General features: G+C 44.2%; 1 protein-coding gene across 1 annotated transcript; it reads left to right on the top strand.

Annotated features, from left to right (window-relative positions):
* Positions 1-26,649: 26,649 nt before the first annotated feature.
* Positions 26,650-53,143, top strand: LY86 (lymphocyte antigen 86). The gene is made up of 5 exons (XM_009821974.2): positions 26,650-26,929; positions 40,876-40,962; positions 42,422-42,550; positions 49,543-49,595; positions 52,569-53,143. The coding sequence occupies exons 1-5, from the start codon at positions 26,809-26,811 to the stop codon at positions 52,662-52,664; spliced, it is 486 nt and encodes a 161-aa protein (XP_009820276.2). The 5' UTR covers positions 26,650-26,808; the 3' UTR covers positions 52,665-53,143.
* The last annotated feature ends 18,946 nt before the right edge of the window (positions 53,144-72,089 follow it).

Genomic DNA, 72,089 nt, shown 5'->3' with positions numbered 1-72,089 from the left:
ATTTACTAGGTTTTATTTCGCATACACACAGGAATTCAGGTTTCTGTGACATCTGAATTCTTGGCCTTTTACCACCAGTATCAATAACTACCATTTGTTATTAGGAGAGGGCACCTGTCCTCTGTTAGAAGTCCATCCTTCTTCACATTCTAGGCTCGGTATTGATTCATTTACACAATCATACAGTCTATTTAAGCTTGTAGTTTTAGGAAAGTGATAGTGCTTTACATTAGGAAGTGTCACTTGTTAGATTCACATATGGCAATTGCATGGTGAGTTGAAAAAGAAGCAACCAAGGGCTGTGTGTGGGAGTTCCTGATTTGTGCCTTGGAGTTACTGCCTCTCTGCCAGGTATAAAGGCAGAGACAGAACAAACTCTTCTAGCAAAAATAACACTATTTTTGACTGCTCGCACATAACCAAGATCAGGGATCAGATTTCTTATGTCAGTCAAGCTATCTTTTTAGCTAACTCCATACTCTGGGTATTGAAACCTATATTTTACTGCCCACAGTCCAGTTTCTGGTAATCATTCTGCCCCAGAATGAGCATTCAGATGGGCAGAAATTATCTGACCCCAGAACCTTCATATTTACTCCTCCAAACATGAAAACAACTCCAAAATCCATATATCAATGATAAGCTTAAAACTTTGTCTCCTACCACTTTGGAGGATGGAAAAATGCCAGTGGACCATGATTTTCACTCCACTCATTCATCAAATTCTCGGGATGGTGGAGCCAGGAAGAAGAAAATCATCACGTAGCTGTTAAACAAATGCCATGGAAAACTACAACCTGTTAAGAAAAGTTAACTATATAAGACTTGAACAAATACATGAATGTGGTCCATTCTCTACAGAACCAAGACAGTCCTTGCAAAAACACCTTCTCCTTCACAAGTTGCTTGAAAAAGAACCTTATATAGGACGTTTAAATGGTTGCAGAACTGAAGCTTCATATAGGTTCTTATGATCTTGGCTGTATCTCATTTTTCCCTTGCCCTTATTTCCAATTTACAGGGGTCTAAAATAGGTACTATAATTGATTAAACAGAGCAATCCTGATGTGACTTTAATCTTGGGAATTCCTTAAGCACCTGACTGTGGGATGCAAAGTAGGTATGTCAGGGTAGGCATCAATCTCTGACACACTATGGCAGGTTTCATTTTCTTACAGCCTTTTCAGACAGGTACAGTCATGATGCTACTCTTCCTCTGGGAGACTGAGTGAGCAATACACCTCAGCCAGTAGTGTTTTGTGTCTTTCTCCCTTACTCTTCAATGCTTTAGCTTGACAACTTACACTGTGCAAAATGGTAGCTTTGCTGTCACAGGTAGAGCAAGCTTAGTACCTAGAATAACCTAGTGGGCTACACAGTGATGCCAGCAACCACTCCTAGAAGGACAAAGGATAATAATTTCTTAATCTCCGTTTGAAATGAATGACCCATCCTTACCTTCCTTATTTCCACCTACTAAACCCCTTAATCATCGCTGAACTACCATCAAGGTAATTACCTTCATCCATGTCATCATTTTAACTCCTTTTAAACATTTGGTCTTGCCCACACGCTGTGGCAATCAGTTTCACTGCTTATCAATCACTGCGAGGAGAGTTCTTCCTTGAAGACCTTTAAACCTGCTCCCCCAGTGAATGTCACCAGGTATTTTTGCCTTGTGGCAGCCCACAGCAGTTCCTTACTCACTTTCTCCATGCCAGTCATCACGGCAGACCTCCATGGCACCCCTCAGCTGTTTTCCCACAGTCACTTTTTTTTCCCCAGGCTGGAGAACGTGACTTGTTCTCATGCTATGAAAGCTACAGCATCTATTATCCTTCTTGCCCTCTTCTGAGCATTTTCCAGTCCTACTGCATCCTATTTGAGATGGTGTGATCAGAACTGCACAGATTTATATAGGGACATAATGATAGAGCTCCATTCCTTTTCTGATCATGTCTACCCTTCTGTCATGAGGGAACTGAAACAATAGCTTTTATAATGCAGAGGCCGTATCTTCTGTGCTTCAGCTGAAACAGCTTTGGTTACAAGGGATCCAGGCTCAGATGAATGAGAGGATGCCACCAATAAAGCAAAAAAAATAGAATGAAATAAAATGAGGCAGTCAGGTTAGAATTTATTTTAAAAGAGGACATAGTGAGATAATAAAAAAGAATAATAAAAAAGAAAAATGTATGCAAGCTTTCCTAGCACAGTGCTTTGGAGGGGCGAAAAAAAATCATATTTTATTTTCAAGCTGTGGTTTGAAAAAGTGTCACTGAGGAAACCATACCAGAAATTTAGGGTATGTCTATGCTGCACAATGCTAATTTACCCAGCTGAGCTCTGTGCTAATGCAGCTATATTGCTTACAGTACTTACAGCTAACTAGTTTAGAGCTCTCTCTGAAATCTCTCCACCAAATTGCACTGTGCAATGAAGAAACACTTTTTAGTCTTCAGCTCTGCAGGGCACCTTGAAAAGGCAGGTAACGCACTACTATCTATACCCTTTATACCAGTGGAACAGTGGCTGCGGTACCCTTGCAGACACAGGGTGTTAAATATACCTTGCAGAAAGACCCCAGACAGGACAACCTATGCAGCTTAACTGTGCATAGATGAATATGCCTACTGATTTCAAGAGAAGTGCTCTCAGGCACGAAGTTAAATCCAGGCATATGGGTCTTCTGCAGCAGTAGGGCCTAAAATTGGTAACCCCCCCACGCAATGAAAACTAGCTCTTCAACAGAGCCTGTGCAAGATATTATGCTATTGGGGTGACAGTGCCAAACACAAGTGGGTGTTGTACTTTGGATACAGCACTTACCGCACACTTGAAAGCACCTTACTCTACAGAGGCTCAAAACATAAGAGCTGGACTGAGTCTTGTACAGTCAAAAATGCAGCTGCAACAAGGGGACTTAGTGTGTTAGCTCTGATCTAGAGAGAAAGGTTATTTCTGCCTATTTCTGCTAACCGAGCAACACCAACTTGGGCACGGAGGGTTGGTGCTCGCTGAGAGCCCAGGTCTTCCTCCAGAAAGGAGTCCCAAACTGTTGCAGCCTGGTTGCTGCTCTTACCTAAAGCCCTTAGCCAGAAGCAAAGCCATAGGGGCAGCCCCACCTGCCTTGTGCAGAGCCGTCTGGTATGGCCCCAAATCCACGAGGAATGGAAAACCTCCGAGCCTCCTCCGAGAACATGCAATGACACTCAGCACTGAGCCCTGCTTGCAGGGGATGGACCCAAACATTTCTGAGGAGCTCTCCTCACTGAAACAGGCACAGAATAATCACACCTCCTGGACACCAAAGTAGCTATCCCCACAGGCTGGTCTGGGAGAAATGCAGTATTAAATTAACAGCTACCCATGACACACACAACTGACATGATGGCTGATGTATTTTTGGCCTGATTCCTGTCTGTCAGCTCCCTTAGTGAATTTTCTCTTCAGCTAATTTTAACCAAATTTGAAAGAAGGGCTGGAGTCTCACAGATAATTATATTTTTATAAGTTTCAGGGATCTGGCAGCTGGAGAGAGAAGACCGACCAAAATTAGTGCTTTCCGTTAAGGGAAAGCAGGCAAAACTCAGACGCTATATATTCTCCAGCGAGCCTGAGACAGCCAACAAACCCGTACACGTTCAGCAGCAGACTAGCATCGCTGGTGTTTGCTCTTGCCAGAGCTGGTAGTTTTGCGCTGGTGTATGGTTTAGGACACAAACTCGTAGGTGTTCAGGTTTAATTAGTTCTGCTATTGTAACGGTTTCTACTATTTTGTTGAGGTATTAGTAATAGCAAAGCATCCACTGAAATTAGGATGATTTGTGAAGAAGAGGTCAAAAATATCTATTTTATTGTAGAAAAAATGTAATTATGACCTCTCAGCAATGACTTTTATTCTTCTCGAGCAGTCTGTTTTTCAACTTTTAATCCTACAGCTATTAGAAAGTAAGATTGGACAGTGAATTTTGCAATTATTAAAAAAAGAATTCAAAGCATCTTGGGCCAATCTTCTGTTACGTGTCAGATAAAGGGAAATTGTGGTTTACCTTTAAGTTAAAATGAAAAAGAAAAACAATTCTTGAGAAATAAAAATGTCATTGTTCAAGGAAGAGTAATAAAGCATGAATGCTTCTCCTTCAGCTGACTGTCTTTGTAAATGAGCAAGAACACTGAAGTCAATAAATTACCATTACCCAAGCTTCATAAATCCTCAGTGGTTGGATTTTACCACATAGTTGAAGCTACAAGACCTCAGAAGAGGCTAAGAAAGATTCATTTGGTGTATTTATAGGCAGAGACAAGGTCTCCAAACTTTTTCAACTGTTACTTGCAGTGTCAACATGGAAAAAGTTGCTCACCGTGGAAACTAGTGGTTCTAAAACACAGTGTTCTGCGCATGAAGCCATAAATAAAGGCCTACGGTTACTCAGAAAAATGAGAGATCTTATCTGCTCATTATCAATCGCAACTTTGCTAGCAGATTATCTGGAAGAGATAACGAAAAAAGCAATGAAAAATTAAGTTAAAAGTAGGCCCAGCATAGATACAAACAGTAAATATCCCTGAAACTTGGAGCACAATCTAGAAAGTAAAAAAGTGGGAGAGTTGATCAAACCAGGAGGCAAAATATGACCATGTATGCACTAAGCTGCATGAATCTTATAGGGAGCTATCCGAGAATGAGTGACCGCAGATGAGTTCCTCCCATAAGTGTTTGGCCCCTACATGGAACAACACCCAGAACCATAAAGGATGTATAACAGCACAGTCTGAAAGGGGAAAATCAGAGAAAATAAACAGAATGTCTAGTCTACACCATGAAATTAAACCACTGCTGAAAAGGGCTTTGTGCTTTGCGTAAGACAAGTCTAAGCTTGCCTGCATTGTCCTGCGATTGGAGAGTGTGAAGGAAACACCTACATCCTGAAAAAAATCTGGAAATCTAGGTCTTATTCACTATTAGAAGTTTGGGCTTCTAGGTACCCTAGTCTCCTTAAATTTGAACCCTCTGTCACTTACACACTTGTGATGATTTTTACTCCTTCAACTGCCTCTGAGTGAAGTAAAGTCAGGAGGCTGGGGACTGTCTTACATGTTTATCTACTTAACTGATCCCAGAACACAAACAATAGCTTGACATGCATTTCTAGAAGAACAAAAAGAGAGACCTCTATGGCAACAGACAAATGAGGAAAGCCACCATGACAGACCTCAGAGCCAGACCGGAGGGGGACAGGGGCTGTAGGAAAGCTGTTAATTAAACATTGCTTCTACTATTAATAGGCTGATGGAGAGCATCATTATCAAAAGGAAACATGTGCGTCAGTTCAAACAAGCTGTTTCTTGTATTTGCTTGGTTAACAAGGAAGCCATTTCAGTACATCAGATTAAGATTGCTATTATACTTTGTCACGGGGAGTCCTTGAAAGCAACCTATGAGCTTAACGACACGCAGTATATGATAGTGTTCAGAGCACAGCTTTTACTGTTCCCATGCCTTTGAACAGCACTTGATGACCTTGAATATTCTGAGCAGGGACACAGGAGGGCTGTATTAAGAAGGAATTATTAGATATTGATTTTTTTTTTTTTTTTCCTCTGGCATTGGGCATCAAGATAAATGCCAGAAATTCATCTATCCTGTTGAAGCTGACCTGGAAAAGGTGCTTCATCAAGTTCAAGTGCATAGAAAAGGAGACGGGGACAAAGAAGCAAGAAATTTTTCCATCTTATAAAAAAAACTAGCTAGTCTTTGTCAGTGTTCAGAGCAGATGCTTCAAAAAAGCTTCTGTGACTGGTGTTAGCTTAGACACAGTTAACCACACTGTTCTACACTCCTATCACAGATCCATTCACTCATGAAAGTGGTCCTAAAATCGAGACCACAAAAAGTTTGGCAAAGAGCACTTTGGGGACTCTTTGTGGCATCTTTCTGCTAAGCTGGCATATGCTGCAATGCTCCCAGCTGCTTCTGCAAAGAAATTTCACAATAAACATATCTTTGCACGAGATCTCAAACAGAAATCCTGAACTTTCTTACTTTACTGACTGCTAACAAGAGAGTGCCCTTCAGCTATTGTTTCTCTCATTCACTCCAAATTAACAAAAAAATAACCCCCATGTTGCCTTCAGAGTTCAGCTCTGGATTTTAAGGCCAACGTGACTTTGTCCAGAACTGGATGAGTTCCAGGGCTGAAGGCAAGGAGAGTGCCAGCACTTGTGATTGCATTGAAGCTCAGCTGCAACTCAAACTAGGATACAGTCTTTCTGGCACCTCCAGTGCTACTGGATCCACTTTACAAAGGAAAAGCTAGAGGACATTTTAATGACTTATTCAAGCCATAGTCAGGTTGCTCACAGTTCTCTGCTGACAATGCGACATATTGCTTTGAACTAGGGCTTCGTCTTACCAATGCTTTTCCAGAAAATATGGAACAACCGACCTCTTTGGAATAGTCATAGCCCAAAGAGGTTGTACGGTTTTTGTCCTTGGAGGTTTTAAGGACCCAGCTGGATAAAGCCCTGAGTAACTTTGTCTAACCTCATTTACTACTCTACTTAGAGCAAGAGTTGGGATTAGAAATGTCCCAAGATTGCTTCCAGTCTGAATTATCCTATGATCTTTTGAAAATGTGGAAGACTTGCAAACAAACAGTCCTCTGTAATTTCTTCTCCCGTGGAATAGGAGATGAGATTTTTTTCAAAAATTATATTCAAGAAAAAATTCTATTTGTCCTGTATCCTATTCAGATATGCTGGTATGGTCTAAACAGCATTTGGACGATCCAAAGTATGGATCTTCATTTCAACCTCTTGAGGTCCCAGCCAAGTTCTCTGTTTCATTTTAAATGTCAACATAGTGGTTATTTGCAGTCTGTTTAAGCCTGGTGGTCTGAAACTTTGGGGGGGGGGGGGGGGGGGGGGGGAAGAGGAGAGAGTTCATCAATGACATCTGTTGGTGAAAGAGAGAAGAACCCTCCCTCACAGGTCCCTTAGTAAGACTTGCAGAGGAAGAAGCCATTTTCACATACAGGAAAATACAGGCAGAGACAAAGTTCACTGTGCATGGGGTGAGGAATGGCAGCCTGCAAAGTTGTGGCAAAGCTACTCGTAGTATGGAGAGTCCTGAGGGAGTTTTGTTCCTGAAAGGGAGCACAAAGATGCTTGCTTGGAAGTCTTTCTGGTGCATTAAAGAGGCAGTACAGACTGTGTAACACTTGCTCAAATTCTTGCACAAAATCATGGAACCACAGGATAATTTAAGTACAAAAGGACCTCTGGAGGTCATCTAGTCCAACTTCCAAAGTTAAATAGCTCCAAAGGTGAGATGTCACAGTGTTTCTGGGCAACCTCTTCCAGTGTTTGACTACCTTTCCTGTGAAGATTCTCTTTCTTATATCTAAGCTGGAATTTTGCATGCTGTGACTTGTGTCTGTTGCCTCCCACCCTCCCTCTGCTTCTCCTTGTATATCATATGCTCCAGCCCCCTACATGTCTTAGTAGACTCACTCCAACTTGCCAATAGCCCTCCTGTGCTAGGGACTCAGAACTGGGCACAGTACACCAGGCGTGGCCTAACAAGTGCCACACGAAGGAGGATAACCACCTCCCTTGACCTGATGGATAAGATCCTGCTAACACAGCTCAGTCTGCAGTTGGTCTTCAGTATCACCAAATGTAGGGCTGTCAGGCAGGGAAGTAGCGCGAAGCAGTTCTGCATGGCCTGGCCCCCCTCCGCATTTCTTTGCGGTTCTTTCCAGCACCCCTCTCTGCCCAACCACCACCCTGGAAACAGTGGAGAATAGTGCAAGGCCTCAGACCAGTTTACACTGAGGTCTGAAACACATTTAATGGCTCTCACAGTTCAGGCTTCCTTAACAGATGGACAAGCAAAGACATCAGCCAGCAGATGGACTGACAGAGCATACAGCATCCATGTCTGGTGAGAAAAGTGACTAATGGAGGACACGGACAGGTGGAGCATCTACTTTTTAAGTAAAAAAGTAAAATCTGCTATATTTACTCTTTTGTGCAATATCTGAACTTACTTAAGTCATGGCTGAAGTACTGTAAAATCATAGTGTGAAAAACTGGGAAATGTCACCGATGCTGCTGAGAAAACCTACCCTGAATCAAAATTTAGACACCCTGCCTCAAATAGCAATTTCTGTTGTCATTGCCCTCCCTTCACCAAGTTTCTCTAGAATGGTTATAATTCTTTTTTCTTCTCCTAGAGCATAATACAAGTTCACTTGTTTGCTCTCCACTTTGGAAACTAACCAAGTGTTATTAAAAAATGACCATTTTTGTTCCTTCTTCAGGTACAGTTTCTGTCACTTGTATTTGTAGTAAGTCATGTTTTGCCCTATGACTAGTCCTGTTTATTTCTAGGATGACAGAAGTGGCAAATTTTGGCCCATAATATCTGTGTGCATCAGAATAAGAGAGTGGAAGAAAGACAGTGAGACGTGATTAGAGTACCATGTATTCTCAGTAACCACCCACATATGCCTGCACCCCCACAGAAAAGAAATCTCACTCTACAAAAAATTATTAATTATATTTTAAAGATCTACAGGTTAATCAAGCTGTTTTGGAAGAACTGGCTACAGAATCAGTTTCATTCTGTCATTAAAATTGGTCAAATTAAAAATCCAATTATATGAAAAAAAAATCTACTAAGCAGCCCAATAAAGACTATGATGGAGTCTAGGATGCCCTCATATTTTTTTCCACACTGCCTGCTTTTATTGCATTTCATGAATATTGGCATCAAGTTCCCATACACCCAACTTCCAGACAATATCCTCCTTTTATGAACTGGCCTGTCCTTCAGCAGTTTTCAGTGAACACTTTGTGTGATAGGGTACCAGCCTGAAAAACCATGATGCCATTAGTTAAGTTTAAAGAGAAAAAAAGACAAACAAAAACCTTCTAAAATCTACTCAAAAAAGTAGAGATGAGGCACAGAGAGGTTAAAAGGAGTCAAAAAGGTTAATTTTACCAGACATATAAGTGAAGCTTCTGGCAGGACAGAGATTAAAGTTTCCAGTCACACAAAGTCCACCCCAGCCTAACCCTACCTCTACAGCAAATGTTCCCACTGTCCTCACTCCGTTTGGGCCCTTTCTGGGGGGAGCCAGCCCCAGGAACCAAAGGACAGCCATGACATTGTACCTAGAATAACCAGATCTCTCCTGGGCGTGCTTCCATAAACTATGTCAAAACATGCAACACTCACACACATACAGACACAGGCAGACCTGAATAGCATGGTGGTGGACTGTCCATGCTATAGAGACTTCACAGAATCTTAAACACAAAATAAAAAATACCCCGAAGTAAAAACCCCACAAAGCATTCAGATTAAAGCTCCTTCCAGGCAGTTTGGTGCTGAGGGCCAGTTCATGTACTATGAGTTCACACCAGACCCCTTTGAACAGCAATGACTAGACAGTGTCATCAGCATGAAACTCCTGCTTGGTCCCAAAAAAAGCCAGCAGACTGGAGAACGTAATGCTAAGCCCACCCCTGCCCAGTTTCCAGATCCAGTCTCTGTTCTGCACAGTGCATGGCAAGAGCTTCACACAAAGCAGGGCACCCAACCGGGTTTGCAGGACCTTACCTACAGTGCAGCATGGGATGGCCTGTTGCATAAGGGCATGCTGTACCTGACAAAATGCAATATTGAGAGCTGCATGAACTGTGTAACATAAACCAAGCTAAGATGGAAAAGTGAAAAGAAGAGGAGCCTATCTCATTTTCCACCCTCAGAAGAGTTGTGGAGCCTAGCTCCAAACTACCAACCTTTCTCCTCTGCAACTGACAGGATGCTACCAAATTTGATATATCCACAGCTTCTCTTGTTTTGTCTGGCTCTGAAGCACCAGATGACCAGCCAGCGGTAAATGAAGAGCAGGCACACTTTGCAGCCCATCCCTGCGGTCTGGGCAGCAGAGAGAATCTTCTGAGCATGCAAGGAAGCCGATGACTTCCAGGTACACATGGCCTCCTTTCCCTCTCTTGTGTCTGACACAGTTACAATAACCTTCGTTACTGGCAGACCCCCAGAGCTCGACTTCAGCACCACCAAGGGAGAGGGCTGAAGAAGCTTGGATGGTTACAGGACCTCTTTGGTTGGATTAGTTTTGCTATAGTGAAACGCAGTGTGCCCTAATGTTCCCCATAGCGCTAGTTATCAGTGAGGCATTGTTCACCATGAAAGCCATGCAGTCCAGAAAATCCAGGAGCGCAACACAAACTGTTTTACAGTGGCATGCAACACCGTAACATGAAAACACCTTCCTACTGGCTTTTCCCCAGTCAGCGGGTGAGGTGGGAGGCACTGCCTCCAGCTCGTCTGCACGATTCAGCATGCAACTGGGACTTTCTGCTGCCACGGTACAGCAACGTCCTCCCTCTCAGCTGGCAGCTGCTGGGTAAACTACCTTTATAGACCCCTGCTGTCAACCTTAGTACTCTATCCCAGCCTCCGTTTTCTTCAGTTGACTCAAGCACTAATGATACTGGTGCCTGAATCATCATCGGACTTGGAGACAAATGGCTTGGGTCTCCCTCTGCAGAACTATTGCTCCAGGCTCTTTGCAGTCTCAAGCAGGCATTAACACTGGCATGCGTCCCCTGCACGCTGTGCCCTGTTTCCACTAGGATGTTTTGCAGCAAGATAAATTGGTCTCACCACCTGCTCTGCTGTAAGTACTCACTCTTCCTAGCACTTGAGAGAGAGTCTCCGAGTCCAGCAGAACCTCCCTCCCGGAGGTGTGGCACTGCAGGAAGGAAAGCCAGCCTGGGTATTGCTCTCAGAGAGAAGGGGAAGAGATGGCTGCTCTTGCTATTTCATCGAAGAAGCCCCTTCCCCAAGCAGGGCTGATTCCGGGGTATTTAAGTAGAATCAAGGTGAGACAAAGAGTATTATTATATTAATACATATATGTATTCCTCCCCCTTCCACCAACTTTACCTCCTCAACATCAGCAATTAGCACGTCTGATAAGAGATGCAGCAAGGAAACAATTTCAGGTTGAGTGCAACACATACTGAGTCAGTCTTCAAGCCCTACACTTCAACAGAATTCCTGGTGAACGACAATGAAATATTCATCAGCTCATATTTGTAAATGGCCCAGCAACATACTGAGTAAATGACCTCCGACGAAGCGCCTCGCATTAAAATGGAACAGCAGCCAGCTGAAGCGAGGGAGCTACAAACTACGCATGTTTTGTCAGCACAGACAAGCAGCAAACACAAACAGAAAGAAATCTAGTTGGACTCATCATCCTGACAGTGAGAAACAAATGAGGAGCCAGCCTGTTCACTTCAGGGGTACCCACTGATAGTGCTGCCTGTGGCGGAAGCAAGTGGGGCAAACAGGGCTAAATTTTACTCCCTGCCCTCATTCACCATCAGAAAATGAACCATGGAAGACAGGAGGATGAGCTGTTTTGCTCTCCCCCATATGTTAGCCCTGGTTGCTCACACCAGTCACCCCCATCCCTGGTACCTATGCTGCCAAGCACCACATGGCTAGTCCTTAACTGAGGGGCTTGATCCCTAAGATGGCAAATGCAAACCTGTACCCTTTAGAGCAAACGGGGAGCCCGGCCGCCCCAAATAGGTGCCTGGTGCTGGGCAGAAGCTTCCCCAGTTTGCATTTCTTGCCTTGCCCGTGTATTTCGATGCGAGCCCCTGTAGAGAGGGAGCTGGGCTCGCAAGGGGGGCAGGCTGTGGGAATGAGGGTGTCGCCAAGCACTGCTCTTTGTCTGGAGTGGTGTTACCCGGTGCTGATTTAGGGAGTAGAAGGGTGGATTTTCTTTTCTGCTTTCAGCTCTCATCATTATTCAGGATGCGTGATTTCCAGGGAGGTTGCCAGCGCTGCACTGCACCGCTTGTGACGGTTAATCCTCGCACGGGAAAGCTCCACAATGGAAATTGTGAGGAGAATGCAAAATAAATTAGGAAAACCTAGCAAGCCATCGTCAGCCTCCACAAAACGCAGAGGCACCCGGGCCTGGCCTCCCCCAGACCTTTTCCAAGGCACTTTCTTGAAATCAAGCTTAAAAAACCCATCAGTTGTTGCCTCGGGGCCTGGCAGAAAGGTGAGCTCCCACCGCCAGAGCCAGGTGGGTGATGCAGACCTTTTTTAATCATTTATTTATTAATTAAATGCCCTGTGATAAGGCAGATCTAGATGCAGATCCACAGCTCCGCAGGCGAGGAGCACCCACCGCGGCTGGGAACTTGAACAAACAGCACCATCAGGTGGCTCTCCTGGAAATAGATGTGCAGAGCCACCCAGCACATCTCCAGCTGGACCCGGCCATCCCTCTGCTCTCCTCTTCCACCCTTCCAAGCAAGCAGGAGGGCCCACAGCCTCTACTGGGAAAATCCGAGTCAAAAATTGTAAGACAAAGCTTCAATGGCAGCAAGGCACATCCAGGCAAAGCCTTAAGGGAAAACTTCCGATGTGCTGCTTCCCGTCCGGCTATACAAGTCTTTTGGGTCTTGCCCTTTTCGCTGCTGACAGCTATATGCATCTCAGCTTTAGCTACGTAGTTTAACTGACTCGTTAACAGGCTACCTGCTCTGGCATCCAGAGTGCTGGTCTGAGCGGAGCACAAGTCTTGATTCACTCCCTCAGCCTCTTCAAATTTTGGGGACACTGACAAATTGCTTTTTTCACCTTGAAAACTATCCCCAGTGTACAACCCCCCTTTGAGCCATTGCTGGCATCCACCTCCCCCCGCCTGCGTAGGGAAGAAGGAGGATACCCCGTTCAGCCTCAAGCAGGTGCTCTTTCACCACAGACTGCCTTTGAAATAACTTGGCTCCTTCAGCATCTTTGCTGCCTTCTCTTGCCGATTACATACTTGGTTAGTGCAAAGAGGGACCAGAAGCATTTCCCACTGCCAAGCCAGAGCCCCTTCCATCGCCTCAGAGTCACAGAGCAGATACAGTCCCAACACACATAAAGGTAATGGACGGGAATTCAGCTCCCAGACTCCAGACCTCAGGCATGTCACAACCTCTGTCCTCAGTCTCATGCCGGTCATCCTTACCTATCCCCATAAAGACAGGAGAGCACTGGATGAGACAATCTGAAGGAAAACAAAATACTGTTTCACCCACAGTGCTGCAGTGACTACAGCCATACCCACACTATTTGCATGACTACCAAGGGAGGAACCTATCACATCAGTCTCAGTGGCTTTTCTAATACCTGGATTTTAAAAGATTTTTCTTTGGCGTGTTCTCCACTCAAGTGAATAATTAGGTGTTTCTAATTGTCTCCTAGCAGAACTTAGGTCATCTAAATAGAAATGCATATAAATAAGTATTTATATTTAGTTGTTTGTATACTTATTTACACATACATATGTTTACTTATAGGAGATAAATATTATATGTCTTACTTTTATATAAGATATAGAAATAAATACACAAATAAACACATATACAGTCATGTTCACAAATTTAAAGGAAAACTGTTCAAACATGTGGTTACTCAGTTCCTCTAGGAAACACCACAGCTCAGAGTTTCAGCCTTGAGTGCCCACAGTTAGATCTTACAGCAGCAACCCTGAAAATCAGGACCTTCCATAGTTATATTTGTCCTTATGCATATAGAAGGGTTGATTTACATACCTAATTTCAGGCCTCTAACTTTCAAAAAATTTGTGGCCTGAACAGGAAGTCCCATGTTTCCAGTTATACTGCCCCAAGGGGCTCTTCTGTACAAAGCACATCATCCAGTCACCTTGAAGGGATACTAAAGCATTGCAAGTTGTTGACAGCCCATCTCAAAAATCTCTGCCTTCTGTAATAAAGAGACCTCCCAATTCCCAGATCTGCTCAATGCAATAAAATTTCTGAACATCCCACATAAAGATGATAACGGAACACCTAACACAAAAGACAAAAAAGAAAGAAGAGGAAATGAGATTATATTTCCCATCATGGCATCTGCATTAAGCTCGATAGCTGCTTATTTCTACTATAATTGTGCCAGAGTCATTTTGAATTTCGTTTTCTTTATGCACCTTGCTCTGAAGCTGAGATATTTTGGGAAAAACAATGCACAAAATGGCACTTAAATGCACATGGAAACGTCTCACCAGTTGGTACTAATGATGTCAGAGGAGGTCAGGTGGGCACAGAAATATGAATTGTCCCTACATTTGTACATTTTTTGAGTGACTAAACAGCACCCAGGAGAACTGAAGTCTTCCTAGGACAGTAGGAACACAAAAAAACTAAGAAGGAGGAATGTCTTTTTTCCTGCCACCTTAATTCTCTTTGCTTTCAAGCCCTTCCGCAGCCCTTGCCTTTCATTTTTCTGTAAAAGGAAAACGCAGTGCTAAAGAAAGTCAGCTTGCAGCAGTGCTGGTTCATGGGAAAGCCTGCAGAAGCCACCTCCAGGCACTTCTGTAAGTACATTTTTTTCTACACTGGGCTGTGAGTTATGCTGCTCTATTCTAAGCATAGAACCATGGAGCAAGATGCTTGGGGTGGATTTGTTGGCAGATCAGTAGGGACTCATAATATTCCTGCCAAATTCATTTTCTCATGTGACCTGAGCTTGACTTGGAACGTGGATTTCCTACAGAGACAAGTTTGAGCAGTGCCAGGAATTTGAAGGCCAGGTGGTCTGCAAAGCTTCTCCCCAGGCTCCGCAGTCCTATTTCCTCACGTCATTCTTTCCAGCCAGCACAGAGCTCAGGCTGGGGTGCTCACAGCAAACTGAGTCCTCAAAACCAATGCAATTGCTCCTTCCCACCATCGCCAATCCTCTGGAAGAGACTGTGACAGAAGTGGGAGGAAAGATGAGCACGTTTCTGCTAGGAAACGGATTCAGACAGGCTTTGACCAAGACTGCTGGTGAAACTTTTCTCTGCCAGAGGAAACTCAAAAAAATCCCACTTTTTCATCTTAGCAACATCCAAATTGGGCTTAGCTAGTCGAAACTGTCGTGTCCTTGCTAACTCAGAAAGCCTGTATTTGCCTACCTAGAAGGGAAAGCTATCACGCAAAGACACAAAGATAGATAGGCTTTTCTGAAGAAAGCTATCCATAGCCACACTGGTCTCTTGGGACAAGAAGGTCCATACACTAATTTTAGATCTCTGGCAATATGCATACTAGAAATACCTTGTGACTGTGATCCTTACTGACTTCTATTAAGGAAACAGAAGCTAGAATGAGCTGGAAGCTCTCCCAGATGATGCTTTCTGAATATCCATTGAGAAAAAGCAGCCTACCCTAATATATTACTTGCCCCATCCCTAAGAAACTCTTTAAAGAAAGCAAGTTTGGCTTCCTGAAGAGGCACAATAGCATTGTCAGCATTGTAATGCGGTATCAGGCCAGGACCTGGATCAAAGATGATTTGTCTCGGCAGCAACCAGGGGTAATGCGCAGATTACAGTTGTCTGCTTCTGGACTTCTTAATCTTGTACCACTAAGGAAGGATCCCTGCTGTCCCACCCCTGACACAGAGCGGGAAGTAGCTGTCTCGTCCTAAAATGGCTCCTATCATTCTCTCTAGAAACATTAGAGAAGTGGCAATGGCCCTTCGCACATATAATCCCCTATCTATAATTGCTGCCTTGTTGGCAAATTCCCGTCACAGATTGTACTCAGCTCTATCCCACCCTCACATCAGATGCAATCCACACCAACCTGTGCTTGCTGCAGTGCCTGGCTGAGGTAGCGGGGTGGAGAGCAGCGAACTGCACTGGCACCCTCGGGAGACTGAAAAGAGAACTCTGATTTCGGCAAGTCTGAACTCCCCGCCTCGGCTGAAGCCACCCCATACTAGCTCTGTCCCTTGAGGGCCTAAGGAAGGGATGGATGTTGCACGTCCTTCCCCCCCACTTAGGAAGGAGAAGCCTGTACCAGGCTCTGTCAGACTTGGATTCGGTTGCAGCAGCCAAGCTCTCCCTGCACAATTACAATAATGCTCGACACAGAGGGAGCGATACCTTCCATCAAAGCAGCATTTGAAACAACAGCACAAGCCACCGAGAAAGCCACCTCCCTGCATTCTAGTCATTGGCATCGTGCTGACGACAAGGGGACACTCAGAAACCCTGTGTTTCTACAGTCTGAGAACAACGGGATAGACTCAGGAATAGCTTCACCGGGAGCAACTGCAAACTCCCTTAGCAGACACACTTCTGCTGGAAGAACATAGCTGGGAGAACGTCAGCAGCAGCTATGAAATCAATTTACATCAGACTCGCAACTTTTTGGCAGTAGGCTGACCAGTCTGAAATTCACTCCTAAAATCCATCAGAATCCAATTTAAACTTAGTCTTCCTTCAGCTGTAGTTTCTTCGCCTCCTTTTTTCCATGCATCCAAACAAATCCAACCTCACCACCTATCAGTCAGAAAGGAGAGGAGAAATACAGGTTAAGGAACACTCAGGTACCAAAAAGGAGCAAATGGCAAAGTAAGTCAATGAAATCCAAAATTCTTGCCTAATTTAAGCACTGCTTTCTTGCCTGGAAGGGCTGAGCTGCTTGTTCGCAATGTCTGTCGCTGGTAAGAGACCTCCGCTTTCAATTGCTCTCCCTTTTACAGTGCTTTCAGTAAACAGATGCTTCTTTACATACCTGCCAGCACATGATTACGAGAACATTTCTAAACATTTCATGTCAGGCCTGTGTGGAAGTCAACTGCATCATTTTAGGGGAGTAAAACTATCAGTGCTAGGTGAGCCATAAACACAAGGACAGCTATTTTGGACATTCATCCCCGCTTTTTGATGATTATTCAATCCAAAACCCTGCTGAGTTGCCACGTTCCCCAACACAATACTTGCACGACTACGGAATTTCACACCGTTCCACTGTGCGGATTTGACTACAGATACTCGATATCTATAGATATCGCTTCCTGCCCTGTTGAGTCACCTGTAAACAGAATTTGTCGGTAGGTCCAGAAACTCTGTTCCTTACATCAGACTTTAACTAGTCCTTTTCTGAGTCTGCTCCATCACAAGGTCCCAGGGCATATTATCAAAGGAGTGCCTGGACACTGCCGAGCAGCGAACTGAGCTTATTCTACAGAGTCACTTCCCCATGAACACAGGGAAAACTCTATTAGCCAGGATGGAGAAATACCCGTTTGCACCAGAGTTATAAAAGCCGACACCATGCCTCACTTCAATTGTCCTGGTGTGCCATTCTTTACTGCCTAACCAGCACCAATCCGTGTCAATCCAAAGTTGCACACCAGCACTGCAATGTTGGCAAACAAATTCAGTCCATCCAGGAGGGCCATGGGATTTTAATAGAGGCCATTGATCCACTGTGATCCTGACACAACACCAATTTAAATATATTGCCTGGCTGAAGAGCTGCTCACGAGCACGGCTATGAAGTAACACAAGAGAGATTGATTCCTGACGTAATGAGACCTGCCAAGTTCATGCTAAGTCAGAGGCTGTTTCCTTAGCTAATTAAAGGTTGCTCACCAAAGCAGTTCCTTGCCACTTTGCTGCTGCTGCCATGCACTGAGAGGCAATCCACCGAAGGGACAGCACAGCAGCATGAAACACCCTTTCTCACCCCTTTGAAGCTTGAGGTTTCAAAACTACTCCCATTCCGAGCTTCATCTGAACAAAAGGAGGCCACTCCCATGGCAGCTCAGAGTCTGTTAGCCCAGGAGAAGTCCCCATACAAATTCCTGCTTTGAACTCTAGCCTTGCAAGAAGAAAAAAGGTTCCTCAACCTGTACAGGCTATTCTGGAAGGGGAGCTTTCTGCTAACTGCAGTGCTTGTTCCTGGTGTCGAGAAAACTCCCTTGCTGGTATGCACATTCCCACCACATATTACCAGCATTTCCATAAGAAGCTTTGGACTCAGTGAAGTGGTATTTTCTGAGAGGAACAGTATTCACTAGAAAATTCCCACCCACCTCAAAACCCAACTGCCACAGTAATAACTCCTCACAGCTATTGAGATCGGTTGGTGGAACCGAGGAGGAGCGATGCAGAAGCAGATGAACATTTTTCTCTTTGCACCAAAGCTGGTTTTGTCACTTCCACCCCTACTATGGTTTGAGAGACCACATGACTCCAAGGCCAGAATTTCTTTTCAGCCTTAGGCTCATGTACATTTGCATCATGAACATGCAATGCAAACCACAAATAAATGTATGCATGTATCATTGCCTCTGCTCTGCGTGGTGCTAAGTCTGCTTTCCTTCTTCCCATTCCCTTATTGAAAAGTACACACTGCAGATGAGTTGACAAATGTGGCAACACTCGTCCAAGAATAACATCCCAAACTCTCAGTCATTCACTCCATACATGGACATATGTCAACTTAGCCACATCACAAGTGTAACTATCCTCTTCAGAGAGCACCAGAGCAAACCCATCCTACATTTTCCTCCTGCATGCAAACAAATGGCAGAGGGGTAGTATATAAAAATCACCTTCCTGCTCCAAACCTAGCATAATCAAATGTTTTCTGTGTCTCTGATACTTTTTTCCCTATGGAAAGAAGGTGCCAAAGAGAAGAGGCCATACAGGAGACAACCTAGTTCTTTTCTTGGAGCTAAGCACAGAGTTTGTGTCACTACAGAAGAGTCCCTGGCACAGCAGTACAACTGAGGGCAATAAAACCATATAGTGATAAATGAAAGCTGGAAACCAGACAACTGCTCTTGCTTGGGTACCACCCATGGACTTCATACCTATGTTTCAAATGCTTCTTCTGCTACCAGTAGAAGTCTACAAGCCCAAAAAACAGAATCTTTCCATCTTGTCTTCCAGCACTTTATAAATGAGTTAAATGGAGTTTTAATAAATAATCTATGTTTTTATATGAAGACACTATATAATCACAGAACAGAAATTGCATACAAGTCTTTGAAATATTGGACATTATCAATGTAAGGATTCAAATGTTAAAATCTAGAAGTTTTCATATAATCATAAATGGTTTGGGGGACCTTTAAAAGTCATCTAGTCCAACCTCCCCTGCAATAAGCAGGGACATCTTCAACTAGATCAGGTTGCTCAGAGCCTCATGTAACCTGACCTTGAATGTTTCCAGGGACAGGGGATCTACAGCCTCTCTGGGCAACCTGTTCCAGTGTTTCACTACCCTCATTGTAAAGAATTTCTTCCTTTTATTTAGTCTGAATCTACCCTCTTTTAGTTTAAAACCATTACCTCTTATCCTATCGCTATGGGCCCTATTAAAAAAATCTGTCCCCATCTTTCTTATAAGCACCCTTTAAGTATTGAAAGGCCGCAATAAGGTCTCCCCAGAGCCTTCTCTTCTCCAGGCTGAACAACCCCAACTCTCTCAGCCTGTCCTCATAGGAGAGGTGTTCCATCCCTCTGATCATTTTTGTGGCCCTCCTCTGGACCCGAGAAGCATGCTTGCTTCATGACAGCAGCTTAATTTCACCCTTTCTCCATGACTATCCACCACTGTCCTCCAGGAAAAGGCTAGTTTGTAATTAGAAGGAAGCTGTACAAGGCTTCACTTTTGCACATATTTATTACAGCTGCATGGTCTAAGGTGTGTATCTCGGTGCAAATGCACACCCTCTCACTTGGTAACAGATGAACCAGGAACCTTTAATCTGTCTCACAGGCTGTAGACTCCAGGTGGAGTCCTGAAAAGTTGTAACAACATGCAAACTTAGATAGTTTTCTGAACATTTAATATAAATGATAGACAGGAGAAAGTTCTTTCCTTTTCTCCATACCACTGACTACTCCTCCCTTTTCCTGAAAGTTTTAATTTTAAAAAGAGCAATTAAAATTAGCAAGGTAGCTAACATAGCCTGCCACTATTTAAGGTATCAAAGTAATTAAAACCTGACCCGTATAAAACTACGTAGGCTCATGCTATATACAAAGAGCATCAGTGTTTCACGAGGAGCAGGTACTCCTGAGCAGCAGTCCAACCCCAGACAGCCACAAAGGGCTTGTGCTGAGAGCATGCCAGGGCTCAAAGCTCAGCTTTATGGCGCTCAGAGAAAGCACGAAACAGCAGCCCCGTCTGCAAGTCCTGCTTGCGTCAAGTTTTATCACTTTGCAGCAGTCGCAGCCTCAGCTCTCCGTTTGGTCCTGGAGCACTTGCAGGGCCAAGGGGTGATGGCAGGAGCCGCGTTGGCAGCCAAGAGGGCTGGTGGGTCCCGGAAACCTCCCCGCCCTGCGAAGGGAGAAGCCGCGGGGGCTCGAGGGCCAGCTGGTCTCTGCTCCCGCAGGGCTTACGCCGGGCACGAGCCCATCGGGCACGCTGCTGACAGCGCAGCACTTCAAACACCCTCAGCACTGCAGAAATCTCAGAAAACAAAACTCGCCTTCTCTCAGGTGCAGCTGGAAAGGGTGGCACATTAGCTTGTACTGCATTTCTAGGACTTGGGGGTTTTTTTAACTAGATTAGTAAATACACTATTATAAGCACAGAAGTTGACTTTCATGGAGAGTGACGGTATCTCCTCTGAAAAGTCTCATCTATTTGCTGAGAAATTTTCACTCACTGTCTTTCACTAGCAGGAGACGCACGCTGGGAAATATGAAGCTGAAAGCTTTTGTTCAGAGAGGACTGTAAGAAAAAGGAAGAGAAATCTGTGAAGCTTTTAATGTAAAGCTTTCCCTGTGGACACGTTTCATTGTATGATATAGGCGTACACAAAGACACCAAAGGCAAGAAAAAAAGATTTTGGTTTGAAAAAAAGAATTTAAACTTTGGTTAGTACTCACCTTATACTGGACTTGCACAATAGAGGAAAAAAAAATATCTTTCAATAAAAGAAACTCTTAAGAGGAAACCCCATTGCTGAGATCAGGTGAAGCACTATCCAGGTCTGCGTTTGAAAAAGTTTTGCAAACACAACTACTTGGCTAGGAGCATAGGAAAAACAATGTACCCATAACTATTTTAGCAAAAGTAATAATGTAGGTGCAGTCGTACAAACGCAAGCAAGAGCCCCGCTGGAGCACCAGGCCTCATGACCAGCTAAACCTCTGCAGGGAACCCAGAGAGTAATTAAAACAATTCAAGGGCAAGGATGCTGTGTGAGCACAAAACACAGCATGAAAAACACGTCGCTTTGTTGCTCTGGTATGCAGGCTGCACCTCAGATATGAAACTACTTGCATTAATTGGAGGTAGGTAGAGAAAATCAAAGCTAAAGTAGAATAATTTGCCTTAGTGAGTGTATGAAATAATAAAAAAATATTTAAAAGGCATTACCAGTATGAACCAAATAATTGAAGGGGAGTTTTGGGATGTAGTCTTAGGAGGCTGCCTATGCTACGGCAACTGTATTAATAATACGCCATAAGGCCAACATTGCCTGAGTAAAGGTCTTGGAAACATCAAATTTGTGTACAGATGTAGCCAAATTGAGACCAATGAGGAGAGGGGGAAAAAAAAAAAAGAAGAGGTAAATTGTTTGCAAAGAGTTGGGGTAAAGAAAGGGAGATGGTAAAGGTAGGAAAAAAAGGACGGGTCCTGCAACAGAAAAAAGGGGGAATAAGACATAAAATCAGGTAAAGAAAAAAGATCTTCTGACAGTAAGAGTGCAGGCAGCTACAAACAGCACTGAAGCTACCTGTGCAACCAAGCCCACCAGGACACTGAAGGGAACCCCCACGGACAACCCATACGACTCTCCATCAGGTCTGTGCCTGAAAGACTCAGTGGGGGTGAGCAAAGAGGGACAGGCTTGCACTCTGACACCAAGTAGTGTGGGTGGGAAAGGTGGCAGAATTATAACAAAATAGCTGGGTGTGATTTATAAGATCTGAGAATGAGAATTAATTTTATATTTGGTTGTAACTGCAAAATGATACAATTGTAAATTAATGGTAACAGTGTATCTATTAATAGTATAGCTATAATTAGGCTACTTAATAGTAGTATGTTGTTTAATTAATAGATGTTGCTGTCTATTAAATCAGTTATGACTCAATACTGACTGCAATTTAAAAGGGGAGAATTGGACTCTGAACTAACAAGAAACAAAAAAAAAAACACCAAAACAACCTCTTTATTGCTATACTTTCTTCAAGAAGCTGGTACTAGCTATTGGTTATAGGTATGAGAGGCTCGTGGTATAAGCTATTTGAGAGGGGTGGAGGTGTGATTTGCTGGTACAATTATATCAGCAGTCTTGCATCAGCCAACCCAAGAAGTTACAGACATTGATGTGAGATTTATCTGCTTACTGGTCTGCTGTCTTTGTATCTTTTACTCTTCCCAATTATAGTACAGATATAATAATCTTCTTGATAACGAACAAGAGGCTTTTCCGCTCTTTAATACTGCAGAAGCATCCAAACAAGGTGAAGAGTGCTCTAGATATATGAAGTCACTGCCCCTCTAAGTAAATAGCTTTCTTTACAGGCATTTTTGAGCTGCTTATCTCCATGGCCAATGCCTTCAATCAGACAGATAAAGAAACACACTTGTTGGCCACCTAAGCAACCTGCCAAAACAGAATTCCCACTGCCAGCACTGATACCACTTCGTTTAGATGTAGCTTCTCATCCCACAGACTTCGGCTGTTTGAAGGGAAAGCAGTTCTCAGAACAGATGGAGTTGGTAATAAAGCTCTTTCTAGGAGATACAAGGATTACACAGGGAATGAAATGGCGAAACAGTGTCTGGAGTACACATTGTAAACTTGAACCACTCAAAGTAAAATTCCCTTCCCACTGAGAACAACATGGTGGGGCAAAGTGGAAGTGACAGTGCAGCTTTCCAAAACATTAGCTATCATGGCTGTTTCCCCTCAGAACATTGGCTACCCAAAAACTACTTGAGACACACGTTCCAACCTCACGCCCACGAAAAAAAAATAAATCTTGTGACTTGTCATTTTGAGTCAGTGTCAGGAGCACTGCCAAAAAGAGGATGAAGTAGCTGTCTCAAAAGAGCAAAAGAGAATCTATGCACCAGACGGAGAAACGGTGCAGGCATTTGCCTGTGTATAGCAGAGCTTCTGAGCTCATCTACAAAGTCGTATTTGGTTTCTGCTAGGAGATCTACCCCAGCCATCCTGCTTTCAGTGAAGCAGGAAGACTTGTATCCTGAAAGTCCAGTGTTGTTCCACTTTCCCAGGCTGTCTGCTTGTGCTTCGACTGAAATCTCTGCAAGGCAAGGACTGGGCTGCTGGGTATCTGCAGAGCAGCTACCACAGGGCTTCTGCAAAGATGAAAGACTGCTTTGAGTCAGCACTTCGAAAGCCACGAGCACCAGCAACACTATTCCAACAGGATGGGTGGGCAGAGGGAAGGTAAAGAAGAAGCCCAGTGTCCAGGTGTCGTGAAATGAGAGGTTTAGGTCGCTTAAAGAATCACCATCATGGGTATTGGCAAAAGCCATTTTAATAGAAATCTATAAAAATGTGACCTAACAGAATTTGATGGCAAGGTTCACTCTATTACTTACTAAAACATACAAAGGAAAATCAAATTAGAATAAAATCAGAATTATTTATACAGAGAGAGACAGCGGAGAAACAGAAGGGGTAAAGGGGGACTCAATAGCGGACTCCTGTTGAGTCATGAGGTTCAGAATGGACTCCCTTCCTTTCTAAACTTCCTAAAGAGGAGTTTAGGTACGGTTGAATCCAGACAGTCTCAGACTTGGTTGACTGTTTGTGTCTAAAGGAAAAGAGAGGGTACAAGGAACAAAGAAATCCTCCCTTTGAGTCACAAGGTTCCGAGTAGACCCCCTTGCTTTCTAAACTTCTCAGAGGAATTTAGGTGCAACTAGGTCCAATCCTAGTCTCAGACTCAGACAATGGTTTATGTCTAGTGAAAGAAAAAAAAAGTAGGGAAGGCCCTCCCATTGAGTCACGAGCTTCAGAGTAGACCCCCTTGCTTTCTAAACCTGCTTTCTGCAGGAAGAAGTCAAGGTGTGGCTACGTTCAGTCTTAGTCTCAGACTTGGTCAAGGGGTTTTATCTAAAGGATTATATGTATTTAGCAGCAATCTAAAGTTCGTTCACAGTCTGAGGTAAATCATAAGTTTTAGCAACACTTAATCATGGATTAGTTTAAGATTTGCAAAGCAAGCTGATCACAACAAATAGCTTGATTACAGATTGATTCACACATATACAGACATATAGATACAGATGTACAAAGGCATACCTGTTAAAAATTGCCCTCAATTTCCATGAAAATACTCACTTCCAATGTCTCAGCATTTCTCAATGGGCCAGGGTTGAGCCTCAAGGAGTAGGGGGTTTTAGCCCAGGTCCCATCACCAGCTTGGCATGGTCCTCCAAAATCTCACAAACTGGAGAGTTTGCAAAACTCTGAGAGGGATCCCACTCAGAGGGAGATGCTGGTCGCAGTCTGCTGTGGTCCAGGAGAGCTCAAAGGGCTCACTTGGGACCGCTGTTTGTAGGTTCGCAAGATGATTGGCTTTAGCCATTAGTAAAATGATGGCATTTCGGTAACCATGGTGTTGTTCCACTTGGGCTACGATCCAGATAAGGCATGTTCCAGTGCTGTCAGGGAATGACAGATCATCCCATTATTCCTGCTCTCATTGCCTGCCTTGGTCAGATAACAGGAGTGCCCAGTACCGTCAGTGCTGCTCCCTACCCTGTTCCTGGTACAGTCAAGGGACACTCAACCACCCAACTCATTGCACAAAGGCCAAGGCCTAGCTGGAATTTCTGAGATCGTAGAGCAGTCCAGGGGAGAGGGGTGGGAAGGAGTGCACCACCACACCAGGTAAACTGTTCTAGTCCAGACAAGACTCCATTTAACCCAGTCACCTGTTCCCAACAGTGTGGACAAGCAGGCACGCAGAGAAGAGTAAGAGCAGAGCAAGCATGTATCGTATTTCTCCCATCTATTTTCCCAGCTTCAGTGATTTTCATCTCAGGAGAAGTCCTGAGCCTGATTTGGTTTATTTAGAGATTCACAGTGGGTCTCTCTTTGAAGCATTTGCCCTATCATTTGATTTGCTTTGTTCATTGTTATTGAGCATTAAGCTGACATTTTAAATGAAGGATGATGATGATGTAATACCTAAAAAAAAATCTGGAGGTTACGTTCTCACAGTCTTGTTCTGAAGTACTTTGCATTTTGTAATAAATTGCTGTACCCAATTTTCACTGTCTTTGTAGACCTTAGTGGGAAGGGACTTTTACTTTACATGATTCTAGCTTAAATGTATTACAGTAATCCTAGACATTGTCTCTCCTTACTATTCCCTTTGCAGTTGTGCTTGGTTTTGTCAGCTATTAGCTAGGTCCAACCAAAGTCCAGTCAAACCAGACAGAGCTGTAACCCAAATCCCTTTACGTGACTTCTACATGTTCCCTGCCTAAGGACAGTTGCTTAGATTCTCATCCTGGCCCTGGACATATAATTTACCATTATGATAGCATCCAAAAACATGAAGCAGGCCTAAGCCTCATTACTCAAAGCAAGGTCTCTCAGATTGCACTGAACTGGCTTTTAAATTTAATACATCATGGTTGGAATCTTGGCCCCCCTTTTAATCTATGGGGTCACTTTTGTTACCTTCATTCAGGCCAGCATTTTGCCTGAGGAACAGCTCTACCGTTTTGCATTATTTCATAATTACATTGTTAGGTGCTCTCCTGTTTGCTAAAGTACACAGGCTTTCCCCTCTTCAACTTCACTCAGTGGCAGAGCAAATGATACTCACAGCTTTCAGAGCAAGAACGACCGAGATGGCCGAAGTGATCTTTTAATCCAACTCTGTCATGCTACAGAGCCAATTTCTCCTTGTCTGCAGCTCAGAGAAGACTATTGCAGACATTCGCTTTAGGGTTGAATTTAGCTTGTAGCTTTTTTTTCCAGTTGACGCTCTGTCCAGGAAAGACCTTTTTGGCAACTGCAGTTTGAAATTCTATTCCAATCCTGGATCTTAAACTGAATTGGAGAAGTTTACTGGAGATGCAGCAACCCTCCCTCCTTTCCTTACTGATCATTCCCTGCCATCTGCAACAGCCACTAATTTTTTGCATAAAGCACAGCTTTAAAAAATACCTAGTGCAAATAACAAGTGCACAGTGTCACTAGTGGGCAGTTAAATATCCAGGAAGACAGAAGGAAAAAAATTAGGTCTAGGTTTACCTGATTGGGTACACTGTTAAAGAGTACATTCCTAAGAACCATTGAACAAAATGAACATAAATGCAGTATTTAGCACAGTCAAGCAGAAAGGATTCATTCCTTAAAGTTTCAAGGCTTGCTTATTTGGTGTCAGCTTCAGACACACCTCCCTTCCCTCTAGCAGACAGATTTGTTACTAAGAAGAACGTAGAAACCAAACTGTCTGCCTTGCAAAATTTGTTCTGACTTTGTGTGATTAAGATGGGGCAATCCGGATCGCAATGTTTTTGTGGCCAGAAGGGCTAAATATCCTGTCTGAAGTCTTGACCCAAATGCTTTGACTTCAAGAGAAGAAACTGGCAGCGAGAGAAAAACTAAACAGTTTGCTGCATTGTTCCAGCAGGCACCGAGGCAGGGCTATGCTGTGCCGTGAGTAGGTGTGATTAGCTCATTTGTCATTAGTTTAAACTAACATGAAGCAAAAAGCAGAAGTCTAAGCACACGGAAATACACCCTCCAATTCTGATTAGCCTCTTGTTTATATCACTCTGTGGCAAGCTAAGGCTGCGTTGGCTTGCTTAACCCTTCTGCAGGCACGAATGTAGTAACTCCTGTCTCCCTTGGAGAAAGGAAGGAACACCTCCCTTCACAGAGGGTTAGCAAGAGACAGAGAAGTAGTCCTGCAAACTGCCACCAGCACCACCATGAAGACATCAAATGTTCTTCTTCTCATCGTAGTCCTGCTTTACATCAATGCCAGCACAGAATGGCCTATGCACACAGTCTGCAAAGAGGACAACTTGGAAATACATTACAAAAGCTGTGGTGAGATTTTTAAAATTTCCATTTTCATTTTAGCTGGGCAACAAAGTTGTTCTTATGCAGTGAGAGAGACTTATAAGCCAGGCAATGAATGGAAGGGTTACACTCCCAAACTAGCACTGGGTTTCGCAGCTAGATTGTTTTTAGTCTTTCAAATATTGCTGGTTTGGTTGACACACACACACAGAGAAATCTGTGTTTAGATAGAAGATAATAAAGAGGAAGTAATGTAACCTAATTCAGAATAATAAACAGCTGTCAAAAATCCACTTCAGCATGAAAGAGTGACTAGGATTTTTATCTTGAAGTTAGGTAAAAAAAAAAGAGAGGAAGACCCTAGATCTTTATCTTTTTTACCCTGGGATGACATATACTCTTCAATGCACTGATCTGCTGTTCTCCTAATGTGCAGCAAGACTGTGGCGACGTGCTTTCTGTCCTCCCACTTGGAGTGACAAGGGATCCAGCGTGACAGTGGGAAGGATTCGTGTTCTCCGCCATTGCCACTGTGCTTAGCGAGACTTCAGCAGCAGCACTTAACAGAGGCATTTCCCAGGGACCATAGGGTTTTGTTTGTTCTTTAAATCTGGAGAGAAGAAAAGGAGTAAGCAGCACTGGAATGACTGAAAACGAATTCACTGAATGGTGCCTACTTTCCACCTCTTGCTTTGCTGGCCTTCTGCCTCTCCTATTGTGCTGATCTGCTTTACAACTGGGACAAAGGGAATTAGATTCACAGACGCCTCATTCATTTTCCGCACGTGATGTGAAAAGCGATTCATGGCAAATGAGTACCCTAGAGTTTGTTTTTCCAATTCATCCTGATACAAAGGGTTTCCCGGGGGGCTTTTTCTCCCCTGTAGCTTTCATGCTGTTTTGCACACCCATTAAAATAAAGCCAGTGAGGGACAAGAGAAGTAAATAAATATTTGTAATGCTATTCTTTGCTGGCCTGCTCCCAGGAGACTAAAGTCAGGCTTCACATATTATAAATGGGCATACTGCATTAGGAAAATATTTAATTAGATATTGAATACAAGCTTTGGCATTACCTTTATTTTAGTAAGAATTCATTGTATAAGTTAATTCTATTCCCTCAACAGGTCTCAGTTAGCATGAGATGCCTTGACACGGAGGCACAGGCTACAGTTTGAGTCAACTCAAATGATGATGAAATCTGTCTGCTGGGCACGTGTCAGTCAGGCATTGCTTCTTGCTATGCACACCACTGGCCTAGCTAACAAAATGCATTTGTTTAGAGCTTGTGTGTCATTTATTTTGGTTTGTCATGCACAGAAAGGTAAGAGGTACATTCATTCAGGAGGAATTCACAGCTTGAGAAGCACAAGCCAGAGATCACACAGGTCAGGTCCCAAGACTGAGAGTAGTCTTCTGTTCTCCCGGGCCAAACTATGGGAGATGAGAAGATTATACAAATGTGGAAACAATGCAAGAATCAAATCAGATTCCTTGTTTGAAGCCCGATTCCTCGCTCCCTTACAGCTCTGGCAGATTCAGTTGTGGCAACTCACAGATGCTGTCACAATGTTCTGCCTCGCCTTTTTCCAGAGGCTACCACACCTGTAGCATCAGACCAGGATGCACCATCTGCATCTCTGCTGACCCAGCTCATGGTCTGGTAGCTTGCATAAAGCAGAAAAATATAAGGTGTTTCGGGCTGAGCCCAAAAATCTACAGGTGTGGAGGATAAATCCAAATACACTTGTCTACATTGCCTTCAGACAAGGCACTGCACTCTTACTGAGCTCACTGGCAGGCTCACAACGGTGCCAAAGGTGCCGAACACCCTTTCAGGAGAGGGGAAGCTTTGTCCCCACTTCATTTCACTGTAAACCACAACTAGATGGGCAGAACATAGCTTTCTTCTTTAGCTGTGTCCCGCCAATCGTTCTCACCCAGGAGGGAACAGACATGCTATAGTGCCCAGGTTTGACAAGACCCTTTCCCAACAAACCTTCTCATGACAATTTTGTAATGTCAGCAAGCTCAGAGCCAATGCTAGGCAACTGCCCATACTCTAGCTATTTCAGGGAAAGACTGCCCTGCATGTCCCTCCAGTCTGAGAAATCCCCATGGTATTTCCTGCTCCACTGAAGATGCCAGAGGATGACACATTTTTGGGATACAGTGGCTACAGTGAGGTATCTTGTATGAAATCTTGGGTAAAGGATTTCCTGTTGGCTTTGAGAGGGTCCGGATTTCACCTCTATTGTTGTTACTATGAATTCCATGATGTTATCAGTGAATCAGGGTTGAATCAAGTAAAATTTAAGGAAGTTGAGAGAATTTTAGCCAAGTACTTCACAACTTTATTTCTGGAGTTGAATGCCCTCTATCAACAGATTAATAGAGTTCAGTCTGAGTATTTAAAAAGGAGCTAAGTGTTCATTTTCACCTTGCAGTTTATCAGATCCTCTCCTATATTGCAGTAAAATTCTGACTAAAGCCAAACATGTGAGCTAATATAACTGTGATAAATGTAGGAGAGAAGCTTAGGTGGATAACTGAAGACAGACAGAGAAAGCGTAGCAATCTCCTGTACCCAACAGCAAGCCCCAATTCCCTGTCACAAGCACTTGCTATAGCTTCATCCTGCCCCTATAATGCGTAAGATACAGGCACGCATCAAGCCCCCAGCCTCAGTCCATGCTCTGGATCCTTTAAAAGGATCCCCATTCCCACCCAGCCATGCCAGACCACACGATCAATATCATGCTCTTGTAAAAAAGTAAGTTAAAAGAAATCGGACAAAAATTCTTAGCAGCAAGTCCATAGCAAGAAACTCAGGCTGAAAGATGGGTGGTCTAAAAGTAAAGTAAATAGACAGTATGCTGCCTCCTCTATATAACCACAGGAGACATAACACCGAGACAGTCTATAAATAGCAAGACATTTCCCATCAGTGCCACTCTTCCTCCCAGGAACAAGTGACAAAAATGAAGGAAGATAGCAAATGACCACAAATCACTTTAGGAACCTGGGCAGGGATCCTGAGATAAAAGCAGCACAGGTTAATATCTCTGACTGAGAAAAGAGAACTGTAATTGGCAAGTCTATGCAGAAATATGAAAAGAACTTGCTACACAAATGGCTGATTCCTATCCCTTATAATTTCATAGTGATTTTTACAGTAATAACATTTTTGATCTTTCCAGCTGCATTTTAAAAGGCAATTGTCCAGGAAGGGAAAAGTGGGAAGGCCATAGTAGCAAAGTGCCCTGAGCAGATTCCAGTGCTATTTGAGTGCCAGTCACCCACCTCAAAGTGCAAAGTGCAATGAGTGAGAGACTACAAAACAACTCTTCAACACGTATACCAGCACCTGCTTCCAGACCATTCATGTAAGCCTAATTGTCTTAATTAGCCATGAAAACATTCTTAAAATGTAGTGTTCAAATGAGGCCATCTTCATAGGGTAAAGCAGGTGATTGCTGCTGCAGACGCATGAAAAACACTTTCCAATTATTTTTACAGCTCTATTTTTGAAATGCTAGTTGGGACTACATCAACAAATCAGTATTTCAGAATGCCTGGTTTTGTTTCAACCAGCAAACCCAGACCAGTATGCTCGGTGATTAATAAAGCTCTACATTTAGATTAGGACCTAGGAGATTTCAGAGCTGCCCAAAACTGTAGATTTCTTGACAGTGCAAGAAAAGGTTACTGTCAGGGCAGAAGGTTCTTATAAAGGGTCTGGAGAACATCAACCATTAAGGACTCTGTTTTCTGTGCACAGGAGTAAATAACAGGGAATTTCAGGGAGATCTTCAGGAGAGTCAAAGTAGTAGTATCTGAAGATGACATCTTGAGAGATATTCCCTAGGCTTTATGAAACACTGTTCAGACCACATGGGATTTTTCTTTTTTACTATCACAGACAAACACGTTTCCCAATTCATCTTTGACATTGTTTGCTTTTTCTTCTTTTTTCATCTGAAGCAAGGTTAATAGCCATTAGCTGAAGTTTCAGGAGAAGGGAAAAAAAAAAATATCAATCTGTATTCATTTCAACCTCCAGAACCTAAATATGAAACTGGTTCCACCCTTCTTTGTGAGTTCTTTGCAATCTGCATATCTACAGATTTAAAAATAATAAAACATACTTAGGGATATGGGTAACCATTTGCTTTAATTAATGTCTTCTGCTAGACAAAGAAGCGGAGCCCTGTGGTCACGTAGAGAATTATCTTTACATGCCAATGCCTCTTCCTAAACAGAGCAAAGTCAGACTGAACTTATGTCCACTGAGCTCCATGACTGCTCGTATAGCTCTATGTCATACTTCAAGCAGGGTCATTTCTGTAAAGTTGTTTTCCTGCCCTACATTGGTACACTCAGAGAGAGCAGCACTGCCCACTTCAGTACAAGCTTGCATTGGATAGCATTTACAGAGAAACTCTCATTTGTATAGCTTTTCTTTAAACTTGTGAGCTCAGATTTGGATCTCTGTTAAAATGGCCCCTTGAAGTTGACAGGGTTATTCTGGTGTAGAACCTGCTCTGTTTGGATAGCGCAGTATAGACACTCTCCTGTTAAACTCTGCTTTGAGGGAACTTTTCAGTGCTTAACAAAAAAAAAGAAAAGAAAAAGTGAAGATCGATAGACTGGTTAGATCACAATTTTCTGATGATTTTTCTGTCTGTGTTGAATAGTTTCAGTCTTCCTAGGGTCCCCCTCACACACTCAGCCCATCATATCCTTTCTCCTACATATTGAGAGATCAAATATACTATTTCTCTTAAAAACCTCTTTCTCCTTTTTTGTAAAAATAGACCTGTAACACCCATCCCTGCTCAGTCAGCAATACCAACTTGTAAACAAACCTGCTAAATTGTCACCATAGTAGCACTAATTTTACAGCACATCACTTTCTGTTTTCTGTGTCAACCAATGTTACTAGTCCTTTTTCCTCCCTGGCCACACACTGACATCCTTTAGCTAAAGGATACAAGTAATCCAACAGCTTCAGCTGGCAAAGAAAAGTCTGCAAAAAATTCTCACCTCATGCATCTTCAGGGCAAATATTCTTCTAGACACTTGGTAAAAGAAGGTTCTTTTTCCATTATTCTTTGGGTTTTTGGCAGACAGATTGAGCCAGATGCTTCTCTTGGACTTATTTATTTATTTCCCTCAGCAGTCTCCAGCAATTGCTTCTGCTTCTAAATTATTTAAAGCCACATGACACCAACTCCCCTCTGATCTTTTGTTGCATAGATCGCTAATGGGCAAACAATCAAAGAACTTAAGAATTTCACTTGAAAACATTTTGTTTGTTTGCTCTGTCCAAGACATCTTAGTGTCATAGCTTTGCTGCTATACTCATCTGGTATAGCTTACTTATTCCAGGGGGAATGACAGATGTTGACATGCATATTTCTGGCACCAGATCCTAACAAATGGAAGCTATCATCAGAATCAAGGTAGCATAGATTGAGTGCACATGCAAATCTTCTTTTAAAGTTTTGGTCCCTCCATGAATTAAAACTACCTTATCTGTTTCATTCTCTGCTTCATTAGAGAGGATTAAAACTTTCTTTTCCTGTGTGATCTCTTAAGGTGGTTCTGATTTAATTTTACCTCTTCTTTCAGAGAGAGAAGGGTATTTAGCAACTTTTAAAATGTAAATGGTAAGGAGGAGCAGGAGACAATTTCATACCTTCAAGGTACTCTGGCAAAAACATTAGGTTCAGCATCTAGACTTTGAACCATTTAGCAAAATCAATATTAATGCTTTCACTGAGACTAGTAGTGGAGAGAATCAACCTCAGCTGAACTTTTCCCACCATGCTTTGAATTTTCCTATCTAATTTAGTTCTCAGAGGTTTCCTCACAGTGCCTATTTTTTCACCAAATCAATGAAGGTCCTGCATCATGGACCGCAAAAGAGGGTCGTTAATGTGCGACAACCCCTCCTGCTTATCTCCAGCTGCTAAATCTAAACTAGTAGACACGTTTTCCAGCTATTGACCTCTGCCATGTCTTCGGTTGTTGTAACCACTGAGTCACAAGGGAGGGTTGCAAGCAGGAGGGGTAACAGCCCCCAAGGCAAGCCATAGGAAAAGGTGTTCTCCCCTTTGGAAACAAATAGGGGAGACGTACCTTGGAAACTGTATATTGCATTACATTTGAGAAGTACTGTGGGCAAGGCAAAACTGTCATTTGCTATTGCATGCTAAGGTTGAGTCTCTGTGGAGGGAGCGGTCTAATATACTAAACAGGTGAGTCACAGCTATGTTAACAGTTTGATGAAAATTTGAGATTAGCTTCCTGTATTACATAAAGTAGAAAAAGTCAAAAGACACATTCACTGCATCAAGTCAGAAGCAAGAACAAACCACAGTTGCTCATAAGTGCTGCAGTGTAAAGCTTTCTGTGTAAGCATACGAAGCATTGCTAGGCTTTGACATTGCCACACCATCTCATCTAGAGTTGTCATCAAGGCCTCAAAATAGCTCTGGACCCTACAATGCTTACAGTTTACCAGAGAAAATAGAGGCGGGAGAGCAGGTTCTCACAGCAATTTAACATCCATCAGCAAAAATATCCAGAAAAATCTAAGAAAATTTAACACACCTCAGAAAAATGCAAAAAGGACTTCAGCATTATTGTGTGTTGGTGTCACTGCACCAACTTCAAGGAGGCTTATGGCAACCTAAAACTAGGGAGGAACAGTGGCCATCAGGGATAAGATACCTAAATACCCTATACAGAACCACCATGTACCAAATCCAAAGATTCTGATCTGTCCCAGATGCTGCTTTTAGACTCAGGAGGGCTTCCAGTTTCCAAAAGCTAGGATCTTGAAAGCTACCACAAATTAATCTATGCACCAGTTTCCTCTTCACCTGAAGATGGATGGCTCCTGTCAAGTGAGCCAGCGTTGATCGGGCAGGTGGGAACCCAGCTAGTCTCCTCAGCAGAGGGAGCATGCCATTCCAATTATAGCTTACTGCCACGCTCCTGCGGTGGATTTCAACCCATCCTGGGAAAAAAGGGAACATTTAGCCCATTTATATGCTGCTGATTACTGTTCTGTATAATCAGTGGTAAAGCCTGCTATCCCAGAGCATATCATGTGTCTAACAGCAGGGCAGTTTCTAGTGATGTTTGGTTCTATTTCTGACACAAGTCTGCAAGTCTGTTGTGAATCCCCAGTCACACTGGCAAGCACTGATGTCCGGAGACCTCTGTCTCAAGTAGAGCAGTATACAGAACGATAAAAAAAAACCCACATGAAGAGAGAAGAGACAGATCTGACTAGGAATACAGGCAGTTACTGTATGTATCTTACTCATGCAGCGCATGGTGTTTTCTTACCAACGGAACAGAAGAACAAAGACTTTCTCTCTCCAATACATTCCCTGCTGGGCCCAAATTAATGCAGCATTTTCTTGTTACGCTGCTGTAGCTGAAGCCTGCCCTGCCTCCCTTTCTCAATCTAACTAGGACAAATCAGGATTATCAAATACAAATACAGATCTGTATGTGCTGTCTCTCAAAGCCTGCATCTTTCAGTTTTGTCTTCTCAAACAGGCTGAGACAAAGCTTTGTCAAACCATACGAAGCACAGAAACCCTCTCTTTCCGAATACCACTGCTGGCAAAAGGAAGGAAAGTCTCCATGAACCTTCAGACACTGGGCCTCCCCTCGAGCCCTGGCAAACAGCTCTAACAAGCCTGCTGTCAAGAAAGGTGGTTCGGGCAGGAAAAGGCAGGGAGACTCAGGTCAAGTCTTTGGCAAGGCTGCTTTATGCATGCTGGTGACACCCCCATCCCCAAAGACAGCCCTCCAGCTGCAGAGAGCCCCTCACACTTGCCGTCTTTACAGGGGCTTCCCTCCAGCTCATCACACCACACAGCTCCTCACCCAGGCCACCAGCAGCTCCATGGCCACAGGTGGCAGCTGGGTGACCGCAGCTTGGTACCAGGCAAATATCTCCCTCTCTTCTCCATCTGCCACACTTCAAGCCCTCCATCCCATATCTGTTCCTCAGGCACCAAATGCTGCTACTATTGCAGTCAGTGCACCAGCAATGTGTTTGGAGAAGCTACCGGCCTTCTGAGTTACTCTTTCGGGGTATTTGCAAATTTGGGCATTAGTTATACTCAGCAGTGAGTTTTACTTGAAATAGTAAGAGACAAAGTCTTCATCCTTTATTTAAACTAATCTCGTAAGACACTGGAATCACCTTGCTCCAAAACTAGGGCCATAAACACAGGCCAGTAATGCCTGTGCCTTAATGTAACCAAACTGTATATAATTGCTCTTTGCATTACCAGTGTTCAGTATTCTTGAGAGAGGAGTGGAAATGATTTAAATATTGCATAAAATACAGTTTAAAAAAAGTGTTTTAAGTTTCTCTTGCTAGTGTTCTGGGGTCTTTTAGCTTATAGATTATACTGAGACCAAATCTTCAGGCTTCCCTCTACAGCCAAGTAAGTTTTATCATAAAGGAAGCAGTTATTCACTCCATCAGCCATCTCCAAGAGCTTCAGCTTCAAGCAGACCTCAGAGACCACAAGTTGATAACGCTATTTGCAAAGGGGAATTCCCACAGCCTGTACCTGCCAGGACATTAAGGATACATGACTGTCATCTTCCCTATTCCTTCACCTCCATGTTGCGTAAGCAAGCCGGAAAGGTACAGGAGATAAAACATACCATAGCTTCTGCAAAGGAGGCCAGAGTACCTGTCTGAACGAGGCAAAAGCCCGGAGCTGGTCATGTCTGAGGTGAGCGTCTTGGGACGAAGCATCCTCATGATAAACTAGCCACAGTCAACATGAGTCTCACAATTTGTTCTGCTCCCCTCTGAACAGAGGGTCACTCTGCTTCTCCTAGCTATGTCTGGACGTGGCAGTGGCATGCAGAGAAGCAGGCACAAAGGGAAGCTCATTAAACTGAAGGTGCTCAGGGAAATCTGATGCGCAACTGGAGAGGTGCTAATTCAGCTGATGTTTCTTCCTCAGTACCTTATAAGTAGATTCCAGTGTCAAATATAACCTTGAGCATTCAGGTTAATTCATTTAAATAGACATTAAAGGGAAAATGTTGGGTGAATACATAAAGTCTGAGATCCCAAACAGTTCCTCATTCTTTCCCTCTCCTTTCATCACCTTGAATGTTATAAGGACTAATGATTTAATTTTATTAAGAACTTTGAAGGTGAAGAGTGTTGGGTAATTACTAAATATGTTTCTTCCTTGTGCTAATTTCCAGCTCCTCTAGCACCAGTCTGTCCTTGTATGACCCTAGCCAAGTGCAGCTATGTTATTCCATTCAATTATGTGGCCTATCTGCTCCTAAAAAGCGTTATTTTGAAACACCCAAAGCTTACCCATTTGGAGAGTCTTCTCACCACTGCAAGACATACAGATGTGGACTCTCACAAGCAAACTTCCCTGCTTGCTGCTCCTATTAGCTTGTACCACTGATTTTCATGCCCATATGGAGACAATGTGATTTTAGAGCAGATTCAGATGAGAGTGAAGCCAGTAGAGGATAGTTAACAAGATGGGGGGAAGGGGAGAGAAGAAGAAAAGACAGAGACTGTTGTGCACCAGCCCAGCAAAATTCCTGTAACAGGTGCTTCCCATCTGGCCATGCAGTTTCTGTAATGCCCAGCTCGTCATCTCACAGGCTCAGGCTCTGAGGAACATAGCCATGGTGGGTTAGCACATTATCGTTCCCAGCTGTTTGCTTTGTCTTCCTGCTGGAGATCACTTCCCAGAGCACAGGGGGCTGAACAGACACGTGGGGCATAAGGGCAGCCCCAGCTCACAGCCCTGCGGCTTGCTGCACACCCATGTTCAGCAGAAGCATGAGCTAGTGGCCCCACAACTGCAGTAACTGAGGCATGAAAGTGTGTTCCCACCTGTTGTCCCTGTAACTGGGGTAATAATCTCCATCAAAGGTACAAGGTTTGCACCCAGGAGGGTCACATAGGTACACCACTGTAAATATGTCTGAGCTAATTTACCTACAAACTTTCTGCCAAGAACAAGAACAGGAAATTCTAGGAAGAAAAGGTGAGGAGCTCATCTGAGCTTCTAGGCTGTACTACGCACGTCTGCTCAGTCTTCTAGAAAAACCCAGCCAAATTCATTGCTGTGAGCACCTCACAATAGTGAGCCAGGCTGAAATCTTGCACTATGGTCCCTCTACAGGTCATATGCAAGGAAAACCACATACCAAGCCAATATAGCAATAAATCTCCACTAGGGTACTTGGATAAGGGTGAAATGGGAGGCGGGATGCATGCGGTAAGCTGGCACTATGCCACATAAGATGCGATCTATGGCAAGATGCCAGGTACATCCCAAATTTACCTCTCATAAAGCAAAGCAGGATTGTACTACAGAAGCCAGGCTTCAGCAAGAGCTGTACGTTCAGTGCTAGTACAGTTGTGATCGCAGCATTAGCCACAGCATCAAGCTCAAATAATAGCTCTAAGATCTTACAGTGCATTGATTATTTACAAAAGCCAAAGACTTGCCTCTTTCTCAGAGCAGTTGCCTGAAAGTTTTATAACTGTCTACAGAGAAACTTCAGTCAAAATCCTGCTCCTGGGCATGCTAGTTGCAAGGATGTTGCAGCCCAAGCCCTTCTCACGTAGATACACAGAGACACAAAACAAGCCCTTCCCCCCCCCCATAAGCAGATTTTCACTGATAAACCTCAATGTGTTTGCAAAATTTCCAGCCACGTTTTAAGTGTTGGTAATATATCAAAGCTGAACTGGAAAAGCAAAACTCTGCAACCAGTTGAAGAGTTTCTAGCTTTAATTATGGAAGAGGGAGCAGATTGAAGGGAGTGGGTGGAGGGAAGTCTGGGAACATACAGTACTGTGCACTATGAAATGTTGCAGGGAAGTGGAAGGCTGAAGGGCAGCCCCACGTATTTTAGGGATTTAACGGTAAATGTTATTGCTCTGCACATGTGAAAGACATAACATGGGGTGGGTTTTTTTTTTCAGTCTAACCCGCTCACTTCAGATTGACGCAAACAAGGAAGAATAAGTATTAAACCTCCATAAGAGACACACAGTGACTCACAGTTGTGCATCTGAGATAAAACACAAAAATGGCAATTGCCTCCAGTTGCCTTTGCCACACGAGGGACTCCTCAACACTTAAAGAAAGAGGGGTATGGCACGCTACCTTAGTTCATAGAGCACAGCTGAATTTACAGACATCTTCACTTATCAAGTGGTTAAAAATCACTTTTTTCTTCAATTTCCTTTTAGCAGTAACCTTTCTGCCTACATGTTTTGGAATCCAGACTCCCTGGCACCGTAGCTTTAGCAACACAGCCATGCTTTCAATTGATTTCAGCAGGAGGCCCCCACGTACACCACAATATCCAAGATGTTGGATTGCAAAGTCATAGCCTGAATTTCCCCAGGGGAATGGTCAGAAATTTAACTGGTGTTTCTTTTGCCAGTGTAAAAATTTACATTTTCAGCAACAGGGTAACAACACAAAATCCAAGTGTTGTAATTCACAAATTCTGATGGAATTTCTCATGCAAATGCTTCCATGCTCTCTTCCTCTCTGGGGATCAGACAACACTTCTCCGGATACACCAGAGTCCTACGCTGCATCACTAGCAGTGCAGTGGAAGACACCCATGGCCACAATGCACCATGAAATATGTCATCTGGCAAAAGACCTCAACCCATAGAACAAAAACAAACAGGCATGAGACATGCAAACTAAAACAACCCTGAGGTCAGGTTCGTTATAAGAAACCCCTGCTTTCCAGAGAAGCTTGGTTTCATGAACATCCCCTTTCCATCCAAACGGTTATTGATGATAAATTTTGAACTAAAAATTCAACTTTTAGCCCTAATACCATGATTTAATTTACTGAGTAAAGCATAGCCTAGTCTCTTTGTAAAGAGAAGAGCATCGTATATGTCGGCAGTGCCATTTTTGACCATAGCTCCCTCTGGGAATACCAGAGCTGACAATTTTACTCATTTGACAACCAGCACTGTTTATAGGCATCAATGCCCAAGTTGCTCCGAATCTGAGCAGCTGCTTCCTGAACCTTATCATCACACCGCACACAAAACAGAAACGAGGGGCTCTTGCAGAAGTCCAGAGGAAAGCGGAAACCAAGCCCTGAGATGTGGTAGAGACCAGAGGGGAAGCAGGCGTAACGGTCCTGGAAAAAAGAGAAGTTTGACACGCTTTCCAGCTGGAGCAGGAAACTGCTCTCCTACCCGATTGCAACAGCTTCTGAAGCTGCAATAACAAAGTGAGAACTGAAAGGAATATGAAAAGGGAGGAAAGACAACCCTCTGACTCTTGTTACACTTGAGCCGATAAACAACTCCAGGCACCAACTTTTTGTCCCAAGCAGGTCATGCAGCTGCAGAGACAGCTTTAGTGGTGTGGAGGACAAAATCCAGCAAAGGGACACAGAGCTGTGGGAAATACTAGTGACTTTTATCTCCCTCCTTTAAACAGTTATTTTAATTTACCAGGACTTAGGACTCGGGAGCTCTTTTCAGACCACACTGACAATCCGTGTGTTTGCAGAGCCTGGCTTAGTTAGAAGCCCCAGCTCCTCCTGGCACTTTCATTCATTTCATGCTTCTCTTAAAGCAATCAGGCTTTGGTCACCCAGACTTGCTCCATGCCAGCTGCTACAGCTGTGGGGCACTGCTGTAAAAATAGGGTCAGACTATGGAGGTGCTAGCTCAGCCTCACAGAGGACACTCGTGACTCAAGTTTCACCACAGCATCAAAGGAAGATTCTCCCAAACCATTATTTTTAATTTAGCGAGAAGATTACCTCAAGTAACAATAACTTAGAAACAGAATTAAATTCCGAAGCCTGTATTTCGTCACCACCAGCTCTATGTAAACTGGGGAGCCCACGGCTGCTTCTGCGCATGCTGCAGTCGCTTCTCTGGTTTCCACAGAGAAGGAAGTTGGACGCACAGGCTGGCTAGAAACCCACCATGAGGGGCAAACCTATGCCTAAAGCAAGCCTTGAGGCTCAAGATGATATGTGGCCAAAACTGGCCAAATCTTTCCCCTCCAGCCACGGCTCTGGAAAACACTTGCACATGCCGTTGGTTGCAGCAGCTGAGCTGTCAGTTGCTGCTGCCGGCTGTCACCAGAGAGCGACACATTGGCAAGCCTTCAGGCATAGCACAGTCTCATGGAGGCTAGCAAGGAAGAAGGTGGAAGTGGAGGGAAAGCAATGATGTTTGTACAAGAGTTTTGGAGCCTGATGCAGAGAAAGGGGTACTGCAGAAACTGGTAAGAGCCACGTTCATGTCAGTCAGCTGTAGGGCTCCCTTTGACCCCAGCTCTGCTAAAGTCTCTGAGAAAAGGAGAAATGTAGAATATTTCCTGGGTTAGAAATATTACATGATGGTGGACCCAGCATGAAATACTGCAGGATCTCAGTTACACAATTTTATTTTCATTTTTGGACTTTTTATTCCACTTCGGGATTCAGTTTCCCAGACAGCCTTGCCAGGCCGTCTTATGATACAAATGAATTAAAAACACATTATCATAACCAATCGCTCATCAGTGCTGAGGAAGGAATGGCGATGCAGAGATCCTGGAAAAAGCAGCTGCCCTATGCTAAGACTTCACTGCTGAATGAGTATTAACTACTCACCACTGTGAGGAACTTGCTTTCCCTGAACTTGGCTCGTTTTCTCACACAGTAGGTTTTAGGCCACATATAAACTATCATCTGAATGTACTTCAGATTGAAGTGGCAGGAAGGACAGAAGCAGCTATTAAACACAGGGTATGGGAGCTTTGAGCACATCTTGGGAGAATTTCTAAGGAATACATAATCTGTTTTTTATAACACCTCTATATTTTACTGTTTTCTTCTATACAGTCAGTATCTCATTAAAAACAACTTGTTACCCACTGTTTTCTGTCTCCAAACAGATCCCAAGCAAGATTTTGCTTTCAGCATTGACCGATGCTCTGATATCACAACCCACACCTTTAACATCAGAGCTGCAATGGTCCTAAGTAAGTGAATTGCTGTTTTCTCACACCATGACAGGTAATTCATGTGTGAATGCTGGTATTAAATAGTAAGCAAGGGTGACAACCTCCTGTAAGATACAAATGGTCTTAATTTCTGAGAAATTTCAAAACCTGTGTGCAGCTACAGAAATGTCAGTTCTGTTATCAGCTCTGCCTCAGACTACGTGTGTCACCCTAAGCAGTTCGTATCAGCCTTCAGCCCCTATCCCTCTGCTACCCTTCATCTGTATGTATGGATAGCCAACGTGGGGGCCACTCTAGAGCTTGTCTTCACAGCTAAGTCTTCTGGGGAGAGTCTTGTTGAATGACACACCTACAGCACCCATACCTCTTGTGTCAGCACCAGCAGTGCTTACCAGTCAGCAAGGCTGACCCTCACAGGTGGGAGACTGAACTAATGGACTCCCAACAGAGTAAGGTGGGGGCACCTCCCTGCCATGCAAAGAAGCATGCTGGGGGGCATTGCAGGAGTGCTAGCCTGAGGCAACACAGTCATGCCATCAGCTCGCCACCTGTGCTAGCTGAAGTTATACCCTCTTCACTTGACTGATCAGCAGTAAGATCAAAAGCAGAACTGCATTTGATCTAATGGGCTGGGTGCACAAGTTAATATTAGCCGTAGCTTGACTTGTGATCGTTGCACAGGAAAGCCACCTTCTTGCAACCCTGTTGGCCCCAAGCTCTCCTAGAACCTCTACTACCAGAGCATAAATGAGAGCACTGCTCCTGGTGCTGAAAATAAGTTTGTGTGCCAAGTGTCTTTTAGCACTTGGGAATGCTTCCTTGCGTGCAAAAGGTCTCCCTCCTGTGAGACATGCTGCCCTTTTGCCTGGGGAGCACCAGTTTTCAGGTGGCTGCAAAATTAAACAAGCCTGCAAAATCACGTTACCAGCATTTGCAAATACTTTTCCATCAACTCGGAGTACAGTACCTCCATCTAAATCCAGTAGCCTCACTGGCTGTATCTATGTTAGCAAGCCAGGCACAAGCAGGCAACCTCCCAGCACTGCCAAGCTGCTGTGCTGGTCCCTGGCACAGGTTTAGCTCAGGCCAGCTACCGTTTTCCCAGGCAGCAGGTACAGGCCACAGGCTGCTCCTGGGGGCCCATTGGATATGATCCCTCTGGCAGGGACAGTAGGAAAGAAAGTTTAGATGTACGGACACAAGGTTTACTATGCCAGCTGGCCTCAGTCAGAGAATGGTCACGGGTGTAGTTTATTTAACAATAAAGATATATGCTATTATGTCCCCTGTTATATACCTTAAGGGACTTAGAGACCTGTTCCTGAAACATGGATTTCTATGTATCAGGATTTCTCAGTGAAGAGAAAACATTCAATGGCTTAAACAGCAGGGCAGGGAGAAATGGAATCTTTTTAAAAATAAAGTAATAAACCTGTTTACCCTTGCACTTTCTCTGAGCTCTCCTGCTTTTTTGTAGGACACAGCATCAAGGAACTGTATGTCAAGGTTGACCTGATCATAAATGGGAAGACCGTCTTAACCTACTCAGAGACGCTTTGCGAGCCGGGTCATTCTAAGCTTATTTTCTGCGGAAAGAAGAAAGGAGGTAATTTAGATAGCACTCTTAAGTGTTTGATGGCTACTGAATACTCCAAGCAGGATGCACCCGCTGTGCTGTTGAACACACCAATACATCATAATGTTCTGCTTACTTCAACAGCATGTTAATGGATGACAGAAACACAGTAGGACAGAGATGTTTTAATTTCAGAGCCTGCTTTTTCCCCTAACCTGTTTGCTTGCTTTTCTTTTAATCACAGAATATTGCATACATATGGGATTTCAAGTCCATAAAAAATAACTGCAGTAACGTGACCCCATCCAACAGCAGAGATGTTCATAAGCCCTATTTATAGCCACATGGCTGTCATGCAAGCAAGAAGCATGACAAAAATAAAGGCCACTTCTGTAAAAGAAATGGCTGAGCAAACAAACAAGCCGTTATGAACATGTTCTTCACTATTAAGCAAGTAACACTTCCTGTCCTTAAAAGCAGTTCTTAACTCACTTTAAGAAGAATTATGCTTGAATAAGGATATTTGGGCCAAGGTACTATTTGGTACCATCTATGGTTTGCATCTTGCTTCTGCTCAACATGTGCCTATGCGACAGTCAGATGATTTCAGTTCATGCCAGCCAAACTGCCAACTGGTGCAGAGCTGCACTAGTTGGTTTACAGTGGCATTAGCTGTCCCCAGAAAGCAGGCATCTTCGGTCCCAGGTGAGCCTGGGCACCTCAAGGTTCCTCTGCCACGACCCAGGCCAGGTAGTGCAAAGCTAGCCATGGTATGTCCAGAAGCGCTATGGTCATGCCTCTGGACTGTAATATCCAGATATCTTAAACGCTTATTTTGAAATCCCTCTTACATCATGATCATCTCTTTAGGCTGATTTTAAAATAAACAGGTAGAGCTGCAGGGAAGTTTCAGAGTTGTTAGAGCACCAGCTGGTTTCAGAAGCTCTGCTTTCCTTCCATTCACTTGCATCTCTGTCCTGATAATGCTGCAATAAATCATGTGCAAGGGCTATGAGTTTAAAGACCATGCACAGCACTACTGCTAAGAGAGCCACTGGAAAATTACTAAGATGTTTCACACAGCATGGAAATATCACAAAGAATAATAGAGAAATGCTGCATGAGCAACCTATTATGTAAATCCTGTAAGTCAGATAGACAAAAAAATTAAATTCAGAGGTTTCTTCAATTGTGTATTGAATTACCAGGGAAAAAACCCACCCACAGACCTACTGAAAAACTATCTTATTCTGGTGAAGTACTAAATAACATCCTTTAGAGAATACATTAAGGAGAAGTAGAGTCAGTCCTGAGCTGAGCACAAACTGCTATTCACACATTAAGCCAAAAAGCCAAAATCTCCTGGGGTTTCCAAGTCCCTTAGTATTAAACTGACAGATAATTGTTTCTACTAATTGAAGTACATTCTGATATAAAAGCATAGTTGGTTGTTTAAATAATACTAAGTTAGTGCAAGGACCTCTGCCACACACTTTTTAATACAGCGTTGTTCAGTAGCTGTTTTTATTAATGAAGTCACAGCAGGAAAGAAGAGAACTTTCTTAGACTAAGGTTCAAACTGAAAATGTGGTATTCCTTAGTTAGTTAACGTTTGATTCTAACCCATGTTTTATGACACGGAATTGAGCTGAAGACCAATTTGAGGCAATTCAGCACAGCCATAATTTACCATATTAGCATAGCTGTAAACCTGGCTTAATACCTATGCAGACAGGACAACATTGTGAATGACCAAGTATGCAGCCTAGCAAAGGTATAGAGGAGCAGAGAGCCCTTTCAACTGAAGCTTTTCATGCAGAGCCCCTTTTCACCTGTTGTACAGGCAACATTTCCAACATCTGGCCAGACCTCACCAGAGTTTAAATATAGTTCCACACAGAATTTGCTTGCCCTCCACAAAGAGGCCAAAAGTTGCCTGTTCCTCCCTCTCCCAAAATGAGACAGAACATGGTTCTGCTACAGGCTTTGTTGGTCCTCTCACTCTGGTAGACGAGCAGAGCAGAAGTTTCAAGGAAAAGAGACTTATAAGGGCCGGATGTGGCAAAGTCTTGGGTGTTTGGAGTTGTTTTATTTTTCTTTGCTCTCCTATAATGCTACAGTTTTACCATGACTAGAAATACTTTAGGAGACTTAATATAGCTAAAGGTTTCATGTTCATCATAATCATATAGTATTCACTATTTGTGTTAAGCAAAGGTCACATCTGGCACTGCTCACTGAGACTCCTAAATAGGATTCCAGATCTTTTTCTTTGAGCTGTATGCATGTTGTGAAGTTGTTAGCACAAAGGTTGCAAGGAAATGGGCCATTGTCCATTTAAGATCAATAACGAAACTGCTGAATTCTTTGTGGTGTAACATCAACTCAGCTCTCCCTCTTCTTTAGTAGAAAGTGCTGGTTATTCCCCATTTCCTCCGAAGAAAATAGTTACATAAGATTTAACAGATTTCCCAATGCAATAACTAAAATCAGAGAAAGACCTACAAGGGTAATATTTAGCAATGTGCCAACCACAACTTGCAGGCTTAAACGAAGCTTCCTGACAAAAGATAGTTGCATCCCCTGCAAGTTTTTTTTCAGCCCCAACTGATAAAGGCACCATCAGAGCACTTGCATGATTCCTTGTGAACACTCCCAAACCATAGAGAAAACCTTCCTTGCTTCGGACCTTTGTTCCTTACATTATTGCCTCTTTTGGTAAGTGTTACAGTGAGCAAGTTTCTAAAATAGTATTTGTGAATAAAAGTAGAGAACACAGCATGAATTACAGAACTGGTATCACATTGAGACTTTAGGTACATGTTTCTGAGAAAGCAGCCACACCACGAAGCAAGGTCTTTGGGCTGATATACAATGCCCCTTCATCTCAATTTTCCCTCCCCAGTAAAGAGAGTGGATGTTTCTCACCCAGCTATGTATTTATATATGTTTTTCTCACTCAAATATACATCTACAGCTGGCAGTTATTCAGATCATTCCTGCATCCCTAAAACTCACAGAAGTTGTGTATCAGTTGCATGGGTGCAAGATCGTGTCCTAGAAGAACTCCAACATGGAGAGTTTAAGTTCTAAAAAGATTTAAAACATAGAAAAAGGAAGAGGTGGGTGCAGATGTACAGGGCCTTTATATAGTACAGGAGTGTGAGAACGTTTAAAGATTTTTCAGTTCAAGGAAGATTTGAGAAAGAGGAGTGAGAATTTCATTATAGGTGTTTTGTCAGGAATGAGAGGCATCTTCACAATAAATGATAACTAGTAACTTGAAGTAATCCTTAGGAAGTTCTTACACATTTGAAAGCTCTGCTTCATGCTGGAAGCTGCTAGAGGCCTGCTCACTGGCAGCGAAAAGGACTAAGTTACTTTTGGTAGAAACAATAGTGAAAAGTTGCTACAACAAATACAACAATATCACCTTGAATCAGTGATACATTAGAAATGTTTTCCAGAATGCTCTACAGAAGTCACCTTCAGTTGAGTCCTTAAGAAAAAGGGCTGAAAATGGAAGGTGGACTGAAAGCACATCACTAATGACAGCATGCTTGACAGACACCATACCGTAACTTACCAAGCAGACCAATAAGACATAGGGGAATATTTAATTGGAAAAATGCACTCATGATTTATGCTGTTCCTGATGTTCGTACATTTTTGCAACTACATCTGGGCTTGCTCTAAAAAGAGCACAGAATTCTTTCAATGAGCTAGGCTCAGTGTTTGTGACAGTTACACTTACTGCAACAGATGTGTTCATCCTCTTTCAATGAAGGAATGCAAAAATATATGAATATATGGAGAAAAATGTATGAGTATATGAAGGATGCTGTGATAAACTACAGTCCTTAAAGCCTTGGAGGATGTTTACACTTCTGGAAATACGGCAGAAATCCTCATGTAAGAGGAACATTGAATGGGCTTTGAAAAGCCTGATTCAGCCATTGAGGAGGTTGCCATGGTCCAAAGCGAGTATGAATGATAAAATTCAGCAGATCTATAGCACCATAGTATTTCCTGGCAGGTCTCAACTAGCTGAAAATGAAAGCTGCCCTTGCTTTACTATCAGGACATACTTCCAAAGCAGCATAGTCCTTTTTCCCTCCCATTGTTGAGGCAAGAAGGTCACGAGTTTTCTAGAGGCCTGGTTACAGACCACAGAATGGTTGAGGTTGGAAGGACCCTCTGAAGGTCATTTAGTCCAGCTGCCACCTACTCACTCAAGCAGGGCCACCTACAGCCAGTTGCCCAGGACCATGTCCAGGCAGGGTTTGAGTATATCCAACGATGGACACTCCACAACCTCTCTGGGCAACCTTTGCTAGTGCTCAGTCACCGTCACAGCAAAAAAAAGTCTTCCCTGGTGTTTAGGAGAAAGCTCTTATGTTTCAGTTTGTGCCTACTGCCTCTTGTCCTGTCACTGGTCACCACTGGAAAGAGCCTGGCTCTGTCCTCTTTATACCCTTTCTTCAGGTATTTGTACATATTGATGTGCTCTCTCCTAATCTTTCTGTTCTCTAGGCTGAACAGTCCCAGCTCTCTCAGCCTCTCCTCATTGGAGAGATGTTCCAGTTCCTTAATCATCTCAGTGGCCCTTCACTGGACTCTCTCCAGTAGCTCCATATGATTTATAACTGTACCACTGCAAGACCCCTGGTTAGAAAGAGCTAAATAAGGGCAATGCTGAATCACAAAGCAGTAAACGTGGACCTCAAACTGGACACACATCACTAGCTCCATGTTTTGAGGCTCCCTAAAAGCTAGTACAGTCCATGAGAGTGACTCCATTGCTTACCGATCAAAGGCATAGCTACCACAAATCAGAGCAATCATGGAAAACTCAGAGAGTGCTAAGGCAGAGCCCTAAGACTGTGTTCACCCTAGCTGTGACGTATTCACTACTTTGTCACAGCAAAGTATGAAAAAAATAGCTTCTGCCTACACTGAAGGAGAGATTAGCATCGCCGTCATTTCAGAAGCAAATTTATGGTCTGATGACTTCTACTTCATTTTAAAATATAGGCTTTGCAGAGCTTGAATGCTGTGTCTATATGTTTAGATTCTGGATGGCTTTCCAACAGCCTAGGTGAGACGCTAACAAGCCACATGATCCAAAAGGAGTTTCCATATCCCTGTGGAGAAGGACTTTGGGGAAGGATGATAGTTACAGTCCAGTTTTCTCTCCACTCTCCTCTGCTGCCATCCAAGATTTGGTAGGCTCAGAGTTGACTGAAGGAGAGACAGTCAAACAAGGATCTCTACTGAACAAAAGGACACAGAAACCACGAGCCATGCTATTGCATGGTCCACATCACCCTGAGGTAGGCAGCTCACAATATGGCTTAGCACACATACAGCTCAAGTCCCAAGGGAGTCACTCATCACCCAAGTCATGCAGTCTGCAGTGCCTTTAACTCCCATTTAGATTCCAGTAAGTTGTGAACTGACAAGTGGGCTGTACTGTATTTTTAAAATTCTTGAGTCACCATCTCTGCAGCAGAGATGTGTCAGACTCCATGGCTCTTGCTTCGTGCACAGAAGCAAGCAGCGATGGTGACTGCTCTTTGAAAAGGAAAAGACTTCTTGGTGTCCATGTGATGTAGCCAGGGACACAGAGGGGAATGAGCACAGTATGAGCGCTGCAGCATAATTTATTATTTTGAGTGACAAGCCAAAACACACTTACTCTATTCTTGGTTTTGGTATTAGGTTTTTCAGGACAACACTGAGTTCTGCATCTTCTCCATCTCCCAGGATCATGAGGGCATTATGTTTAACAAACTCCTCATTAACGCAAATGTGTAGGACATTGGTGATGTCTCAGGTTCTCCTCCTCTTTTCCTAGTTTAACCTTGTAGTCATGATTCTTTCATATAAGCTTGTTATAAGGCATTGACTAACATTTCGTAGCATGTGTGGGAAAGACCTTCTGTGGACTCTTTTCCAAGTCAGATACCCACTGCATGGTCGGATGGCCCGTACAACAAACATGTTACAAACCTGTTGTCCAACATTTCACAAGAAACAGTTTAAACCAGCACAGCGAGACTGGACTAAAACAACTCTCTAGAAGTGACAAGCATCAAGATGCCAGCACATACTCACAAATATGATGAAACACTTACTCCTCTGTCACTGTCAAAGTAAAGAATATTTCATGACACCTACAAAAGAGAATCCTTAAACAGTTCTTAGACTTTTCCATGACTTGTGGAGGGCAAGTTGTGCAAGAAGTTCTGAAACGTCTACAAATTTTATTTTCAGTCAAGTCTGCACAGTTTGGCCCAGTAAGCTATGAAAAAGTAGGAGGAACTGCAGAACAGCTTGCTAATTCTGTCCATTAATGCCAAAGTTGCCCTTTCTTCAACAGCAAAAAGCAAGCATGCTTCTTGATTAGGGAGATGAGGATTGGAAGGTGGAACTCCTGGGCTCTATTCCAGTCACCAACACAACTTGTGATGGCTTTAGCACATCATGTAACTTCTTGGTGAATGATCCCTCAGCAGTGAGATAGACATGTTCTTATTACTTTAAGGTCATGTTCAGCAAGCAGAAATCCACACCTACAGAAACACTCAGCTCAGATTGTTTTTTCTTAAAGTTACCAAAACAGTATAGTTTAACTATTGCAGCTGCAGGTATTTAACAGATCATGCTAAAGGACTGTCTGGCAATCCTCCTCCCCTTTTGTTTTCCCATTTGCAGGATGCATGCTGACATAGGAACAGCCACCCAGTTGTGCAAAGCCATGCCCCCCTCCTCCACACAGACAGGGACTGCAGGTCCTCCTTTAGCCCATGCTCTGCCCCGTTTTCCCCCTAAGGCAGTACACATCCTGACATTTCTCTTAGGAGGGCTGTTATAAGACTGCGTATAGAGCACTTTGCAGTTCCATAACACTTGTCACTGGAGTACTTTGAAGTGCTATTACAAAAAAGCATCTACGATCATGTGCTTGTTTCCTTCATGTGCTGCATGTCTAACCACCCATCACCATTTTTGCTTTTCAGAACATGTCTACTATGAGGGACCAGTCACACTGGGGATCAAAGAAATCCCACAGGTAAGCTGGTCACAGCTGTGCTCCCAAGCAGAAGGGCTTTCTGAACCAGGTATGGTCAGAGGAATACCAGCAATTACATCAGCATATTCCAAGCTCCTCCAGCTGGCACACTGGATCTGATAGTGTTTACATGACTAATCCTTTTCAATATGAAATTAACTGGCTTTGCTTAAAGCATTAGAGACACCCCATTATCCAGAGACAGGTTTTTGTAGGATAGCAGATCCCCACTACCAGCACTAAGTCTCACAGCCATACAGTTCTTTAGTAGGCTCCCCCTCTATTACTCTTAAAATGGCAACAAAAGTGGCAGCTCCAAGGGACTCCTGAGAGACCAAAGCTGCAATTCAGTTCACTCCTTAGTGGGCTGAAAAGTTTGGAGAAGCTCATTCATCCTCACTGGCTATAAAGGCCGTTTAGATAACTATTGCAATTGTATGTGTTCCACTGCACATATATGGTGTTTATAGATACAGAGACAGAGGTATTCTAGGTTGCAATGGAAAGTACAAGTTATTGGGCCAAGAACACTTTCTCTGGACTTATGGAGCCTTAAAATAAGACAGTAATTTCCTAGAAAGGTAAGAAAACAAGCAGTACTCTCGGCACTGCTCTGAATCTCCTCATTGTCTGTTGCAGATGCTCTTTACAAGCAGCCTTCTTCGCACTCAGCTAAGTCTCCTTCTTAAAAGTCAACAAAAATCTGATTGTAAAGCAAGATATAGGTCTCAAATGCTGAATACACCACAATGTCTCCTAACTGGGCACAACATGAATCTATATTTGACCAGTAAATAACAATGGACTTTTACCACATACACAAAGAGACTGGAGAAGGGGAGAAGGCAAGATCTGGATCACTAAGGCATCTGGTTGAGGACGTGGTGAAGAAAGGATCACAGTCACTACTGCGAAAGCACACAGTTCAGGTGGTCAGTCAAACAGTCCTTAGATTTACTCACACAGAGAAGCACAGCATGAGCTCTCAGTTCTTCAGCAACAAACATAAAACCCATGTCACAGCCTCAAAGATGAGGTCTGGGGCCTGCTCAGCACTGGATTGGTCCAGGTGCAGGAAAAGGAGAAAAAAGAATCAAAACATGGATACAGAACAAGGACCTGAGTCCCAGAGAACCAGACTTGCCCAGACCTGCAGAGGTGATAACAAGGATAGCTGGCTTTTGGGAGGATTGAGCCTCCGTAACAGCTACTATCTCATATCTCAGTCTTCCCTTGGCGACAGCAGCAGCCACAACTTTCATTTTCCAAAGCTTTCACAAAGGGAGCTGGGCCCCCTTATGCAGGCTCTTATCCCACCCTTACCAGCCTGCTTCCCTAAAGGCTATGCCTAGAGATGCTGTGTTGAGCAACGCCTTTTGTTTTCTCACACTGGAGTGCCCAAGTTCATATCAGTCAGCATCCAGCTCCAGGAGCAGCTTTACCAGCATGCTGAGGACACTTCTGTAGTAAAGGCTCTAGACAAACTGAATAACAACTCTTTAGATCAAGAGCAAGCCCTGGAAACATCAACACAGACCAGTAAAATTCCAATTCTGGGCAAATTAGCTGAATTTGGAGCCAGAAATTTTAAGTCTTCACAATCCTCTTTTAATAAGAATTTTTACCCATAAGCAAAAAATTATTCTGGAGGAGGGAAAAAATCTAATCACCAACAAGCAGTGGAAATGAGTTATTATAAACTCCCTTCCATGAATGAAACTATAAGCTTTTGGAGAATTAACATACTTGTGAGAAAGGAAACAGGAAGCCTTTTTTGTTAATTAATCAATCAGGCAAATAACACCATCCTTCCATGCCAGCACTAAGGAATTATTCCATGCAGCAATCATAGTCTTCTCATTACAAAGAACAGCCTCATCTGAGCAGCCCAAAGGACATTTGCACAGTCTGCACAGCAATTACAACGAGACTGTATTCTCATGAGCATGTTGCCATTGGGCCTCTCTAAATTTGGAAGTTACATTTAGCTTGAACCTCTCTGTGAGGACACGGGCCAGTTATCGCTTTAGAAATCCCATGGTAAAAGGCAAATGCCAAGAAGCCTGACTCACTCTAGTTGTGCCTCTTACTCTACAACCAGAAGAGTTGTGAGCAGGGCAAGAGCTTTCTATGGTTCAAGGCCAGGAGGCCACTGCTGCCAAGCTCTCCTACCCCAGGTTTTGCTCCCCTCCACACTCCAGAAAAAAACTCAGAAGAAATACTGCAGTGTCAGCAATCTAGAGTGAATGAAATCTAGTTCACGTCTTCCTCCAAAACTGTTAAGTGAGCCTTGTCACCTCCCCTGCCCAGTGCTTCTTCTCCAGGAGTCTGGAGAGAGCAGTTTTGACCAATACAAAAAAAGCCATGGCTTCTTTGAGGTTGAGATTTTTTGCGCTGCAATTATACAAGTTCTCCCCAAAGCCTGAGTTATTAGTAGCTTTAACTACACAATTTGAAACTAAACTACCTCTTGTTTTATTATATAGAAATTCATCACAGGTTGAGTCATCTATTCACACACATCCCCCAAGGTGCTTTCTTTTATAAAAATTCATATCAATACCAGTGTACACACTGAAAGCAAGATCCAAGGAAAAGAAGTGCCAGACAACTGAGCACCTCTTACCCTGCCAGTTACTAAACAGCACAGGCCATACTGTGCTTGCTTATAAGAAACATGAGAAGTTACACAGATTTGAAAGGAATTTTTATGCATCAAAACATTTTGTTCCCCTTGCACTGTTTTAATTTTGAACTTGTGCTGTCAGCATTGATATCCCTGATGAGAGTATTTTGGCAGAAAATATGGGCAAGTCCTTTACCAGTTCTGAAACATTTGGACAGGAAAGATTTTGGAGGAACTTGATGGGAAAAATGTTATTCTGTTTCTAGGAAGAGGACTCCCTCATAGAAACAGAAGCAGTTATATACTACCAACGGGCTAATCTCTTGCTTTGTGTTTGTCTCATACAGGGAGATTACACTATTTCAGCAAAGCTGACTAATGAAGACCACGTCACTGTTGCTTGTGCTGATTTTACTGTGAAAAATTATTTAGACTATTATTAGCAACAAACCAATTTCATGAAAGCTACAGACTACCAAAGCTATTCAAGCCAAGTGAGCTGCTTGCATGCTACAATGATTCTGAAGGAAATAATCCCCACATGGTGGTTCTGATGCTATTGCTCTTTATAAATCACTATTTTCAAGATGTCACTAGACCCTCTAGTGGTAATTTTATCTCTAAATGCACACTGTAACCCATTTTTTGTTTCTAATATATACAGATGCAAGTAGAAAGTATTTGATAACAACATTCTCATCTTAGGATGAAAATAGCATTAGGCAGAACAGGCGAGAGCCTAAACATATTTTTTGCAGTAAGTTATGGATGTATCCATTTCTAACACAGGCTAAAGAAAACTTTCATATGTGTCACATACTATGCAGTTAGAGCACTCAACATTTTCAGTCTTCCCTAGGGCCTGTCTGGAGCCTCCATTAGTATAGATTTTGTTATAACCATGGAACAAAGACGAAATAGTATGAACATGCCTTTTTTTCCAGTGATCTATGCCCTGTCACTGGATTCATATCACTCAAGTCTTCTGGAGTCTACCTGGAATTTTTTGATCTTTAATGTCTTTTAAGTGATATGTGAATCATTCTGTACTTAAGATATGCGCTATTCTTGCTTCTCAATAAATTCATAATGAAAGAATAATTTTTTCTCATTTTTCCTCATGATTCTAAGATCTATCCAAAGCTTAAAGTGGGTGGGGAAAAAAGGGAGGGTAAAAAGATTGAGGGAAACAAGTTAAATGAGCACTTTTAAAGTATGAAATATCAGTCATGTTGGCACACATTTTAAGTTAGCAGAGGACAAACTGTTCCTTGTTTTGAGCATGAAGCCCCAGGAGAAGTAAACACAAATTACACTTCCAGGTGCATCACATCCCCAAACTCTCTCATTCCAGGACCCTTTGCAGCTGGCATAGGTGATGGGTAGGTAGATAACCAAGCATAGGGCAGCACGCATGATTAGGATCTTGAGTTGGAGAGTGTGGCAACCTGTTTGGGAGACTCAAAGTGTAGGGGAAGGATCAAGAGTAGGGTTGAGTTCTGATTTGGAAAGGTATGGGCAGGAATCAGAGCCACAGTAGGGTCCTGGAGCTGAGCACAAGCTTACAAAGGATGGTAGCAAGCAATGGGCTGTATGCCTCGTCTTGGAGAGGTCCAGCATGTAAAGATAGGGCAGCTGTGGCTCACAGCTGGCCACACAGGAGCTCTGACATATGGCCTCCATCCTACACATCCACATGCCGCAGCTTAAACAAATTCCTGAGCAGCAAAAGCATCCCTGCTGCACAGAGGACCAATGCCGCAGAGCAGCCAACAGCTAGCGGCAAGGGATAGTCCCTTGCTTCCCTCCCGTGCAGGAAAATTCTCACCTGCCATCCCAGCCTTTAAAGGTGAGCAAGTCTTTGAGGCCTGACTCCCATTCGGGGGGCTTACCACTGTTGAACACGAACCAGCAAGCACCACAAAATGGGATAGAGCACATTTAACTCACTGCAATTTCAGCCCATTTCTATTACACCCTGATTTGGAAAAAAAAAAGAAAAGAAGGAAGGCCAGGGGGTTCATCACAGCTTTGGCCACCACTCCCCAGATCCGGGTTCAACTCGAAAGTGCTGATGCTGTTTTGGAAGCAATTCATCCAAGTCACCACCATTGCTGGTCTTCGTAACTAATAAAAGAGTAGCACAATACAGACACAAGCTCAGTTTTTTCTCCTCACATCAGTAGCTATTTAGATCCACCTCTCTCCCCATGATTCCCATAAGATATCAGAAGAGCCAGACCTTGAGGAGAAGCTAACAAAACTGCATTCAGCAGCAGCACTTGCATAATAGTCCACTTGCTCAGCTCCATTCCACCGCAACCACACAACAAAAGCATGACTATAAACGCAAACTCCTGCCACCAAGCTTCTTGCTCTGTTATCTGATCAAAGACTCACCAGATGAAAAACAAACCCAGTGCTAGTTTAAGCGCTTCTACTTGAAATCGATCCTATAATAGCCAAGATCCTCTCAGCCAAATTCATCAGGCTCTTTACACCCTCGGGCACGCCTGGAGGGGCCCCTGGGCCCACCACAGAAAACAAGCCAGCCTTCACCTCCACATGGTGTGAGGGCTCCCCTAGAGCACCTGTAGCAGAAGCTGCTGCAGGAGGTCTCAGCTGCTCAAAAAGTAGGAATTTAATCTCTAAAGCATCAGACTTCTGGCCCTCAAGATCTTCCATCACTGACCCTTCACTGCCCAGCTCACACATAGACATTGCAGAGCCTCGCTCCGAGCACCAGCTGAACAACGTTTGGCTTCCTATCACAAAAGTTGCTCACCCTTTTTCTCTTGGAATTAAGATTAAATCTTAAACCCATGCTTTCCTCCACAGCAGGAGAAAGGTATGTTTGCCATACCACAGAGCCATGGAGCTTCCTCGTCTAAAAACCATTCAGGGCTTAGCAGCTCAAGGCCTCAGCTGCTCTTTAAATTAAAAAGGGCTCTGCCCCTTCAGCCTAAGAAATGCCTTCGTTTCTTCCTTGAATTCCTGTTTCTAATCAGACACCATTGTGCATGGTCAAGCAACAAAAACAGGGCTCATCTGCATTGATCCTAACACAGCTAATGAATCCCTTGATGTCCCAAAAGGTCTGTGGTGTATTCACACCGTCACACCAGAATTCAAATACATTTGGCAGCTACCTCAGTTGTCTTTCTGAAATAGCCTTAAAAAGCCTATAAGCACACTGTAGCAACATCCAGGCTCTGAACATAGCTCAGCTGTGCAAAGGTGAGAGCAATATCCTCCAGGGATTTGCAGCCTGAGCAAGGAGGCAGTTGGGCTTTGCTGAAACAAGGATCCGCACATTTCCAGCCAGCTCTTCTTGAAGTCAGGGAGATGAGATGGGTGAACCCCATGAACAGCTTCTGGGCTCTCAACCTTTGCGGCAAGATTGCCTGAATTGGAAGTGTCTTTATGCTGTTACTTCTGTTATGTTCAAAGACACTACTCTTTCCATACAGATCCATTGTTTAAATTTCTCATACACCATCTTCTATGCTCTCCAGTGTAGCCCTAAAATAATCCCAGAGTGACTCCATTTTATTCTTTTGATAGTGCTCTGCATCAAGAGAAAGGGGAGCAAAGGGAACAGGACATCTATAGGGTGTTATTCCAACAAAAAACAAGTTTTCATCCCAGAGGACACTGGGAAGGTAAAGCATGAAGCTATCTTTACCCTCAGCTCTGGACTATGATGAAGAATCTGCCTAGAATACAGACCCCAGTCTCTTTAGCAGGTTATTCTGAACTAACCTTCCCAGGACTGACAAATGCTTCAGTGAGACCAATGGGATGGGAATCTGGTCCCCAGGAGCTCCCACGGGGCTCAGGCAAACACAATGATCAGTGTGCTACAAATACACTCAATAATTGGTTAAAGCTGAGATAAAACAGCTGCTAGAGTGTTTCTACCAAGTGATGCACAGCCTAGTCACAGAGACTTTTGTATCTCAGCAGGCAAAGTCCAAGATTGCCAGACATGAACAGAGCTCCCGACACTCCTTTACACCAGCACATCCCTGGATCAGCATTAAGGTCCACCCGCAAATCTAACTCTTGCCCACCCAGCCTCGTTCCGTGGCTGTACACTGCAGGGACCCTCGTTCCTGTGCAGCAGTAGGATGGGGCTCCCCTGGAGGGCAGCTCTCAGGCTAATGTGGCACATGCCACAGTGTTCAACCAGCCTAGAACAGGAAAGCCTTCTTGGACCTCACATGATGGGTGCAATACCTTCCGCACACCGTGCAAGAGAGCTGACTGCGGCAGATATGAGGGCAGAAAGTCACATATGGTCCCCTGGGATAGGGAGAGGAAAGTCTTACTTGGATTGCTCCCATTTCCCCTTAACACCCACACCTCCAGGGAGACCCAAAAGCAAGTACTCTGGCCTAGCTCTGGCTAGATAATGCAGAGCCATTTAAAAATAAGAATTGTAAAAAATGTATTATGAAGCAATCCTCTGCAGACTGACACCCCCAGGGTTAACTTTCTGCTGTCTGCTCTCTTCCTTCCTGCTCAGCCTGATCTCTCCTTTGAGGCAGGGATAATCTGTGGTTCTTCAGTATTGCCCTGACCCAGCAAGGAGAGCCACAGTATTAGCACATACATTCAAGTCCAGCTCCCCACTTGTCTCTCAGACCTCTCTAGTGTAAACACATTAGGAGTTGGCCTTAAACTGGAACTGAACTCAAGCACACTGGCATCTACAACAATCTTGCCAAAGTACAGAAAAAGAAAGAAAAATACAGAAGGGACAAAAATTATGAGAAAAGAAACCCTGGAAAGAAAGTCAGAAATAAATCTGCCTTTGTTCTGCTCTTAACATATAAAGTAAGATGCAAAATGTTTGCATAGAAAGATCCTGCTCATGAGGTCTTAAAACTTTCTCCTCCCTCTGCCTCTCCATAACACTACTGCGCTCCTCACCCATGTTACCTGCTCCCACAAGCTCTTTAAGTATTTCCCCCACAAGTGAGGACACCACATTCACCAAGTGAGCCCCCCACCAGACACCAACCACAGAGTCTGAAAGGATCAGGAGAGCAATTCATTTCAGCCTGGAGACTAATTGCCAAGAGGGATTCAAGCATCACTAGTTGGGGGAGAAGGGGGAAACCCTGAACAAAGAGATCAAACAGAGAAGAGGGTCCCGAAGGGCCCAGCCTGAGGCTCAGGAGGATTTCTGCCAGCAGGGTATTTTGTTGATAAGGGTTGCAGAGCTACTCAGTCTGCCAGGCATGAGCCTGCAAGATGGTAAAGCATTCCCTGTTGGCCCTGTGATAATGCCTGTACTATCTAGTTATACAATAAGCCTTGGGTTGTTTTCCTAAACCAGGCAGTGGCTGGCAAAGCTAAAATAAGCTACTGTTGTCTCACACTGCAGTAAAGCAGCCTCACACATACTTTCCTTCTCCCTACTGATACCTTTCTTCTTCCACTCAGCTGCACAGAGGATACTGATGCCATCAATGCAAGAGCAGGGCGCTCCCAGACCAAGTAGGGAACAACTTAAAAGAGGTTCAAACTCCAACCACTTTGGTCAGGTGAGTGGCTCTACCAGAGCCAAAATAAATGTTTGCCAATAATCCTATGCCCTCTGTTTGCTTCTGTGGCTCCCATTTTATTAGCTTTCCTATGGTAAGTTTTACAGCTGGGGTTAGCAGAGTGATAAAATTCACAGATTATACTTCACTGTTGCTGATTTGCTTCTCCCCAATTTAATGCTGCTTTACCTTGAAAAACCAAATACTTTGATCCAGGATGCTCTCTTGCCCTTTGCAAAACTTCACCTCCTTCTACCACCTGACGAGCATGAGTTTGGAAAACAACAGGCTGCTCCAGGGCAGGAGGAGAGCAAGTCATAATCAGGTTTCCCTACTGAATGCTCGAGATGCTCTTTACTAGAGCACCCAAATCAAAGATCCTCCTCAACCTTTGCACCACTGTGCTGGCAGTGATTTACCCCCTTGTCCCTCCCACCAGTGCTCTGCCTGAGCTCCCACAGGACCCCTCAGGTGCTGAAACACAAATAACTACAGGATCAGGACCACACTGAATCACAGGATGCCAATAATTTTCTTTTTCACCCCATCATCACTGAAGCAGAAACTTCAGTGTCTGTGCAATAGGTTTTAATTCAGCCCAAAACACAATGCCATAACTTTCATCTGTTCTTTCTACTTGATTTATTCAAGTTATGCTCCAGCTATTTCCCATTCTGGAAGCCAAGAGAGAAACCACCAGAAGGAAGGGGCTTTGTTTTGCCTTTATTTTTTCAAGTGCAAACTGCTCAGATTGGAAGCTACACTAATCTGCATCACTTAGCTGGAGACACCTTTGTTGTAATCTAGACAAAAATCAAAGCTGAACCAATTTATTAACTGTAGCACAGCAAAAGCTGAAGCAGCTGTCAGTAGCTTTCTAGTCCCAACATGGAGTTCCTATTGCTTTGCAGCAGGCTGAGAAATTACTACTCAGTCTTTACTGTTGAATTTTATGAATGGAAAACAGTTTTGCCCCAGAGCTTGTATTTATTATTCATAGCTTGTTTTTCTCCCTAAGAAACAGGAAAGTAGCATCAAATTCAAGGTCTCCCTGGACGTTAGGGAACTGCAGATCCAGATCAGGAATACACAATACTCTTCCATCCCTAATTCTTTCCTCAACATCTCCAAGGGTAAACACATTATAAGAGACATGAGAGTTCAAAAATACATCAGCACTTTGTGGATTATGAGTACAAATAAACAAAGAGGCCTAGAGCCACTACCACAATGAGCTTTGGTACTGCAATTACAGAAGGTGGCAAGCAAACAACACTGCAAGATTTTTTTTCACCTCCAAGTCACTGCTGCTTGCTCACGTAGATCTCTCATATAGTAGTGTCTGCAACAGCAAACTGCTCCCACTGGACAGCAAAAAAGACCAATGTGGACACAAACCCCAAGTATAGCCAAGGTAAGAAACTTAGACTCAAGTAGACTCTTGGGTATCTCTGGGTTTAACCACACCAGGGTATTCTGTGGCCAAACAAAATAATCCTAGTCCACCTGTGACAATGATTGAGGGAAATCTTTCTATATTGGCTTGACTGAAATCACAATCTCTCTGTGTAGACCTTCACACAACTGATATCACCATCAGGATTGAGAAGTATTTTCTCTGCAAGTTTTCTGGGTTTTACCTTCCACTTAGAATGAAGCCCCAAACACAGGTGAGACAAAGCTAAGAGACAAATATTAAAGTTTGAAAATCTCCTGCTCAGGGGATGCAGTCAGACCAAGCAAAGCACTTTTTCTGGAAAGGGCAGTGGCTAAAGGATGGATTAAATGGAGAAGCCTTCCAGACACAGACAGGCATCACACAGCAGAAAGGACTGGTAGGAAGATGACTCACATGAGCTATTTGGAAGAAAGTCCCAAACTATTAAGTTGTACCTTGATGATATGGGGGCTTCAGCAGAAAAATTGGCTGAAGGAATTCCTGGTTGTGTCAACACACTGGACTTGTGCTGTAGCTTTATTTACTTATTTTAGGCTCAGCCAGTTCTCTGGCCTGGCTCATACCTCAAATCCTTCAGCCCAGCTGAAGGGTCAAGGTCCCAGGATGCAGCATTCCTCACATCAAAAGCATTGCTGAGGTTTCTGTTTCTGCATTGTGCCACCACAGGCTGAAGTGCTGCTCAGGAGGCACTACCACACTACCAGGTTTTTCCATCACAGCCTTTCAAGACATTCCTGCCACTCCTGCTTCCTCAGTAGTAACTACACCCACAGGAAACACCGTAGGATGAGATGAAAGCGAGGGGGATGGGGAACACCATGAAATACAGATATAAATCCAAAGAACTTGCTAAAGTGGTAAAACAGAGGAAAGATTAGAAAGCTGGTCTGCTGTATTGCATTAAGTGATTATATTTTGTACCATCTAGAGGAAAAAAAAACAAAAAACAAACACCATGCTGTTACTGGAACCTCTGCAAAGATAAATTACAGAATCACTACAGTTGGAGAAGACCTGTAAGATCATCAAGTCCAACCATCAACCCAACCCCACCATGCCCACTAATCCATGTCCCACAATGCCTCGTCCACATGTTCCTTGAACACCTCCAGTGATTGTGACTCCACCACCTCCCTGGGCAGCCTGTTGCAGTGTCTCACCACTCTCTCAGTAAAGACATTTTTCCTAATACCCAGCCTAAACCTGCCCTGGCACAACTTGAGGCCATTTCCTCTTGTCCTGTCGCTAGTCACTTGGGAGAAGAGACCAACACCCACCTCACCACAACCCCCTTTCAGGTAGTTGTAGAGAGCGATGAGGTCTCCCCTCAGCCTCCTCTTCTCCAGACTGAACAACCCCAGTTCCCTCAGCCGCTCCTCATAAGACTTGTGCTCCAGACCCCTCACCAGCTTCGTCGCCCTTCTCTGGACACGCTCCAGAGCACCTCAATGTCCTTCTTGTAGTGAGGGGCCCAAAACTGAACACAGGATTCGAGGTGCGGCCTCACCAGTGCCAAGTACAGGGCACGATCACCTCCCTACTCCCGCTGCCCACACTGTTTCTGATACAGAAATTTCCTTAGAGAGGGAAAATACCACCCGTAAGGTCTAGAGCATCTCTTAGTGCTCTTTGAGTACATTGAAGCAGCTGACATGCCTCAAGAAGTGCACCCTGCTGCTGAAGTTCTGTCCCACCTGCACTGGGGGCCATCACAAGCAGCATCCAGGGCAGAGGAAAGCACCAAGGCCACTGGGGCTGTGCTCATGCCCCTTGCCACCACAGCTACGTGCTCCTGTCTCCTCCCTCGCACCCACACTACATTCACCCTGCTGTGCTGCATGCCTCTTCATGAAACTGAACCAGCAGAAAGCTGCTCACCTCTGCCTTGTGCTTTCTGCTGGTTTAGCTTCTTGCACCGGCCCTGCCGAGGTCATAGGAGTGCCGTAGCTGGGAGCAGGGAAACAAGTGGGAGGTTAAGAGCTGCCTAAACTGCTGGGGGACTGCCACCCACATGCAAGGCAGTCCTGGATCCTGCTCAGCTTCATGGAAACTCAAGCACAGCAGTAAAAATAAGGCTGGGAACCCAACTCTTTGGGGAAACCAAGGTTTCCTGCAAAGCTGAGACCCTATTCTGCTGGCCTTCCTAGGGACAGCCTTTTCCCCAGTATCCCAAGCTCCAGCACCTCAGTCCCAGAGGAGTCATCGCTCTCCAGCTGACACCCCATCTCAAGGAGCCGCCCAGCCACACCACCCTCGCATCATCCTGGCTCAGAAGGCATTTGCAGCAGCAGCCAGTGCAGCCGCGGCAGGGCTGCCTGGCTACATCCATGCTGCCTTGTGCAGCAGCACATGTCCTGTGCTAATTGGCATTAACAGGGAGATCAGGGGCCTAGAGGATGGGGCAATGGGTACCCCCTCACACCAGGAAATCCTAGCCTGTTCCAAAGGAGAAAGCTTGACAGCAGTGCTATAGGAAAGGGCTCTTCATTTCAAAATACCCTTCTAACTGTTGCCTTTAAATAACATTTTATTAAATTCAAATATCAGCATTTGGACAATTGATCTGACCTTACCAAAGAGGACCTGTCCTGTACCCCTATGAATGAAAACGTTTTACTTTGAGCCCTCACCCCTGGGAGAAGAGGTGAGATCAGGAATTCTTTTCATCCCATGTGGATGAAAAATATTGAAGGCTCATGATTTTTGCACAAACTGGAAAAAATCTTGCCTGGGCCAGCCTTTGCACACCAAAGACCATTCCTGGCTGCTGCACTGACTAGGTATAAGCTGCAGCTGATTTTCCCCTTTGCAGCCCCCGCACCGCCCAGCACTTGGTGAGAAGTCCACGTGTGGGACTTCACGGCTGCTGGTAACTAATAAGTGTGGGACACGTCAGTGCAAAGCTGGGACACCCCTGCCTCGCACAGCCATCCAGGAGGTGGCACTGTTAAACTACTGAGCCTTGCCACTAGTATTTTTCTTTCCCCCCCTCCTACCTCCCCCCCACTAATCTTTTTTCCTGCCTTGAGGATGGCAATACAGCATTGCAAAAGCTTGGCTGCAAAAAATAAAAGCTCCTTAAACAGACGATGTCTTTATGATTTCACGAGTGTTCCTCTTTCGCATCAAGATTTTAAAGGGATGGTTAGGCTAAGATGGAGATGTTTACCCCGTGTACGGTGATGTTATACAACTTTCTCCCTCCAGTGACTTCTGAGCTGTTCTGTTTTAACCCTCTGACAGCTGGACCCAGCCCAAAGTTCCTTTTTTAATTTCTTTTAAACGGCCTACACCCTTAATGCACAGCAATGCACAACACCTACCTAGTTCTGACCGAGCAGGCAAACAACAAAAGCGCTTAATCACGAGGGACATGTTATCACCCCGACTCCCGCTCCCTGAGCAAACAGTGGCAGTGGCCAGGGACAGCAGCACTCCTCTGCCCAGTGCCTGGGCTGCCAGACAGTGAAATGGCACAGACCTACCCCCCTCAGCAGGTTGCACCAAGATTTGCCGAGGCGAGGGGACATACTCATTCCTGCTGGGGCTCAATGGGTCCCTAATCCCCAGGGAGGAGGCAGCGATGCTGCGAGGTTTGCCAGAACTCATCTGTCGGCACTTTCATGTCCCAGCAAGGCCCCACGGGAGTGTGGCTCGTTCACTGAAGGAAGGTGACTGAACAAGCTGCTGCAGTTCACAGCAGTGCTTTGACTCTTTCTGAATTTGGAATGAAGTTCAAAGTGGAAAAACATTCCCGAAACATCCTGAAATTATCTCCACTCACACTTTGATAATGCAGACACCAGCTTTCCTCACAGACGGCCCCCACCTCCCATTTGCAACACTCACAGCAGTGCAAAGCCCCATCATCCAGAAATTACTGATATTCCTGCAACTATTTCATTGTTTGCAGGGGAAAGATGACTATGAGAATGTATTTGCTGGATTTTTACTTCTCAAACTTATTTAGCAGCAGTGGAAACAACAGGTGGGAAGAAACTAGCCAGCCATGACCTGCTAGCTCTCCCTAAGCTGCATCTGGCTGTGGTTGGAGGGAAATCAGTGGTCGGAGGCTCAGCATGGGAACCGCTCACCTACACCAATTCTGCTTTCAGGGCTTCAGCAAGTTCACAAATGAGTGCTGCTCCCTTGAGCAAGGAGGTCCACAACTGCTCAGCCTGCCTTTTTCAAATAACAGCCCAGATGAGTCATACCAAAGATTGCAGTGTCTGTGTCTTTTTTTAGTGATTTAAAACTTCTTATGGCCACTTTTTTTCCTCCCTGAAACTTGGCCCTACTCTACCACAGTTGCAGAAATTACCACCAAATGAGGCTTTGCAAGCTACGTGCTCTGGGACAGCGGTGCCCAAATTTCTAGCTAGAGACAGGCCACAAGTTCTTCTCATCACGAGAACTACACACCTGATCATCCCTGAACATCACATATCACACACAGGCGGAAGAGCGACCCTGTGTACATGCAATCAGCTCAACGCCTCTCTGAAACACTGCCTTTGTTGCAGGCGTTCACACAAGCCTGTACCCACCCTGATTCCCACCAAGGCCATCAGGAGGATGGTCCTCAGCTGGTGGTACCAGAGCAAACCATTTTCCAAGAGCTCCTGGGATTCATTAGAAGAGCTACCCACAAGCACTGAATTTCTGGAAACCAACCCATTTACCAGCTTTCCTGAGGACCTGGCAGCCCCTCCTCTCCCATAGGGAGAGTTCACGCCCGGCCTCCTGATACAGGAAAGACCATCATGGAACACCGATGGGGCGGCTGTGCCTCAGCTGCCACCTCTGCCATCACCAACAGGATAAGAGTGGCCTGCTGCCTGCTTTGAAGGGCCCTCCAAAAAGGGCGACAAGGACCTGGCCACAAGCCTTATGAACTGTCCTGCTGGGCCCTTACTCGTTGGAGCACATCTAGTGTCACACACCAACACCGTGCAAGCACCATAAATGTGGAAAGTTTCCAGTTAAGCAATCCTCTTCATTTGTATCAAAGCCACTTTCCTAGGACTTTACCATGTGAGAAAGTATTTATCACTGAAGTGTTAAATGACTTAAATATCACCTGTGTCCATACTACGAGATGATTTCAGCCTATATTGACAAGACAGAGCTCCCTCCTCACAACTAGAGCAACACTAGCCCCAGCACAGTGGTACTGTTATCCCTTCTGACCTCAGCAGCCAGCAAAAAATGTAGGGAGCGGCAAGTTTCCGTTACAAGCAGATTTGGTAGCTGAATAAGGTGTTCCCTCCACCCCTTACAAAGAACACACAAATTCCTTTTTTCTCCCCCCCCATGAACACAGGAGAGATCAAATAACACACAGCAGTGTATTTGCTCACATTCTCATGTCCCCTTTTGAAATTCATACTCTGTTTAAAAGCCTCTTCAAACCTTGACGGTGGCTCTGGCTATTCCTGCTATAGGAATCAAGAACACTACCAGTTGTGGGCCACCAACCCCCTCTCCGCCAGGGATTACTGCCCTGCAGTGGGGACAGCCGAGCATGGCATGTACCTGCTCCCAAGCCACCTCCAGTAACAGGCTGGTGGATGAGCAAATTTGTCAATACCAGGCATTAATACAGCTGCCCATGCCCTGCAGCAGATCCACAGCCAGTTCATTAACAGCTTCAGCTGCCAACACAAGACTCTGCAGATTATTCCCCCCCCCCCCCCAGAATCACCCTCAGATCACTGCCTCTTACCTCTTCTCAACCCCCATCTGCAGCTGTGCTTCTCCCTCAGGCCAGCACAACCATCATTGCCATCCCACCACAAGCTGATCCTACTGAAAAAAAGATAAAAATCACTGTTGGGAGGGTGAGGGGTGTTGGGTTGGTTTGTGTCTCCCCAAGTAGCTTGCTTCAGAGTCAGGGAGGAGGAACAAAGGAAAGGGGAGAGCTGGATGGTGTGTTCAGCAGCAGTTAGGCATTAGGACAGCCTTCCTCTATCATTAAAAGGGCACCATCACTTTTCCCTGCTCTTCTCAATCCTTTTGTATTTGATAAGCCAATAGCTCAACAGCTGAAGTCCCCATTGCCTGTCATGAGTGTGTTTGGGGCAGGGGCTCCAGTATTTCCACATTTCAAGTTCCATTAGGGATCTTATCTGTTCCCCACTCCTACCATAAACAAGGGGGTGCAGATTCTCCCTCCACCACCAGTTTCAGTGATGTTTATTCTGTTTGCAATTTCACCTCAGTCTATTAGCATCTGCGGCAGCCCTGTCTGAAATCACTAGCAAAGAGCTCATTTCACTGATTAAGGTGGGAATTAAATTCCTTCTCTTTCCCAGCAGCCTTGAAGTATTGCTTTCTGCTCTTCAACACTGCTGCATCCTGCAGGCAGGGCCTGAAATGACTCTTCCTATTTCTGCTCACTTTCACAGAAGTGAAAATGGGGGAGGACAAGCCTGACCAGAAAACTGTACTCCAACCTGTGTTGCCCCAAACAAGGTCAAGGTGATGTTTTCAAGAAGTTTAATTCTGTCTTCTTTTGTTGAGATTTTAAGGCTGCTTGCAAAGCCTTCATTATTAAATTGGGTTTCTACTCTTTTTCAGGGGAGTTTCTTGGGCCTTAAGAATACTCTATCTTTTCCCATGAGAGGGGGAAATTAAGTGTGCTTCCTTTCAGGTCTGGAGTTGGATTTTTTTTTTCTCCACCTCCTCCAGATTTAGGAATACCAAGAAAGCTAAACATGGCCTTCTCTGGTTTTGCAGAGACCGAGAGGTTTTTAGGGCTGAGTACTTGAGTGCTCTTGTGACTGTTGTGAAAAAGGAGAATACTGAATGCTTAGGAAAGCATCTCTCCTAAACACTTAGGCACCAAAAGCACTTACTGATTAGTTTCTTCATTGCCAGGATGCCTTTCAGGCTGGTCAAAACCTCTGTGTTAAGATTTAATAATAAGAAGGACCTGTTTAGTGCATCCTAAGAAAAAAGGAAACACCCTCTTCTTTCCTGCTACTATGGTACAAAAACTTTTTAAAAAAATCTTGATCATGCTTATTCTCACACTGCACTAACAGCTGATGCAGAAGACCCTGAGTTATTTTGTCAATTGACTTGAGCTCAGTAAAAGAATAAGCAAGCAAGCCACACGATGAATAGCCTGTTAGATCCCCAGATTATTCCCATTTTAATAAGTGCCAGTGTTGCTAATAAAAACACAAAACAAGTGATAGTTCCATGAATACTCCCTTAAGTAATGTTGAATATTCCAGAGCCTGAACTTCATGACAGAGTAGTTATTAGCCCTATTTTGTTTCTAGGGGAAGCTGAGGCCAGTAGCACAGCTGGGAATCTCCTACACTTCCAGATTCCCAGCCCAGCATCCCCACTAGAAACTAGCTGTCCCTTTCCTGTTTCTAACATACCTCTGGATCCTCAATGAAGAAGTTGCCCTAAGAGTAAGCAAGGAGCCAGCCCGTGGCTCAGCTGCCCCCAGCCTAGTTTCATCCCTCTCCCTCCTCCAGCCGGGAAGGAGAGGGGCTGTGCCAGCTCCCCACCCGCACAGGCTGGGGCAATGCAAGACCTCATCGCTGTGCGAGCTCACAGGCCTGCTTGTGGCTGAAGCCCAGGTGAGCCGCAGGCACGCTGTCAGAGGGCTATGCCAGCAAACTCCAATGTCTTTCCCAATCGCCGCCGGAGCAGACAGCACCAGGTGCGCTGCTTAGCCAGCCCGGGTGCGGCTTTTAGCCATTACAGCCAGTCCCCGAGATACTTCACCTTGAGTCAGCTGCTGGCAGGGCTCCCAGGGAGACAGTCTGCTTTGCATCTTCCATGGCAGGGCTGCCCTGCCATGGAGGGAGAGGATGGGCACACAGTGGTACGCCTCTGTTCTGGGACAGCGTTACGCCTCCTTTTTGCTAATGTACACTTTTATAGGAGGGAATAAACAGTATCTAGAAGGGGCTGAATCAAAACAGGGTCTGAACTGTTTGGCTAAACATGCACAAACCCATATGAATGCACTTACGCGAGCTGACAACCGGTTTTTATCTGGTTAGCGCTCATCAATTAATTACAGACCAGCATGTCCACACCATGGTTTCTCTGTGATTTAGCCAAGTCAATTTTCCAAAACAATTTTAACTAACCCAGTCACAACTGAATATGTAGCAACATACTTCATGATCAGGGACAGCAGAGTACAGTCAGGACTCTCAGGCACACAGTGCACATAAATGCAGCCCTCCCAAACCCATTACAGAAACTTGCTGGGGCTGCTTACAACACCCGCGCCCACCCCAGCGCTCTGCTGCACTTCCCAGCGATGCTGGGGGAAGGAGTACATGCCTGGGTCTTAACTTGCTTCAAGTTAGAAGCCAGTGCATTAAGCCTAAGCTGCTGAGGAAGGTTTGTGCTCAGACCCCAGCCTGCAAAAGGAAGGTAACAAACAGCTGAGGAGCAGTAGCATCTTAAACAGCTGCAGCTGTTTCCCCAGTGAACATGATTCAGAGCCACAGTGTTCAAGAGCTGAAGCTCAGAACATAGCAACAATTCTTGCAAAATATTTTGCCTCTTTTCTTTTTTTTCCCCCTCTCTCCCCCACACAGCTTTTTAACCTCTTGGTGCCTAAGCTGAGCTCCTCCCTAAAATAGGTTTCAGGGTGGAACATAGTTGCCACTTGATCCATGGCTTGCTAAATTTAGCCAAACACAGACTGCCTGTATAAGATGTTTCTCTTGAAATGTCAGTAGCCTCACGTAAAGTTGCCAGTGTCATCCAGGAAGTGGGACACCACGGCAGTTATATTTTTTACTTAAAATAATAATAAAAAGAAACTTTCATACTCTGTGGAGAGGCAACCATAAATTTTATTCCAAAAAAATAGGAGAGAGAAAAGAAAGGACATACTTCAGCAAAGCAGCACTTGAGCCAGAAGAGAACCTTTGTATTTAACATATATAGAAAAGATTAACTCTTCGAGTATGACTAGAGTCACTGAAAGAGAGAACAACCTGTTTCAAATGGCTTTTGGCACTACAGAGTTGAAGTAGAAAATAGACTAGTGGTCTAGAGAAGGAGAAGTCATGGAGGCAAAAGAAGAATACACCAACATAACATACAACTCCACCTTCTTAAGTTGCCAACTGTTTGATATCAGCACCTGATTTTGTAAATATTCAGCTTCTGAAGAAGTATCAAATACCTCCCTGCTCCTCCATCCAACAAGGCACTGTGACCCATGGAAACAGTTTTCCCAGAATCTTTGCAGGGGTGACACCATTGACTGCTAAAGAGCCTTTCTTTTGCAGTCCATAGGCAGCTGTTTCTCCCTGTACTCCTTGCAGCATCACAGAGAGCCAAGTTCTGATACTGAGCATCAGCCTAGGTCTAAATATTCCCAAAGCAGCTTTTTTTAAAAAAAGCAATAAAAAGGACAATTGTATGTGAACTTAAGCCCATATTTAGAGAATTAAAAATAAACAATGCACTTCTTTAAAAATTGCCTGGCAGCAGTACCTTCAGAGTCAGAGAAGCTCCTGTAGATAGAAGGAATATCAGGTCAGCCTGTCTCTCAATGAAGGAAAGGGCAGGAACTTGCACTAGGAGCAATTTCCAGCCACCTCATCTCCCACCTCTAGCCTTCCAAAAGGGAAAGTAAGAGCTACTAGTAAGGCAGAGTCCAAAACCTCTTTCCTGATTGCTGGAGGGACAAATATAAAGGCAATGAGAACAGTGGTTTGTACCAGCTGCTGCTTCATCACTTAACTAAAAGCAGGTGAGCAACTTTGGCCAGCCCTAAAGGCAAGGGGGTGCTGAATAAACCCCATTAGCTCCACTTTGCAAATCCCCCCCTGCCTCCACAGACAAACCTCCTGCCCAGGCTCTGTTGGGAAATGATCCCAGCTGTAAATAAGCTCCTCTCTATTAGCATGTAAGACTGGTCAGCTGCTATACATTCAGACACATGATGAACCACGTGCTGTGAGCTCAGCTAAGCTTAGCTAAGGGGAGGAGGCATCTAAATGCAGGTGCAATTAAGGGCTTGTTAGCATGCAAAATCATCATGGTTCCCACCCAAAGCCTACAGCAAAGCCAAGAAGAAGCAGAGCTAGGCTGGCCCGGGGCTGCTGAGGTTCTCATCCCAGGATGTACAATAAAATGAGGGGCCTAAAACCTGGGGGAGGTTAAGAAGCATCTCTGGATGTGGGGCTCTGAGAGGAAGCTGGGGTATAGGTACACCTGGACTGGAGACCTGGCTCGCTGTGTCGGCAGAGGCAGTGTCTTGTGTCTGACCAATGCTGCAGTCAGTAAAAGGCGGTATTGTACGCTCCTGGTAAACACAGTCCCCAGCCTTAATGATGCCTCTGTGGAATAACCTGTTGCATCTCAAATTTAGCTAACTGTCCAGGCAACACAGAGCTATTTTCAAGGCTAAGATGCCTGAACTTTTACTCCCAGAGCCTGAGGCGAAGGAGTGAGAGATTAACTGTAAAAAATGTATGCATAGGGGGAAACAGAGCTGTTATTCAGTATCATGCAACGTCTTCCCATTTGAAGAGCTGCCTGACTCTTCAGATACATAAGCTTTTGGCTGTGATGGGATGGCTGTGGGAAGGGATAATGCAGGGTTTTGGACAGTGGTGGGACAAGAAAGTGTTCGCTATGCAACCAGCGGTACAGATGCTGCAGTGTTTTGTCATCAGTATTTTGCAGAACTCTCCATAAACTAAGCTGTTGACCTACTTGCCCAAAGTTATGGGTAATTATCTTCATATCCAATATAAATTAGCAAGATGTGGGTGTCACTGATACTGGGACAGTGTAACTTGCATCATTTCTGGCATTCACTGATCTGTAAAATAATTCTAACTATGTGCAGAGAATGATTACAGCAGGAAAAAGGGGAAAATGCGTGATTAAAACCGGTGGGTGGAGCCACCAGCATCAAAATTGTGCTGATTCATCTTCCCCATGTTTTACATTTTAAACTTAAACTCTCTTCCTTCCCTGCTAGATGTCCCTAGGATCAACTGAAGATCCAGCAGGTATATAGTTTCATAGTCACCAAGGCAGCAACATAAAAACGTGCACCTTTTTTTACAGCTTACTTAGAACTTTAGGAACCCTGATGACTGTGGCACAAATCAGAAAACTAAACTGAGTTCCTTGGAGATGTTCACCAGAGTAAAATTTGCAAGCTAAAAGGGAAGCAGGGCCTTTATTCTTAATTAATTCTTATTTAACGCAAATATCTAGCAATCAGTTGGATGAAAATCTCTCTTTGTTTAACATTAAACAGCTGCTGTTCCATTAATGTCTGCGTAAGCTACTAATCTGGGTTCCCCAAGGAAGACCTCCAGCAAGAAAAATCTGAAAGAAATATCAGATCTTAAAAACTGACACTCTTTTTTCTTTGAGAGGTGGGAGGGAGGGAGTAGGGGGTTCAGAAACACTTTCCTTTCCAAAGCTTCCAGAGGCTTTGCACAGTCGCACGCTCTCTTTAAATTCGGAGTTCCTGGCCGGGGGCTTCCACTTTCCACAGCCAACTGCAGCAGCAAGCTGCATGGAGGCATAAATCCTCCAGCCAGCAAGAAGAGGGTAAGCCTGGCAGGGAAACATAGGGCATAGTCTCAGCAGTTACTGACAGATTTGTAGACCTGCAAACTTCCAATGATAAGAAACGGACCTGAAGCATCATCCTGGACCAGAGTTCCCCCGGGTGCTAATAGTTTCAAAGCCTGAGGCAGAGCCTTTGACTCAAGGCTCTTCCTCTTCATGGTGTAAATCTCACTGCCTGTTAAGAAAAGAGAGAACTGCCCAAGCCATGGCAGCGTTAGTCAGGTTACACTACTGTCTTGGCCGACAGTGGGGTAAAACAACCATCATTTAGCCCAGTGCAAATGTTATCCTCATTAAGCCTGTGCCAAGCGATTTGCTAGTTCAGCTAATCTGAATTGGCTGTGGGTATCCGAATGCAAAATAAGCACTTTCCCCTCTTTAATTATAGTCTTTATGTTTCATGATTTAGGTTGCTCCTGTCATTGTTTGCAAGAGAGGATGGGGTTGCATAACAGTGTGTAACACAATACAGCTGCAGACGGGGCTGCTCAACCAGCGCAAGCCCAAATAGAAAACAGCTTCTTCTGTTAACCAACAGCTGAACAACAGCAGGAAAATCTCACCCATCCCTTTTCCACTGGTAGGGGCAAGGGAAGGCCTGTGGGCTGTCCCTTTGCCGTGTTTATATCCAGCTTATTACAGCCACCAGCATCTTGGCAAGATTCGACAGAATTGTCTCTGGTGGGTCCTGCCTAGGAGAGGAAGCCAAACTGGTTCTGTGCTGAGTGTTGTTTTTGATGGGAGTGTTGGCGTGTTTATTTGAAGAAAACGGGAAAGTCACCCCAACAATTGCACTTTTCATTCACCAAGTGTCAAACCTGGTAGGTCTCCCTCAGGCAAAAATCCAACCTTTGTCAGCAGGACTGTTGGGTTTGTCTTTTTTGTTTTCTTTTGTTTTGTTTTAAACAAGGCCTGTAGGATCCGGTCCAGCAACTCTTCAGCCATCATGTTCGGGTCCAGGATTAGTCTGTACTTGACCAGATCCTCATTCTTCTGAGGCAAACTCTGTGGAAGGAAGGGACAGTGTTGCCCCAAACAAGCATCAGTGTTTGCTTTACGCACTTGTGGGGCCTACAGGAGGTTCTGAGATCAGAGACTGGGATGAAATTTTCTTCTTGCGTTCTTCAGTGTAGTTCCTCTGAAGTCACTGCTACCAGATAAGCTATGGAGCATAGCACAACCTTATGTGGACACTTGGACTGAGCGACTTATTTTTAGCTCAAAGCTCTACCTTAAGAGTTGCTTGTTCTAACGATCCAGCACAGCCC

This window comes from Gavia stellata, chromosome 3 (genome assembly GCF_030936135.1).
Source record: "Gavia stellata isolate bGavSte3 chromosome 3, bGavSte3.hap2, whole genome shotgun sequence".
Lineage (NCBI taxonomy): Eukaryota > Metazoa > Chordata > Aves > Gaviiformes > Gaviidae > Gavia > Gavia stellata.
Note: the sequence above shows the minus strand (reverse complement) of the source record. Positions and strands in the feature narration are given on the sequence as shown.

Coding starts and splice junctions, on each gene's coding strand:
- LY86 (XM_009821974.2), top strand. CDS start 26,809: ATGAAGACATCAAATGTTCTTCTTCTCATCGTAGTCCTGCTTTACATC. Junction 40,963..42,421: donor CAGAGCTGCAATGGTCCTAA/GTAAGTGAATTG, acceptor GCTTTTTTGTAG/GACACAGCATCAAGGAACTG. Junction 49,596..52,568: donor GGATCAAAGAAATCCCACAG/GTAAGCTGGTCA, acceptor TGTCTCATACAG/GGAGATTACACTATTTCAGC.